The sequence below is a fragment of the Rhinoraja longicauda genome, chromosome 2 (assembly GCF_053455715.1).
Source record: "Rhinoraja longicauda isolate Sanriku21f chromosome 2, sRhiLon1.1, whole genome shotgun sequence".
In the NCBI taxonomy this organism is placed as follows: domain Eukaryota; kingdom Metazoa; phylum Chordata; class Chondrichthyes; order Rajiformes; family Arhynchobatidae; genus Rhinoraja; species Rhinoraja longicauda.
This window is the reverse complement of record NC_135954.1, coordinates 15,973,940-16,037,578: the sequence shown is the minus strand read 5'-3', so window position 1 is coordinate 16,037,578 and position 63,639 is coordinate 15,973,940. Positions and strand designations below refer to the sequence as shown.

The 63,639-nt window shown below is 41.8% G+C and overlaps 1 protein-coding gene across 2 annotated transcripts; it reads left to right on the top strand.

Moving 5' to 3' along the window:
* The first annotated feature begins 2,933 nt into the window (after positions 1 to 2,933).
* On the top strand, positions 2,934 to 59,742 carry ropn1l (rhophilin associated tail protein 1-like). 2 transcript variants are annotated; one of them, XM_078427234.1, is made up of 6 exons: positions 2,934 to 3,153; positions 9,448 to 9,583; positions 11,486 to 11,609; positions 12,089 to 12,250; positions 25,370 to 25,545; positions 57,332 to 59,742. In XM_078427234.1, exons 2-6 carry the CDS (start codon positions 9,453 to 9,455, stop codon positions 57,417 to 57,419), a joined length of 681 nt encoding a protein of 226 aa, XP_078283360.1. In that variant the 5' UTR covers positions 2,934 to 3,153; positions 9,448 to 9,452; the 3' UTR covers positions 57,420 to 59,742. The 2 variants fall into 2 exon arrangements, with proteins under 2 accessions (XP_078283360.1, XP_078283352.1); XM_078427226.1 differs by lacking the exon at positions 2,934 to 3,153 and adding an exon at positions 5,764 to 5,853.
* Positions 59,743 to 63,639: the final 3,897 nt, after the last annotated feature.

Below are 63,639 nucleotides of genomic sequence, written 5' to 3'. Positions count from 1 at the left end.
TTATCAACATGAGGACCAAAGTTGTGCCAATGAAAGTCAAAGAAGCCATTATGAGACTGAAAAACAAGAATAAAACTTAGAGCCATTAGCCAAACCTTCGGCTTACCAAAATCAACTGTTTGGAACATCATTAAGAAGAAAGAGAGCACTGGTGAGCTTACTAATCGCAAAGGGACTGGCAGGCCAAGGAAGACCTCCACAGCTGATGATAGAAGAATTCTCTCTATAATAAAGAAAAATCCCCAAACACCTGTCCGGCAGATCGGAAACATTCTTCAGAAGTCAGGTGTGGATTTGTCAATGACCACTGTCTGCAGAAGACTTCATGAACAGAAATTCAGAGGCTACTCTGCAAGATGCAAACCACTGGTTAGCTGCAAAAAAAGGATGGCCAGGTAACCACAGTTCTGGAAAAAAGTTCTTGTGGACAGATGAGATGAAGATTAACTTATATTAGAGTGATGGCAAGAGCAAAGTATGGAGGAGAGAAGGAACTTCCCAAGATCCAAAGCATAGCACCTCATCTGTGAAACACGGTGGTGGGGATGTTATGGCCTGGGCATGTGTGGCTGCTGAAGGTACTGGCTTACTTATCTTCATTGATGATACAACTGCTGATGGTAGTAGCATCATGAATTCTGAAGTGTATAGACACATCCTATCTGCTCAAGTTGAAACAAATGCCTCAAACTCATTGCCCGGCAATTCATTCTACAGCAAGACAATGATCAGAAACATACTGCTAAAGCAACAAAGGAGTTTTTCAAAACTACAAAATGGTCAATTCTTGAGTGGCCAAGTCAATCACCCAATGTGACCCCAATTGAGCATGCCTTTTATATGCTGAAGAGAAAACTGAAGGGGACTAGCCCCCAAAACAAGCATAAGCTAAATTGGCTGCAATCGAGGCCTGGCAGAGCATCACCAGAGAAGACACCCAGCAACTGGTGATGTCCATGAATTGCAGACTTCAAGCAGACTTTGTACAAAGGATATGCAACAAAATACTAAACATGACTACGTGCATTTACATAACATTGCTGTGTCCCAAACATTATGGTGCCCTGAAATGAGGGGACTATGTATAAACACACCGAAGGTATTTATTCACAAAATGCTGGAGTAACTCAGCAGGTCAGGCATCATCTCGGGAGAGAAGGAATGGGTGACGTTTCGGGTCGAGACCCTTCTTCAGTCTTCTTCGATTTGTACCAGCATCTGCAGTTATTTTCTTATATGTATAAACACACCTGTAATTTCTACATGGTGAAACCAAAATGTATAAAAATGGCCTTTTATTAAAATCTGACAATGCTCTTTAACCACATGTGATTTTTTTTTCTATTACAAATCTCAAATTGTGGAGTACAGAGGCAAATAAATATATGATGGGTATTTGTCCCAAACATTACGGAGGGTACTGTATGGGTAAGAAAGTTTCAGAGGAATATGGGCCAAACTCAGGCAAATGGAATGAGTTTGGATGGGGCATCCTAGTTGCTTTGGATTAGTTGGGCCGTAGGAACTGTTTCGTGTTCGATTTGAAATTAATCATTTTTTAAACACTCAAGTGATGCAGCTGTCGTAAGTTGACGCTGACCGCCTGAATTGTTTTTTACTGAATACTGCACTAAATACTGAATTGCATTATAGATTGTATGTAAAACACCATGTTGAATTGTATTGCTCTGAATACTGCCTGGTGCTCAACGGTTTATTCTGCTGCCATGTGTTCCTGCAATTAATTATTCTGAACACTCTCGGAAGAGCTGGTGTAGATTTACCTTATGCTCTTCTGTCATGAATGTTCTCTGAAGATAGACACAAAATGCTGGAGTAACTCAGCGAGACGGGCAGCAACTCTGGATAATATTTCGGGTCGAGAACCTTCCTCAGACTGAGTGTCGGGAAAGTGTGACTAGAGATATGTGGATGGATGAGGTGTGAAAACGACAGATCAAAACGGCCGCTGATCAAGGAAATGTAGAAATGGTTCATGTAAGAAAATAACTGCAGATGCTGGTACAAATCGAAGGTATTTATTCACAAAATGCTGGAATAACTCAGCAGGTCAGGCAGCATCTCAGGAGAGAAGGAATGGGTGACGTTTCGGGTCGAGACCCTTCTTCAGACTGAAATGGTTCATTGTGAGCTGAGGGGAAGGTGACAACGAAGCATACAATCAGCAAAATTAACCAGCAGGACATTTCCTTGAACAACGTCTACTTTGATCTGTCGTTTTCTGTCACACCACACCCTTCCAGATCTCTAGTTTTACTCGCCTCTAACACGAACTGGACCGGCATCCACTTCTTCTCTCCAGAGATGCTGCCTGTCCCGTTGAGTCAATAGACAATAGGTGCAGGAGGAGACCATTCGGCCCTTCGAGCCAGCACCGCCATTCAATGTGATAATGGCTGATCATTCTCAAACAGTACCCCGTTCCTGCCTTCTCCCCATACCCCCTGACTCCGCTATCCTTAAGAGCTCTATCTAGCTCTCTCTTGAATGCATTCAGAGAATTGGCCTCCACTGCCTTCTGAGGCAGAGAATTCCACAGATTCACAACTCTCTGTCACTCCATCTTTTTGTGTGTACCTTCGGTGTAAACCAGCATCTGCGGTTCCTTCCTACACATTGTGTATTCTCTGATTACAGCGGAAGAAAATGCACTCAATTGTACTGAGTGTGAAGAAGGGTCTCGACCCGACACGTCACCCATTCCTTCCATCCACAGATGATACCTGTCCCGCTGAGTTACCCCAGCATGTCGTGTCTATACTCAATATTGCATGTGGCAATATTGTCATCGCCTGGGAGCAAGAGTCCGGGTCGCTGCAAACCCCCCGCCGCGTGACGCGGGCAGGCAGCCAGCCGCGTGCTTGCCGGCGCCCTGGCAACCGGAGCCGCCGCCGTTGTGACGAGGGTCGCCTAGCAACCGCCGCTCGGTCTGGGCAGAGCGGCCAGGCCTGAGGCCTGAGGCGCAGCGCAGCAGGGACGGGCCCGGCTCAGCTCAGTGAGCGTGGAGAGTTAGCGGCGCCACCACTGGGTAACCCAGCCAGTGCATCAGGATAAAAAAAAACCACAAGAGAGTGTTAGTCCCTGCAATCAGTTCGGATAAAAGGGAATAAGCGACAGCAACATCAGTAGATGGTAAGTGGCTGCAAGAGAGAGGGGTTGCCTCAGCACAATATTAATCTTTTCATTTCAGTTTTCCGTGAAATGGGTGTTGCTGCCGATTTATTGCCCGTACCTTCTTAAGGTCATAAGGGATAGGAGTAGAACTAGGCCATTCGGCCCATCAAGTCTATTTCGCCATCAAATCATGGCTGATCTATCTCTCCCTCCTAACCCCATTCTCCTGCCTTCTCCCCATAACCTCTGACACCTGTACTAAACAAAAATCTATCTTAACTCCGCCTTAAAATATCCACTGTCTTGGCCTCCACAACCTTCTGTGACAAAGAATTCCACAGATTCACCACTAACTCTAACTAACTCTCACCACAGATTCCTCTAACTAAAGGAATTTCCCCTCATCTTCCTAATTCTGAGGTGATGACCTCTAGTCCTAGACTCTCCCACTAGTCAAAACATCCTTTCCACATCCACTCTATCCAAGCCTTTCACTGTTCTGTACGTTTCAATGAGGTGTCCCCCCTCATTCTTCTAAACTTTCAGTGAGTACAGGGCCAGTGTCGACAAACGCTCATCATAGGTTAACTTACTCATTCCTGGGTTCATTCTTGTAAACCTCCTCTGGACCTTCTCCAGAGCCAGCACATCCTCGGATATGGTGCCCAAAATTGCTCACAATATTCCAAATGTGGCCTTACCAGCACCTTTATAGAGCCTCAACATTACTCACATTACATCCCTGTTTTTGTATACAAGCCCTCTTGAAATAAATGCTAGCATTGAGTTTGCTTTCTTTACTACTGATTTGACTTGCAGATTAACTTTTTGGGAATCCTGCACCAGCACTCTCAGGTCCCTTAGCACCACCGATTTATGGATTCTCACCCCATTTAGAAAATAGTCCATGCTTTTAACCTACTAATTTAATTCCCGGAATGGCGGGACTATCATATGTTGAAAGACTGGAGCGACTAGGCTTGTATACACTGGAATTTAGAAGGATGAGAGGAGATCTTATCGAAACATATAAGATTATTAAGGGGTTGGACACGTTAGAGGCTGGAAATATGTTCCCAATGTTGGGGGAGTCCAGAACAAGGGGCCACAGTTTAAGAATAAGGGGTAGGCCATTTAGAACTGAGATGAGGAAAAACTTTTTCAGTCAGAGAGTTGTGAATCTGTGGAATTCTCTGCCTCAGAAGGCAGTGGAGGCCAATTCTCTGAATGCATTCAAGAGAGAGCTGGATAGAGCTCTTAAGGATAGCGGAGTCAGGGGGTATGGGGCGAAGGCAGGAACGGGGTACTGATTGAGAATGATCAGCCATGATCACATTGAATGGCGGTGCTGGCTCGAAGGGCCGAATGGCCTCCTCCTGCACCTATTGTCTATTGTTTATTCCAACGACCAAAATGCATGACTCCACACTTTGTTGCACTATATTCCAACTGCCACTTCCTTGCCCACTGTTCCAACCTTTGATACCGTGGGCTCTCATCTTCCTTTTGAACATTGACTTCTCTAACTTCAGGTACATGTTGTGCCTACCTTCGATTTAAACCAGCATCTGCAGTTCTTTCCTGCACCTCTCATCTTCCCCAGCAGCCTGATGTGTGGCACCGTATCAAAGGCTTTCGGAAAATTAAGTAAACAAAATCTACTGACTCTCCTTTGTCCTGCTAATTACTTCTTCAAAGAATCCCAACAAATTTGTCAAACAAGACCTCCCCTTCACAAAGCCATGCTGACTTCGGCCTATTTTATCGTGAACTAATTACTCCATAACCTCATCCTTTACAATCGACTCAAATCTTACCAATCACCGAAGTCAGACTAACTGGCCTATAGTTCCGACTAGAGGGAGGGGATTGTCTATTACAAACTCACTGACTCCCACAACTATCTCGACTACACTTCTTCCCACCCTGTTTCCTACAAAGACTATTCCCTACTCCCAATTCTTCTGTCTGTGCAGCATCTGCACCCAAGATGAGGTGTTCCATGCCAGGACAAAGATGTCCTCATTCTTTAGGGAACGGGGGATCCCCTCTCTCATTATAGACGAGGCCCTCATTCCTGCCTCCTCAGTACCCTGCAGCTCCGCCCTTGCTCCCCCTCCCCCTCCCCCTAGTCGCAACAGAGACAAGTGTCCCCCAAGTCCTTGCCTTTCACCCCATCAGCTGTCGCATACAACACATAATCCTCCAAATTTTTCACCACCTCCAACGGATCCCAACACCAGTCACACCTTCCCATCTCCACCCCTTTCTGGCTTGCGCAGAGACTGTTCCTGCCGCAATTCCCTGGTTAACTCATCCCAAACCACCCCTTCCCCAGGTACCTTCCCCTGCAACCGCAGAAGATGCATCACCTGTTGCTATTCCTCCTCCCTCGACTCTGTCCAGGGACCCCAACAGTCCTTTCAGGTTAGGCAGAAGTTCATTTGCACCTCCCTCAACTTCATCTACTGTATCCGTTGTTCAACATGTGGACTTTTATACATCGGTGAGACCAAACGTAAACTGGGTGATTGTTTCGCTGAACACCCTCGCTCAATCTGCCTGAACCTACCTGATCTTCCGGTTGCTAAACACTTTAATTCTCCTCCATGTTCCCACACAGATCTTTCTGCCCTATGTCTCCTCCATGGTCAGAAGCTAAATGCAGATTGGAGGAGCAGCATCTTATATTTCGCTTGGGCAGCTTACAGCCCAGTGGTATGAATACTGATTTCTCTAACTTCAAGTAACCCCCGCATTAACTCTCTATCCCTCACCCACCCAAGTCGCACTAGCTTCTCGTTTTCACCCAACAAGCAGCTAACAATGGCCTATTTCCCTTATCATCATTACTTTTTTTGCATATCTTTCATTCATTGTTCTTTATCTCTCTACATCACTGTCTATATCTCTCATTCCCCTCATCCCTAACCAGTCTGAAGAAGGGTCATGACCCGAAACATTACCCATTTCTTCTCTCCAGAGGTGCTGTCTGTCCCGCTGAGTTACTCCAGCTTTTTGTGACAATCTTCAGTGTATACCAGCATCTACAGTTCCTTCCAACACAATTCTTTAAGTCCATTGCTTTATTTCCGAGTTGCCCCTCTCGGTAGCGGTGTGCTACTGTGCATGCGACCGTTTCCGCGAGCCATTCAGCTGTTCTTGTGGATGATCCCATGTGGTCTCCAAGCCAAATAGTAAATTTACACGTGCGCAATAGCACTTCTGTTTCCAACTTATGTAACATCTCACTTACGCAAGGGTCTGTGGGACATAACCCTTAAGTAAGTCTCAGAGCGCCTGTACTCAATCTCTGACTGATGAAGGCCAATGTAGCAAAAGCCTTTTTACCCCACTCTATCTACCTGCAACACCACTCTCAGGAAACTATGTACCTGTTCCATGCCTGGTCATGTGGCTCTCCAGGTGAGCCTCAAATGTTGCTATTGTATCTGCTACTACCGTCTCCTTTGGCAGCATATTCCAGGCACCTACCATTCTGTGTATTTTAAAAAAATGCTTTGCAAATGTCAGTTCAGTTTAGTTTATTGTCATGTGTACAGTGAAAAGTTTTTGTTGTGCGCTAACCAGTCAGCGGAAATACAATACATGATTATAATTGAGCATTCACAGTGCACAGATACATCAAAAGGGAAGAACATTTAGTGCAAGATAAACCCAGTAAAGTCCGATCAAAGATACTCTGAGAGTCACCAATGAAGTAGATAGTAGATTGGGACTGATCTCTAGTTGTGGTAGGATGGTTCAGTTGCCTGATAACAGCTGGGAAGAAACTGTCCCTGAATCTGGAGGTGTGCGTTTTCACACTTCTATACCTTTTGCCCGAGGGTAGATGAGGGATTGGCCAGGGTGTGACTCATCCTTGATTATGCTGCTGACCTTGCCGAGGCAGCGTGAGGTATAGATGGAGTCAATGGAAGGGAGGTTGGTTTGTGTGATGGTCTGGCCTACGTCCACAATTCGCTGCAATTTCTTGCGGTCCTGAATGGTGCTGTTCCCAAACAAGGCTGTGATGCATCCTGATAAATTGCTTTCTACGGTGCATTTGTAGAAGTTGGTGAGAGCTGTTTGGTGATATTTACTCCTAGGAATTTGAAGCTTTCAACCATCTCTGCTTTGGTGCCGTAAACGTAAACTGGGATATATGTACCGCTTCGCTTCCTGAAGTTGAACATTTGTTTTGCTGACACTGAGTTAATGTTTGTTGCCTCGACACCAGGACACGAGGTTCTCTATCTCCTTCCTGTATACCTTCGCATCATTATTTGAAATCCGTCCCACAATGGTGGTGTCGTCTGCAAATTTGTAGAGTGATTTAGATTTGTACATGGATGCATAGCCGTGGGTACAAGGATTAAAGGAGGGAGCTGAGAATATATCCTTGCGCAGCACCAGTGCTGAGGGTTATTGTCGAGGATGATTTGCCCCCGATCCTCACCATTTGAGGTCTTTTGATCAGGAAATCGAGGATCCTGTTGCAAATTTGAGTACTAACTCCATGTCCTGCAAGTGTGGTGATGAGCTTGGATGGTATAAAGGTATTAAAGGCAGAGCTGTAGTCTATGAATAGGAGTCTGATATAGGTGTCTCTCTTATCCAGATGTTCCAGGATAAGTGTAGGGCCAGGGCGATGGCATAGTTCGTGGACGTGTTGTGGCGGTGGGTGAACTGCACTGCTTCAAGGCCGCTTGGTAGACTGGATTTGATGCGTTCCATAATTAGCCTCTCAAAACATTTCACGATTGTGGATGTCAAGGCCACCAGGCGGTTGTCTTTTAGGCATGAAATTTTGCTTTCCTTCAGCACTGGGATGATGGCGGGTTTCTTGAAACAGGTGGGTACCTCAGAACGGAATAGGGAGAGATTAAAGATGTCCATGAATACTCCCGCTAGTTGGCCAGGACTAAGGACATGGCCAGGGACTCTGTCTGGGCAAGTTGCTTTCCGTGGGTTTCTCTCAGGAAGGCCGATCTAACCTCTGCTACAGTCACCCTGGGAAAGAGTCACACATGAGTCTGAAGGGCCAGTTGTCACCACCCTGTTGTTGGCCTTCTGCTCAAAGCAACCTTAGAAAGCATTCAGAAGGTATCACAAAATGCTGGAGTAACTCAGCGGGTCAGGCAGCATTTCAGGAGAGAAGGAATGGGTGACGTTTCTGGTCAAGGCCCTCGATTTGTACCAACATCTGCAGTTATTTTCCTACACTCCTTAGAAAGCATTCAGATCATCAGGTAGGGTCGCACTATCGCCAATGATGTTGTCTGACCTCGCTTTGCAGCAAGTTATCTTATTCAGACCTTGCCACATTCTCCATATGTCCGAATGATTACACTGGGACTCAAATTTGTCCCGGTATTGTTTCTTGGCATCCTTGATGGCTTTGCGGAGATCATAGCGGGCCTTCATGTACCACTCGGGATCGTTTGACTTGTATCCTCCTTAAGTTTAAATCTCCTTTAAACTTAGACCTCTCACTTTACTTCTATCCCTACAAGTACCTGACATTTCCAGCTTGTTGGAAAAGACTGACTACCTACCATATCTATGCCTCTCATTATTTTATATACTTCTATTATGTAACCTCTCAGCCTCCAACGTGCCAGAGAAATTAATTAAAGTTTTTCCAACCTCTCCTGGTGGTAGCAGGTTTATTATTGTCACATGTATCAAGATACAGTGAAAAGCTTTGTTTTGCATGCTATCCAAACAGATCAGATATACCATAGATACAATAGGTTCTAACCAGATAGAGAAAAGAGGAAGATACAGAGTGTAGATTATAGTTCTTAGCATGGTTGTGCATCAGTTCCTTAGACAATGTCCAATGTCCTCAATAGGGTAGAAGTGAATCGAATAGTACTCTACCTTATGAAATCCAGGCAATATGTTGATAAACCTGTTCTTGGTTCTTGGTTCTTGGTCCTCCAAAATATTCCAAATGGAATTTAAACTGGAGGTTACACAGATTTAAAATAAATCTCCCAGATAAACTTAAAGGGAACATAGGAAATGGGACTGGTAAGTTTGCAGAGAGTGCAGAAACTGTTGGGAACTGGAGCCTCAGGTAGTCAAGGGGAGTATAACAAATTTAGTGAGTTAGATACAGTACATTGGAAGTTTTGAATGGTTGAATAAAAGATTTATCAGAGTTCAATTGTATCTGTAGTTAGCTTTCAGATTTAGTATGTCTTTAACTCACTGACACGATCTGTCTGAACTTCATATTCAATTCTGATTTGTGCCTCTTTGAAAAGTTTCTATCTAACTCAACTTTTTATTAATTCTTTTCAGCAATCATGCCTCTCCCTGATGTTATGTTCTGCGCTCAGCAGATTGAAATCCCCCCTGAGTTTCCTGACATTTTAAAACAGTTTACAAAGGCTGCTATTCGTACCCAGCCACCTGATGTTCTTCAATGGTCTGCTGCGTGAGTAAAACATTTACATCATCTAACAGTTTCAAGTTTTTGGAATATTTTTGATAGACAAATTAAGGTGAGGGGCAAATACGAGAGCTTTAGGATTCTACATTTACCCTTATTTCTTGGCAATTTGGCTCTGAGAATCTGAATACATACATTAATAAATGTGCAAGTGGTTGTTGAAATAAATGCAAACTTGTATTATTGCTTTGTTTCATTCTTACCGATATAATCATAGGCAGAACATCTCCAGCAATAGCATCCACTCTGGTTCTTGCACTGTTACACTTGAAGACCTGCCAAAGACTTGGTCTCTTTGGCAGGTGCTAGGTGTTGGCATCCAGAGAGTGGTGAAGGACATTGTGTGCCTAGATCCATTAGTCTCTACCACATCTTGGGATTTCAACAATGACTCAATGTCGACGTATATCTTGTTCAACGCATTTGAGGTGAGTCACACTTTTCTCCATTTCCACTGGGAAGTGTGAAGCCATCGTCTTCAATCCTGTCTAAAACTTCAAATTCTGATGATTTCATAAATTGCAGTAAATCAATAGACCCAGCCACACAATGCTCTTCACTACATTATGAATGCCATCACCGAGGAGCTGTATGTGAAGGGTCAAATCTTTAGTGTTCCCTGAAAGGTAACAGTGCAAGTATTTCACTGTATCAGTATATGTGCCGAAGAAATTCCCATCCATTCTATTGGGATAATTGTGATTTCAACAGCTTACTTTTTTGTGCCCTGGATTGCCCTGCCTACATACTATCTACATTATGAAATCCACGAGCTCTTACCCATGATATTTATTTTGCCATTGCCTCTACTTCTGCCTGAAAAGATTGAGAGCTTCACGTTCCTTGGCGTAAATATTTAAATGATCTGTCGTGGACCAAACACGTTGCAGTAGCTTGAGGCTTAGGATAAAGAGTGGCGAGTAACATTCCTGCCATGTATGCTAATCAATAGCAATTTATGGTGTCGAACCTGCTTCCCCTGGAGTTCCACCATCATCAAATTCCCTATTATCATCATTCTCGTTACCACCTTTCACCAAAAACTTAACTAGATTAGCCACAGGGATGCAGTTTCTGAAAAACACTGGTCAAAGTTAGGTATTCTGTGGCAAATGCCTGAATACCTGACTTCCCAAATGTTTTTCCATCAAATCACAAGACAGGAATGTGATGAAATTTCCAATATGAGATTTCCTAATGAGTGTAGTTCCCAAAACATTAAAGCAAGCTTAAAACATCGAGAGAAAAAAAACAGCCCTCTTGACTGTTATCGTGTTAACCACCTTGTACATCCAGATCATGCACTGACTTTTTCGCAGGTGCCTCCCACTTAAGCCTACATATGGTCACATTGAGAATAATGCCACTTCTGCCCAATTTTTATGAAGGAATGGCAATGGCAACACTGAAGAAAGAATAGTCAAACAGCCATAGAGTAATACGGTGTGGAAACAGGCCCTTCGACCCAACTTGCCCACACCAGTCAACATGTACCAGCTACACTAATCCCACCATCCTGCATTTCGCCTATATCCCTCCAATCCTGTCCTATCCATGTACCTGTTTCTTAAATGTGTCCTTAAATGTGTTTCTGTTCTGGCATCTGATAATAAATAAGGATCATAGAAACTACAGAAACTAAACATCTTAAATAAAACAGAAAATTATATAAATGTCAGCAGGTCAGGCAGGATTTGTGGAAAGAAAAATGTTTGTTCATGTTTCAGTTTGAAAACTCTTTCTCTTTCCGCTGATGATGCTTGATCCACTGACCATTTATATCATTTTCTGTATCTACTTATGGCAAAATGATACTTTGATGAATAGCCTGATAAGTTCTGCACTACCTGGACCTAATACAATTTTGTGATCAATTTTGTTGAGTAGATATTTTGCAGCTTTGTCAAAAGGTGAAACACTTCCAGTGAAGGAACGGTTTGAAATGCCAGTGGCAACACAGAAAAATGACACTGGTCTTACACCAGGACTTCTAAAGATTCTGCACAATCAGGTACAATACTGGAAAGATTCTTAGCAGAGATAGATAAATATTTGATGTTCAAGGGGGTAAAAGATTACCATTGGTAGGCAGGAGTGTGGATCTGAGGCGACTTTTAAATCGCCGGTGATCTTTATTAAATGTCAGAGCAGACTTGAGCTGAGAGACCTATTCTTCCAATTTGTATCTTTGTGTGTAAATTAGATATGGACCTGTACTTAAAGTTTGGATTTATACTTTATGTTGCTTGTATTTTGTCACCTGTGATATGCCAGGAATTAATTACTGCAAGGGCATGATCGATACTTGATTAGCATGGGGTTACAAGCACGGGGGAACGTAGGCAGGAATGTGAAGTTGAGGCTATGATCTTATTAAATGACAGGGAAGGTTAAAGGGGCCAATTGACTTATTCTTGCTAGTTTGATTATCAAAATGTTTAAAGGCGGCTATGCTGAAATTCAGTTTCTAAAAATCTATTTGTGTTTCAGCTATCTCCAAACAATACTGTTCCAGAGGCCGAGTTGGTTGCGAAATGGAAAGATTTGGGTCTGCCAATAGAGCGGCTGAAATACATTCTACGATTGGGCAAATTTGAATTCGAGATTGAATGGCTGAAATTCCTGGCACTTGCTTGCAGTGACTTGGGTGGGGTAGGTATACATTTAAAAACTGTGGAAAAAACTGTGCAGCTGTTTATAACCTGAAATTTACAAAAAAATATTGAAGTTACAAACTAAATGTTTGATGAAATGTTCACTGCATACTAACAGAGCATAGTATTGGGTGTTATTTGCTACAATACTTATTTTCTCCAATACTAAATTTCCCCACCTCCCTCTCCTCCCTTGTGCACCAGCTAGACTCCCACCTATTTCTCCCCTCAACCCCTCCCCTCCTGCTACTTTCCTCCTGCTGCGTTGATCTCTGGCCTTCGTTCCAGCCATCTGTCTATCGGTCCACTCCTTGCCACACTTTGCCCTACCTAGCCCCTCTTCTAGCTTTCTTCTCCTTCAACCACAATGTCTGAGGGTCTCGGGTCTCGACCTAAACCATCACCTATCCTTGTACTGGGTTGAAAGGGTCAGCAGCTTTTAAGTTCCTCGGTGTGCACATCACTGAGGACCTTTCCTGGACAAGACACAATAACAAAGAAAGCCCACCAGTGGCTCTTTTTCCTGAGAAGACTGAGGAAGTTTGGCATGAACGCCAGCATCCTCACAAACTTCTACAGATGCACCATCGAGAGCCTGCTGACGGGCTGCATTACAGTCTGGTACGGGAACTGTTCTGCCCACAGCCACAAATCACTACAGAGAGTGTTGAAGACGGCACAGCACATCACTGGCAACTGTCTCCCGGCCATTCAGGCCACTTTCTACCGGCGGTGCCTGCGGAAGGCACACAGCATCATCAAGGACCACAGCCACCCAGCACACAGGCTGTTCTTGTTACCGTCAGGCAGACGCTACAGGAGTATGGCTGCGCGTACCACCAGACTTAAGAACAGTTTCTAACATCAGGCCATCAGGCTACTGAACTCATAAACACATTTCAAATCATATATGTTGATTATTTTTAATATTGTCTTTTTACCTGTTTTTAATATTGTCTTTTTACCTTACTAATGTCATTTTTAATCTTATTTATCTTTGGAATATTACTGCTGACGTGACCCGTTGTCTTGTCAAATACATTTCATTGTACCGTTGACCCTGTGCCAACCTACATATGACAAATAAAATTTATTATTATTATTATTATACTCCAGAGATACAGAAAACTGATGACAATTTATGTACTTTCTATTTATAATGAATGATCTCTTGCTCTCTTGCTATCCACTTTGCTGCTGTAACACTGTAAATTGCCCCGGTGTGGGACGAATAAAGGAATATATTATTATATTATTATTATATGCTGCCTAACCTGCTGAGTTACACCAACACTTTGTGACCTTTTGTGTTTTTTAAATTCTATTAACATTTAGACAGTTTAAATTTTTAATTGGTAACATGAAGTGATAAATGAGGTGTCTACAAAATACAAGTATTAAATACAGATGGTTTCTTTGAGAGAGGTTACAAAGGTAGTATCTGTTTCCACAAAATTCTAACCCCTAAAATGTTGAGTAGTAATAACATAGTTGAGAAGGCATTTCAGAACAAGTCATAAATTCAAACCCAATGGTCAAGGAAGATTTGCTTTAGTTTGCAACTTTTTGTTTTAATATAGAATGCTTCCATTTACTGCTACCATGCATGTCAATGTTTTGCCAAAACCCTCTGAATGCTGGTGTTAGTGCAGAGCAGATGTTTAATTTGGTATCAGTGCTGACAATGGGGCTGCTTCTTTTGAGAAGATACTACTAAAATGTAAAGGAATGAACACACATGATACTGGAAGAAGGTATAGGCCACATGAGAAGTCATTTCAATTGGGGAAAGTGGATAAGTGATGGAAGGTAGTGGAGATGGACAAAGAAGGGGTTTTTAATTTGGCATACGACAAAAATTGGACCCATTGCGGTCAATAGAAACTATAGTGACGTTCAGGTTAGAGGGCAAGATTTAGGTGGCTGAATTTAAAGCAAAAAAGTGTATGGAGAAGGAAGATGAAAAGACACACAGGACTATGGAGAAATTAAATCTGGAAATAATAGAAGGCAATCCAAGTATTTCAGTGGTGGAAGGTCTGAGATAAGGAAACAATGAATATTGTGAAGCTGAATTTTGAAGCTCATTTCCATTGATAGACACTAAGGTTTTTCTGATCTACCTTGAGAAGGAAATCAGGGAAATGAGCTGCTCTTGGTGACGAGAAACCACCGTACAGGGTTTTTTCTAAATAATGAAAGTTTCCATCTCTGCTGTGTTCAGTTTGGAAAATGTAAACGTGCTCTTAATTTTGCTAGGCAAAAACTTAACAAAGTGTGTAGGAAAGAACTGCAGATGTTGGTTTACACCAAAGATAGACACAAAATGACTTGGACAGGTTGAGTGAGTGGGCAGATGCATGGCAGATGCAGTATAATGTTGATAAATGTGAGGTTTTCTACTTTGGTGGCAAAAGCAAGGAGGCAGATTATTATCTCAATGGTGTCAGATTAGGTAAAGGGGAAGTGCAACGAGACCTGGGTGTCCTTGTACACCAGTCACTGAAAGTAAGAGTGCAGGTACAGCAGGCAGTGGCATTTATAACGAGAGGATTTGAGTAAGAGAAAAGAGATCCTTCTGCAGTTGTATAGGGCCCTGGTGAGACCACATTTGGAGTATTGTGTGCAGTTTTGGTCTCCTAATTTGAGGAAGGACATCCTTGCTATTGAGGCAGTGCAGCATATGTTCACGAGGTTAATCCCTGGGATGGCGGGACTGTCATATGAGGAAAGATTGGAAAGACTAGGCTTGTATTCACTGGGGTTTAGAAGGATGAGAGGGGATCTTATAGAGACGCATAAAATTATAAAAGGACTGGACAAGCTAGATGCAGGAAAAATGTTCCCAATGTTGGGGGAGTCCAGAACCAGGGGGCACAGCCTAAGAATAAAGGGGAGGCCGTTTAAAACTGAGGTGAGAAGAAACTTTTTCACCCAGAGAGTTGTGAATTTGTGGAATTCTCTGCCAAATCACAGGATGGATTTAAGAGAGAGTTAGATAGAGCTCTAGGGGCCAGTAGAATCAAGGGATATGGGGAGAAGGCAGGCACAGGTTACTGATTGTGGATGATCAGCCATGATCACAATGAATGGCGGTGCTGGCTGGAAGGGCCAAATAGCCTCCTCTTGCACCTATTTTCTATGTTTCCAAAATGCTGGAATAACTCAGCTGGAATAACTCTGGAGAAAGGCTTAACACCACAACATTGGTTTTACAGTTAACAGAAGTGGTAGAGAGATAGAACAGGTTATGTTTGTGGATAGACTATGCAAATTATCATCTATTCAGAAGCTCTGACAATCAAGCCAGGCATTCACCCCTTGATCGTGAAAAGTTCTTGAAATGAGGACCGAGTACAGGAGGAAGAATGAGATAGTTAAAAGAAAAACGTCATGTTTCTGTACCTTAATATGCTACAGATCACAATTAATTTATTAGTTTAATTAATGGGTGCTGTTATATTGGTGAATATTGTCATTTATGTTATGCTGTAATTAGAAAATTGAGCTCCATGAAATCTAGACTCGAACACTAGATGGAGCTGTCACACACTTTGTTTTTGTAATCTTAACTTTTATTTTTTCAATGACAAAATGAGAAGTTTATTAGAAAAAAATGTGAATTTTTTTGTTGTTTTAAATACAGTCTCTTCAAACTTTCCATATTGCTGTAGTTTTGTTTTCCCAAAAGATCATGATTGCAGATTGGCTCTGTGTTTTACAACAAAATAACATGAACAGGAGATGGGTGAGGCTGCATTTGAAGTACTGTGATCAGTTTTGGTCATCGTGCCATAAGAAGGATGTCATTAAGCTATAAACAGTGAAGAATAGATGTTGCCAGGACTTGATGGCCTGAGCTATAGGGATTAATTGGGCAGGCTAGGAGGTTTTATTTGGACCGTGGGAGGCTGAGGGGTGATCTTATAGAAGTGTATAAAATCATGAGGGGGAAATAAATGGGGCGAGTACACAGTGTCTTTTACCCAGGATAGAGGAATTAAGAACCACAAGACATAGGTTTAAGATGAGAGGGGCCAGATTCAATAAGAACCTGAGTGGCAACTTTTGGTGGGTGGGTAAATGGAGCAAGCTGCCAAGGAGATCGTTGAGGCAAGTATTATTAAAGCATTTAAAAGGCACTTGCATAGTACATAGATAGGAATGGTTTAAAGGGATTCACTTAGATGGGGCATCTTGGTCGGCTAAGACTAGTTGGGCTGAAGGATCTGTTTCTGTGTTGTATGACATCATGACTTCAATTTTCAGTGAATTTGTTGGTTTTACGGTTCCTTGCAGATGGAAAAAGAAAAGGAAATGATTTGTGTAGCATTTTTCACAGCCTGGAGGCATACCAAAGTATTTTACAGTCAATGAAGTAGCTTAGAAGTGTAGTCACTGGTGTAATGTCGGAAATGTAGGTAGGGAAATTTGAATAAGAAAAATGTAAATATAATTTAAATAATCTGGGAAGTTGAAATTGTGTTAATTGGAAGGAAGGCAGAGGATACAAAACCTTGGTATGAGTTAATAGGTAAACCCGAAAAAATATAAAGCTTTGGATGGATTTCCAGATACGAAACTCTCAAGATTCTGTACAAGAGTTTTCTATTTTTGCTTTGGACTTATCGATTAAATTTTTTTCATCACCTTTTGTGTGCGATTACATCCATTCAAATGTTATTCTTTGTAGATCATTATTTTAAGACAGGCTATCTGCTACTTTTTGAGTGATATGTTTGGCATTTAGAGAAACAGAACAGTGCAGCACAAGTACAGGTCCCGTGGCCCACAATGTCTGTGCCAAACATGCTGCCAAGACCAACTCTTATCTGCTTGCACATGATCCATATCCCTTCATTCCCTGCATATCCATATGCCTATCCAAAAGTTTCTCAGCTGCTACTATTATATCTGCCTCGACCACTACCCACAGCAGCACGGTCCAGGCACTCACCAACGTCTGTGTAAAATAAAAAACTTGCTTCGCAAATCTCCTGGATGATGGGGGTGTTTATTTATACAGCTTTACAGTGAGTGGGGCAAAGTTAAAGGAGATGTTTCTCCATCTCCTTTAAACTTAGTCCCTCTCTACTTAAAGGTATGCCCTCTTGAATTTGAGTTTTCCAACCTGGGAAAAAGATTCTGACTGTATCCTATCTATCCTATCCTATCTATGCCTCTCATAATTGTATATACTTCTATTGCGTCTCCCCATAACCTTTGGCATTCCAGAGAAAGCAGTCTAAGTCTGTCCAACCCTGTAGCTAAAACACTAATGCATGCATCATTGTGGTAAACCTCCTCTGCACCCTTTCCAAAGCCTCCTTCTTGTAATGGAGCGACCAGAACTGCACACAATACCTCAGATGCAGCCTAACCATAGTCCTATAACGCTGCATCAAGACTTCCTGACTCTTATACTGAATGCCCCGACTTATGAAAGGAAGCAGTCTATATGCCTTCTTAATCATTCTATCTACTTGTGTTGCCAGTTTCAGGGAGTTATGGACTTGGATCCCATGGATCATAGAAACATAGAGAAATAAGTGCAGGAGTAGGCCATTCGGCCCTTCGAGCCAGCACCGCCATTCAATATGATCGTGGCTGATTATCTAAAGTCAGTACCCCGGTTCCTGCTTTTTCCCCATATCCCTTGATTCCTTTAGCCCTGAGAGCTAAATCTAACTCTCTTGAAAACATTCAGTGAATTGGCCTCCACTGCCTTCTGTGGCAGAGAGTTCCACAGATTTACAACTCCCTGGGTGAAAAAGCTTTTCCTCATCTCAGTCCTACATGGCCTACCCCTTATTTTTAAATCCTGGTTCTGAATTCCCCCAACATCGGGAACATTTTTCCTGCATCTAGCCTGTCCAAACTTTAAATAATTTTACATGTTTCTATAAGATCCCCTCTCATCCTACTAAATTCCAGTGAATACAAGCCCAGTCGACCCATTCTTTCATCATATGTCGGTCCCGCCATCCTGGGAATTAACCTGGTGAACCGACGCTGCACTCCCTCAATAGCTATAATGTCCTTCCTCAAATTAGGAGACCAAAATTGCAGACAATACTCCAGGTGCAGTTTAACCAGGGCCTTGTTCAACTGCAGGAGGATCATGCCAATAATTGAATATTTTCCCCTTACAATTGACCTCCCAGAGTGCAATACCTCGCACTTAGAGTCATAGAGTTATACATCATGGGAACAGGCCCTTCAGCCCAACTTGCCCACCACAGATGTTCGGCTCATTGGTCTATAGTTCCCAAGCTTTTACTTGCAGCCCTTCTTAAAATGATTGCTCAGATTAAACTCCATCTGCCATTTTTCCATCCGTTTCTAGAACTAATCAGTATCAAGTGTATCTGTGTCTACGTGGACAACCTTCTTCACAGTCCACAACACCACTGATCTTGGTATCAACTGCAAACTTAGTAACCAACCTGTCTGCATTTACATCCAAGTCAATGATATGATCGTGGCTCAGGATCAAGTCAATGATATGATCAAACAGCAGAGGTCCCAGCACAGCACCAAATGGGAGTATCCTTTCCCAAACATTAAATTAAATACGTAATTCCTTTTTTGCATTGCATGTAATTTTTCTGCTTTCCAAAATACATTATTCAATGTTATGATTTATCATGTGGGAATATCAATACATTTTATAAACAGAAAGTTGGGTCCAATAATTTAGCCCTGATGGAATTACAAGTCACAGCTGCTGAACATCACTAACAATATGATCTTCACTTGTCTGTTTGCCCAGTTAATAATCCAATTTAGAGTTTCTTGGAGCTGCAATTATAAATAGGTACAAGTGAGAACTGGGGGCAGTAGGGAGAATCTGTTGATGCAAGGACTTTAATTGGAACATCTTGTGTCATATTTCCATATGTAGCAGATTCTCTTCTCAGCACACTATCTGTTAGAAATATGCGTTGCTCATTATTGTAGTTTTTTCATTACAATTGCCATCACTTGTACTGCAGTACTAATCATGGGCGTGTAATCAACATAGAAAGGGCAAAAGTCTCTAATCAATAATAATAAACACAGAAGTCAAATTAGATATTTGATTCTATCATATGATGCACTGTATTTTCTGGATCGTATCTCCGGTTGCTCTGCGGTCTAACATCGTGGAGCTGGAGGCCTTGCTCAGGACTGACTTTGAATCTCACCGCGGGACGTGGACTTACCATCAGAGCATACGATCCCTTGTCGCCCTGAAGAGGAAGGCCCGCCGCCGGCTACGGGAGTAAGATCATCCCGTCAACTGCTGGAGGCCCCCGACTGCTGGAGGACAAAGAAGGGAGAGATTTAACTTTTTTACGCCTTTCATCACAGTGCGGAATGCGGAGGAGCCACTGTGGTGGATGTTCATGTTAAAATGTATTTTATGTGTTCTGTTGCTTTTTATTGGTATGACTATGGCAAATGAAATTCCTCGTATGTTGCAAAACATATTTGGCTAATAAAGTATGATTATGATTATTTTGATTTCCGGCAAAGTTGAGTCTACAGGTTTTTGTAAGCAGATGTACTCTTTAAAATGTAATTTAAAAGTGGTTTTATATAACCCACCCCTAATTATGTAACTACTAAACCAAGTGGACCCGTTGGGCCCAAGCCTCTCCTGCATTGGTGTAGCACCCTCTCCTCCCCCACTTCCGCCTCCCCTCTCCTCCCCCTCCCCTCTCCCCCCTCCCCTCCTCTCCCCCTCCCCTCCCCCTCCCCCCTCCCTCCACCCCTCCGTCCACCCCCTCCCCTCCTCCCTTCCCTCCCCCAACCCCTCCCTTCCCCTCCCCCCACTCAACCCCCCTTATCCCCCCTCCTGCCTACTCCCCTCCTCTCCTCTCCTCTTCTCTCCTCCCCTCCTCCCTCCTCCCCCCTCCTGCCTACCCCCCTCCTACCTCCTCCTCCCCTTCCTCCTCCCCCCTCCCCCCCTGAAGAATAATTTTCTTCAGACTAAATCATTCTCCAGACGAGTCCCGACCCGAAATATCGTTTGTCCATTCCCTACACAGATGTTGCCTACCTGCGCAGTTCCTCCAGTACTTTGGGTCTTGATCAAGATTCCAGCATCGCTAGTTTCCTGTGTCACCCTCTTGATATGAATTGCATGGGAGATTAATCCACTTTGAGAATGAACACCCTTGGTCCATAACCGATCTTTTCAATTTAAATATAATCCTCCCAAACGAAAAGAGGGACTCCATGAGAAAGGGGCACAATCAGTGTTTAGTTCAGTTTAGTTTAGTTTAGTTTAGAGATACAGCGCAGAAACAGGCCCTTCGGCGCACCGAGTCCGTGCCGACCAGTGATCCTCACACATTAGTGGTAGTTTGACCTGTGAGGAAGATGCTATGAGGTTGCAAGGTGACTTGGACAGGTTGTGTGAGTGGGCGGATGCATGGCAGATGCAGTTTAATGTGGATAAGTGTGAGGTTATCCACTTTGGTGGTAAGAATACGGAGGCAGAGTATTATCTGAATGATGTTAAGTTAGGAACAGGGGACGTACAACGAGATCTGGGTGTCCTAGTGCATCAGTCACTGAAAGGAAGCATGCAGGTACAGCAGGCAGTGAAGAAAGCCAATGGAATGTTGGTCTTCATAACAAGAGGAGTTGAGTATAGGAGCAAAGAGGTCCTTCTGCAGGTGTACAGGGCCCTAGTGAGACCGCACCTGGAGTACTGTGTGCAGTTTTGGTCTCCAAATTTGAGGAAGGATATTCTTGCTATTGAGGGCGTGCAGCGTAGGTTTATTAGGTTGATTCCCGGAATGGTGGGCCTATCATATGTTGAAAGACTGGAGCGACTAGGCTTGTATACACTGGAATTTAGAAGGATGAGAGGAGATCTTATTGAAACGTATAAGATTATTAAGGGGTTGGACACGTTGGAGGCAGGAAACATGTTTCCAATGTTGGTGGAGTCCAGAACAAGGGGCCACAGTTCAGGAATAAGGGGTAGGCCATTTAGAACTGAGATGAGGAAAAACGTTTTCAGTCAGAGAGTTGTGAATCTGTGGAATTCTCTGCCTCAGAAGGCAGTGGAGGCCAATTCTCTGAATGCATTCAAGAGAGAGCTAGATAGAGCTCTTAAGGATAGCGCAGGGGGTACGGGGAGAAGGCAGGAACGGGGTACTGATTGAGAATGATCAGCTATGATCACATTGAATGGCGGTGCTGGCTCAAAGGGCCGAATGGCCTCCTCCTGCACCTGTTGTCTATTAACATTATCCTATACACTAGGGACAATTTTACAATTATACCAAGCCAATTAACCTACAAACCTGTGCGTCTTTGGATGTGGGAGGAAACTGGAGATCCCGGAGAAAACCCATGCAGGTCACGGGGATAAGGTACAACCTCTGTACAGACAAGCACCCGTAATCAGGATTGAATCCGGGTGTCTGGCGTTATGAGGCAGCAAGTCCACCACTGCGCACCTGCTGCCAGTGGTTAACAAAAGAGGTGAAGGATAATGTACAATTGAAGAGTTGGGAATACAAGTGGTTAGGGCTGGCGGTAGACCAGAGAACTGGAAAGTTCTAGCAGAAGAAGACTAAAAGTGCTCATAGGAACTGAAAAAAATCAATTTTGAGAGGAAACCTGTACGTTGTGTAAGAGCAAACAGTAAAAGCTTTTGTGTACATCTAAATAGGAAGATGGTGACTAAGGAAAATGTGGGGCTTCCAAAAAAAAGACGCAGGAGAACTAATAACAGCAAACAATGAAGTGGCAGAGAATGTTGAATAAGTACTTTTTGCATCATTCTTCATTGTGTAAGACATAACTAAAATCCCTATGAATTAGATGGACTAATATCAAATAACATGGTAGAACTTACAAAAAACCCAATTACAAGCAGTAAAATATTGGAGAAACTCGGTCAAGAGTTGGGGAGGGAGGCACTAAGGGTGGGCAGATTGCCAGAACCTGTTAGAGTACACTCAATGTTTGTTTTTTAAAGTGGCTGCAGAAGTAGTGGACCCATTGATTACAATTTTTCATTGTTTGCTAAACTCTGAGATGGTACCAGTAGATTGGAAAACAGCCAATGTGAGTCACTTCTTCAAAAAAGAAGGAAGGCAGAAGGCAGGCAGAGCTAGTTTAACTGCTGCTATTGGCAAGATGTTGGAGTCAATAATCAAAGAGAAAATAGTAAATAATCTAGGAAAGCAGAATAAAATTAAAATGAATTAAAATGAATTAAAATAAAATTAAAGTGAATCAACATGGTAAATCGTATTTGACAAATTGTAGTTGAATTCCCTGTGCCAGTGGGTGGTGGATGCAAGACCATTAAAGGTATTTAACGTGTTTAAATATTTGATAGGTCATATAATACAGGGGATTGGAGAAATGGCACAGCAGAGGGAGTTGAGGCCAGCTCCTGGTGAGCTTACTAATCGGAAAGGGACTGGCAGGCTAAGGAAGACCTCCACAGTTGATGACAGAAATATTCTCTCTATAATAAAGAAAAATCCCTAAATACCTGTCTGACGGATCAGAAACATTTTTCAGGAGTCAGGTGTGGATTTGTCAATGACCACTGTCCGCAAAAGACTTCATGAACAGAAATACCGAGGCTACACTGCAAGATGCAAACCAATGATTCGCCGCAAAAATAGGATGGCCGGGTTACAGTTTGCGAAGAAGTACTTAAAAGAGCAACCACAGTTCTGGAAAAAGGTCTTGTGGACAGATGAAGATTAACTTATATCAGAGTGATGGCAAGAGCAAAGTATGGAGTAGAGTAGGAACTGCCCAAGATCCAAAGCAGACTACCTCAACTGTGAAACACGGTGGTGGGGGTGTTATGGCCTGGGCATGTATAGTTACTGAAGGTACTGGCTCACTTATCTTCATTGATGATACAACTGCTGATGGAAGTCACATAATGAATTCTGAAGTGTATAAACACATCTTACCTGCTCAAGTTCAAACAAATGCCTCAAAACTCATTAGTCGGCGGTTCATTCTACAGCAAGACAATGATTCCAAACATACTGCTAAAGCAACAAAGTAGTTTTTCAAAGCTAAAAAATGGTCAAGTCTTGAGTGGCCAAGTCAATCACCCGACCTGAACCCAATTGAACATGCATTTTATATGCTGAAGAGAAAACTGTAGGGGACTAGCCCCCAAAACAAGCATAAGCTAAAGATGGCTGCAATACAGGCCTGGCAGAACATCACCAGAGAAGACACCCAGCAACTGGTGATGTCCATGAATCGCAGACTTCAAGCAGTCATTGCATGCAAAGGATATGCAACAAAATACTAAACGTGACTACTTTCGTTTACATGATATTGCTGTGCCCCAAACATTATGGTGTTTCAGGGCCCCCTGAAATGGGGAGACTATGTATGAACACTGCTGTAATTTCTACATGGTGAAACTGAAATGTATAAAAATGACCTTTATTAAAATCTGACAATGTGCACTTTAACCACATGTAATTTTTTTCTATTACAAATCTCAAATTGTGGAGTTCAGAGGAAAATAAATAAATGATTGGTCTTTGTTCCAAATATTAAGGAGGGCACTGTAGGGTAGGCTTGAAGAGCCTAATGTTGTACACCTATTTTCTTGTGAATATGTCCATCACATAAGAATTTTTCACAATGATTCCCAAGTGACTGACCATCCCGAAACATCATCTATCCATGTTCTACGGAGATGCTGCCTGATCCACTGAGCTTTTCTAGCACGTTGTGCCTTTTTCTGATTACCCACTCAGTCTATAAAAAGATCAAAATCTGTTTATATTGGTTGTACTTATTGGAGGAGAGAGGTGGATGTGCATCATGATCAAGGGCAACAGTCGCAGCTGCGCCTTTATTGACGTTAGCTACTTTATGTGGGGATTATGTGTCATTATCTTAGCTGTTCTTCATCGTTAAAATATCTACATCAAAAGGACACTTTTTCCAAAACATAGTGTCTTTCCAATGAACACAGCAAGGTTGGTCAGTCACACTGTTTGCAAAGCGAATTCTTTCCGTTTTAAACAAACGATGTAAACCATGGTAGCTAATTCTTGCTATGGAGGGCGTGCAGCGTAGGTTCACTAGGTTAATTCCCGGAATGGTGGGACTGTTGTATGTTGAAAGGCTGGAGCGATTGGGCTTGTATACACTGGAATTTAGAAGGATGAGGGGGGATTTTATTGAAACATATAAGATAATTAGGGGATTGGACACATTAGAGGCAGGAAACATGTTCCCAATGTTGGGGGAGTCCAGAACAAGGGGCCACAGTTTAAGAATAAGGGGTAGGCCATTTAGAACGGAGATGAGCAAGAACTTTTTCAGTCAGAGAGTGGTGAAGGTGTGGAATTCTCTGCCTCAGAAGGCAGTGGAGGCCAGTTCGTTGGATGCTTTCAAGAGAGAGCTGGATAGAGCTCTTAAAGATAGTGGAGTGAGGGGGTATGGGGAGAAGGCAGGAACGGGGTACTGATTGAGAGTGATCAGCCATGATCGCATTGAATGGCGGTGCTGGCTCGAAGGGCTGAATGGCCTACTCCTGCACCTATTGTCTATTGTCTATTGTCTATTGTCTAATGGAATTTGAATCAAGAAGTAGAAACAAATAACTGCAGATACACAAAAGGCCACAAAGCACTGGAGTAACTCAGGGGGTCTTTGGCAGTATCCCTGGAGAACATGGATAGACAATGTATTGAGACACTTTTTCAGATTGAATTAATGTTGCTCAGATTCCATGTTAAAAGCACAGTTCCTTCATTGATGTAACAAAATAACTGCAGATGCTGGTACAAATGGAAGGTATTTATTTCACAAAATGTTGGAGTAACTCAGCAGGTCAGGCAGCATCTCGGGAGAGAAGGAATGGGTGACGTTTCGGGTCGAGACCAGTCTGAAGAAGGGTCTCGACCCGAAACGTCACCCATTCCTTCTCTCCTGAGATGCTGCCTGACCTGCTGAGTTACTCCAGCATTTTATGAACTAAGTTCCATTGATGGTTACGGCAGTTTTTAGCTGCTGATGAAATTTTCTGAATACAAGCATATTGTAAAACAATATCATGCACCTTTTTTTAATTTCAAGCAGCAAATTATTGACAATTTTTTTCTTTTTAAAGTCGCTCTTCACTGCCTTGAAATACGCCTGTGAAATTCTAACGACTGACCCACCGGGTGGTGCTTCTCACATTAAAATCGAAACCTTCACTTACCTTTTCACCTATCTGGCAAAGATGGATGCGGACTTTACAGAAGAAAAAATTGAAGAGATGCTTATGACCTTCGAGGACGATGTGTGAGTAAATCATGGAATCCAGCCGTACAAACTCAGTGATTATGGGGGCTTTTAACTTTGTGTTCATAAGTGATAGAAATTGTAGAACACATTCTTATATTGAATAGTTTTCTGAAAAGATGCCTATAGAATTGAAAGTATTTCATTAGTTATATTGGGAGACACTAATTATATGAATGCATTCACTTACTACCTTCCTCCTGTCACATTTTAGTTTCCTTAATTAATTTCAGTAAATGATAGTAAAGCAAAACCTGTAAATTTGTGTATTAAAAATACGGGCAAGTGCATTACCCAAAGGCTCTTCTGCTGGATAAAGTGAACAACCAAGTCATAAAAGCCAGCATGTCTACAGGCCCCAGACTGGTGGCAACAGGGATGCACAGCATTCCCGGGGTATGAATTGGAAAATTGTCTATGGTGCCTGAACCAGCTATCCTTTTGAGAAGCTGTAATCTAGTTGGACAGTAATCCAACCCCAGATATCCAACCAATGGTTGAATGCATGCTGATATCCACCAGCAATGTTCACATGCCATTGTGGTAAACACAAGTATATGTACAGAAGGACGGGGGGGATAAAAATAGCAAAACAAAAATAGTTGCAGTATAGAGCTTTTTAAAAACAAAATAAGGTAACATTTTACAAAAGTACATTTTGCAGAAGTTTATGTTTTTGAGAGCCTTAAAGCTTTGAGGGTAATGTTACCATTAGATCATATTAGGAATAGGAATAGCAATACGTTATTGTCACATGTGACTAGGCACAGTGAGATTCTTTGCTTGCATACACAATGTATACAAATAGCAGCCACCTTTGGCGCTGATAGAGAATGGTATATGCATTTGTATCTATGAGTATACATGGTTTTAAATATACAGTAATCACTATTCATGGCATTTTTTCACCCTGCAAATATCGTTGCAGAACACCTAACTGGTTGTTTAATATGATTTACGATTAATGTAAGCTGGGAGACTAGGAGAGTGGACTGTGCCATTTGAATTTTAAATATTCTGTCCAGTAGTTTATTCTATTTATTAATTATTCTTTATTTGAGGTAGAGTTTCCTGACATCAATTAAATAGTTTTGACCATTTCTCCAAAGCTTTATTCTCACAAAGACTCGCCACTGTTCTCTGCAATGCTCTAGCATTCAAAAATCTGTTTATTCTTGACCAGAAATGTAAATAATATTCCAGCTGTAGCTTGAGCAGCACATATTTCAGTTAGACCAATTCCACCGCTGACTTGTGTCCCATTGCTTTGCCTGTGTGGTGAAAAGGTTTATTTGCTTTATTGATTGGGTGTACATATTTAACATTGATTCGGGTAAGACTTAAAGGCTTCAAAATTCAATATCATTGCACAGGTTTTTTTCCAGGACGACAGATTGATTTGCATTGTAAAATTGATCAGTAAACCTGATCTAACATATGATGAGCGTTTGACGGCACTGGGCCTGTACTCGCGAGAGTTTACAAGAATGAGGGGGACCTCATTGAAATGTACCGAATAGTGAAGGGTTTAGGTAGAATGGATGTGGAGAGGATGTTTCCCCTAGTGGGAGAGTCTAGGACTAGAGGCGATAGCCTCAGAATTAAAAGACGTTCCTTTCGGAAGGAGATGAGGAGGAATTTCTTTAGTCAGAGGGTGGTGAATCTGTGGAATTCTTTGCCGCAGAAGGCTTTGGAGGCCGTCAATGGATATTTATATGGCAGAGATAGATAGATTCTTGATTAGTAGAGGTGTCAGGAGTTATGGGGAGAAGGCAGGATAATGGGGTTAGGAGGGAGGGATAGATCAGCCATGATTGAATGGGGGAGTAGACCTGATGGGCCGAACGACCTAATTCTGCTCCTATCACTTATGACCTTATCTTTGTCATATTATATGCTCAGCGAATATTGAAACTTTTGATCCCATGTCTGCTCAAAGTACATTTAACATTCATGAAACATCATACCATCATATCGATAAGCATACGAGTAACAAAAAGATGGAGCCAAGCATGGGAAAGCAGATTCCCTGCACCTACAGTACTTAAATGATGGAATACTTCTAAAACCATACTTATTTAAAATAGTGAGAAAATAATAAATTGGCAGGTAATGGTAAAATATATTACTTGTGCATGATTCACAGAAAATACAGATACTGCAAGTTTTCAGAGTGGCATATGTTATTGCAAAAAGGATATGATATAAAAATAAGTAAAACTTTTGCTGCAATTGACAAGGGATTTGTTTAGACAACACCTGGTCTTACCTAACAATTGATTTACTAGCTGTGGAACAATTGCATTGAATGGTCATTGGAGAGTACAGGTGATGGGTCTATATTTTCTGAACCTTCAGTCACCTCTTTGAGATATTTAAAATTCTTAGAGAACTTGTCAAAATGGATAACTTTCCCTGACTAGAAGATACAATTGCAGGACAAAGTATTAGCCATTTTGTACCAAGATTATTATTTTTTTAGGATTATCACCCACTAAGTTCTCAGGAGAAGAAAACAAGATGGGGAACTAGAATTGATCTAGAAAATAAGTCATTAATGTCTTGAATAGATAATGTAACTGTCTCCTCTTCTGTTCTTAAAACATATTTTTATAACTTGTTAGATGTGGTCTGATTAGATTGATCTATGTCATCTAAATTATTTTTAATTCATGATGGCGTCAATACATTGAAAGCAGCTAATAACCCATAGTGTGACAGCTGCTGATTTCTTACTTTGTATTTTATCCTTGTCATAGCATGGGATATGCTAATTGGATATCAATGACCCAAAACAAACAATTTTAATAGTCTAGTTGAATTTAAAAGCACCTACAACATGGCTGTATCACGGATGCTCAGGAAGTCAAAGAAAGGTGTTAATCAGAAGACATATATCATGTTTCATAGTGGTACCAAAATGTAATTATATTCATATGCTCTCCTGCACACACAGAGACAAGCCCATAGTTAAAATGATTAATTCTGATTACTTCAACCCACACTATGCAGCAGCTATCACATCCTGTTCAAATGTTTATTAAGATATATTACTAGTTATATATTTCCATTAAATATATTTCCATTCCATCAAACTTCTTCGTAATTTGGTCATCTTCACTAAGTCATCTCTTTTCTACAAGTAAGGACTCCAGCCTGTTTATTCTTCCTTAATATTTGCATCTTCGCATTTCTCACAACATCTTTGCAAATCTTTCCTGCATTTTCTCAAATACCAAAATAATTTTGGATATTCTTCAGTATTCCTCTGGATTAAGGATGACTTGCTTCCACTCCATCTCTGAGGTGATTGAAGAATTCTATCCCATGGATTAGGTTTATTATTGACACGTGTATAGTGAAAAGCTTTGTTTTGCTTGCTGTCCAAACAGATCAAATATACCATACGTAAATACAATCATATCAAACTCAAAAACAATAGACATGCCAAATTTCCTCAGTCTTCAGAAAGTAGAAGCATTGGTGTGCCTTCCTGGTTGTTGTATCAATTTGGTTGGTTCACGACAGACCACCAAGGAACTTGTAGCTCTTGACCATTTTCATTGATGCTGTTAGGGGTATTTACCTCACCATGCTTTCCGGAGCTCGGTTGACTTGCTGACATTGAGGGAGAGGTTATTGTCCTGACACCTTGTCATTAGATTCTTTATCTCCTCCTCTACTCTGTCTCGTCATTGATCATGATTCGGCCCACCACAGTGGTGTTGTCTCCAAACACGTAGATGGAACAAGAGCTGAATTTGGCTGTACAGCTGTGAGGGAGTACAGTAGGGGACTGAGAACGCATTCTTGTGGGACACCAGTATTGAGAATGTTTGTGGAGGAGGTGTTGTCACAGATTGAGGTCTGTGGGTCAGAAAGTTGATCCGGTGGCGGGGGGAGCTGACTCATCAGTCCAGGTGTTTGGAGATGAGTTTGGATGCAATTATGGTGTTGAGGACAGAGCTATAGACGATAAATAGGAGCCTAACGTAGGAGTCCCTGTTATAGGTGTTGTAGTTGTTGTAATTAATTTATTAGCCAAGTATGTAAAAACATACAAGGAATTTGATTTGCCATACAGTCATACCAAAAAAAAACAAGACACACATCTACATAAAAATGAACATTAACATCCATCACAGCGCACTGTGATGGAAGGCAATAACGTAATATTTTCTTCCCTCCTTTTCTCCGTGGTCCGGGCAGTCGAACCATCCACAGTCACCCGCAGCCAGCGATCGAAGCTCCCGCGTCGGGGCAATCGAGGCTCCTGCGATCGGGGCGGTCAAATCTCCTGCGGTTGGAGCTCCCAAAGTTGATCCCTGACAAAGGGATTGCAAGCTCCACGATGTTAAGTCCGCACGCTCCCACAGTTGGAGCTCCCGAAGTCGATCCTCAGCAAAGGCACTGCCAGCTCCATGATGTTAGACCGCAGTGCGGACAGAGATACGATACGGAAAAAGTGGTATCTCCGTCAAGGAAAGAGATAAACAATCCCCAATCCCCCACATAATACAAAACTAAAGATACACTAAAATATACATTTAAAAGTAGAATAAAAACAACAAAAGAAGAAAAGACAGACTGTTGACGAGGCTGCCATTGTACGGCGCCACCCAGAAAATCCAGAGATGCGTGTTCCAGAGGTGAGTGTAAGGCCATAGGGATCGTGTCTGTGTGGACCTGTTGCGACGGTCAGCGGACTGAAGTGGATCAAGACTGGCGAGGAGGCTGGAGTTAAGTTTGTCATCACAAGTCTCTCGAAGCACTTCATGATGGTGGTTGTCAGCGTCACTGGATGGTAGTCAATGAGGCATGTTACTTTACTTTTCCTTGATAGTGGTCTTTTTGAAGCAGGCGGGGAACTCAGAATGGAGTAGTGAGAGGTTAAAGATGTCTTTGAAGACCTCTGCCAGCTGATCCACACAGGTCCTGAGGACGTGGCCAGGGACACCATCTGGGCCAGTTGCTTTCTGCATATTCGCTCTCAAGAAGGCATACTACGTCTGCCATGGTAATCGTTGGTACAAGCGCTCCTGACACTGGTGGGGCAGATGGCATTCCACCACTGACATTCTGTTCAAAGGAGACGTAGTATGCATTGAGTTCATCTGGGAGGGGCATTGTTAGGTGAGGCCGATGCTGATTACATGGCTTCCATATGTTTCTATTGTAGAGATTTGACATGTTCAGTGCTTTCCCAGATACTACAACTCTATTTTGTCCAGTCAGGTCAGACATACCCATGACCTGGTGAGAATGTCTCCTCTAGCTGCTAGCACATTGTTGGACATCTCACTGCTGAGAAGTGTCTCCTCAAATATAGAAAGTTACATTGAATCTAAGCACCCCTCGGGGCAGCACAGTGGCAGAGCTGCTGCCTTAAGGGCCTGTCCCACTTAGGTGATCTTTTTGGCGACTGCCGGCGACTGTCAAAGTCGTAGCAGATCGCCAAACTTTTCTTTTACCCGACGACAATGACCACGACAATGCCGAGTCGGGTCGAGATTACAGAGTCTTCTGAAACATCGCAAAAATTCCCACGCTGTCAATGCTTCTCCGGCGTCCTGGTTTTCGCTGAAATCACTGACAAGTCGGTAAGTACTTGAGAGTTTTGAACTATAACACCTTGTATAGGTTACTTAAAAACCAAGCTTCACTGTAACAAGGAATAAACTGGATTTACTTCCAGTTTACTAATAGCTGTATTTAAAAAAATAATTTAAAAAGTGGTTCCGTGGATTTTTGTGAAAAGTGTGTGGGCATTCTTTGAAAATGTAAGGGAGATGCATATCTGGTTTCTGGGTTGAATATCTGGATTTGGAGCCCACTTTAAATGTAATGGCTGAGGCCAAAAACATTGCGAAAATTCCCACGCTTACCTGACCGTCAAACTGTCGCCTCCAATCTACCTGTCAAATGTCCTGACAGTAAATAAATTGGTTAAAAACAAGCATTTTATGGTATTTTGAAATGACTTTACTTATTTTAATATTATGTGCTTCTAAATGTATCTTAAGAGAACCTATCAAACCTGGGGACAGCATGCGACAGCGACCGCAATAAGCTACGATGCTTGGCGACAAGCCAGCTGTCGCCGAGAGATTTCAAACCGTTTGATTTCTCGGCGACGCGACGAGATCCACTACGATCCACTATGATCTTTGGAAGACTCCTCACGATCATGCCCGCGACACCCCGGGGAACTGTCGGTGACAGCCTAGTCGCCGGCAGTCGCCTTAAAATCACCTAAGTGGGACAGACCCTTTACAGTGCCAAGAACCCGGGTTCAATCCTGACTACGGGTGCTATCTGTATGGAGTTTGTACATTCTCATTATGATCACGTGGGCTTTCTCTGGGTGCTCTAGTTTCCGCCCACACTTCAAAGATGTACAGGTTTGTAGGTTAATTGGCTTCGGTAAAATTGTAAATTGTTCCTAGTGTGTAGGATAGCGTTTGTGCACGGGGTGATCACTGTTCGGCGCGGACTTGGTGGGCCGAAGGGTCTGTTTATGTGCTGCATCTCTAAAGTCTAAAGTAACGTCTAAAGTCAAATCTCAATCATCTGATATCTCAGAAAAGGGTCACGTCACGGTTCCTGATCATAGAATGAGTCTGAAGCACATCGAAAAGATACTTATCTGGGACATAGTTTGGATATAGTTTCATTGTTCATTTGCAAATCTCTCATCAATGTGTCCAAGTAGTAAATAAATAATTATTTTAGATGAATGTGCAATTTTACTGTATTGTATGACTGAGCCCCTGTTCGTAGTAGGGGGAGAGAGAGAATGTGTTTTATTCTCATATGACCCAGATAGAACAATGAAATTCTTACTTGTAGCAGCACAACAGAACATATGAACATAGTACACTGTAAACAATATAATAAATGAGATGAAAAGTTCAGTGTGTGTGTATATATGCACCCACACACATGCATTCGTACACACAACAAACAAACAAACAACAATAGTGCAATAATAGCCTATGTAGTTCAGAGCTTATTTGAGTTTGTAGTGTTTAATAGCCTAATGGCTGCAGGGAAGAAGCTGTTACTGCTGGACGTTATAGTTTTCAGGCTCCTGTACCTTCTTCCCTATGGCAGGGGTGAAATGAGTTTGTGGCCAGGATGGTGTAGGTCTCTGGTGATGCTGGCCTCCTTTTTGAGGCACTGAGTGGGCAGCATTATGTAATTAAGTTTGCAGGCAAAGTCTCCAAAGGGAGGAAGCATTGAGATTGTTTCTATTTTACTATGAGATGGAGAACCAATCTTCCATTGGAATAAACAAAGGCTTCAATTTGCTAGTGACCAGAATAGTGCTTGTACTGGGTGAGCACTGATTTACATCTGATCAGCTTAGCTTAATTTGGACTGAGCTGAATGTGGCCATTGCTCTTACGCTATTTGCTAATCCTTGCTGCTTACCTAAATGCAAAAATAGCATTGCGCAAATCAAAATGAGATTGAAGCAAGATTTTGCAAAGAACCACCTTTATTTAAAATTATTTAATTTCTTTGTTTTTGATGATGCACACAAATCATTGTTATTGGTTCCAGCATCGTATTAATGGTTATGATAATGGACTTAGCTCTTTTTATTGCTATTCATGCCCTCTTGGCCAAAGCAGGTAATTACTCCATTACAAAGCTAAAAAGGGAGATGCTAAGTGGAGCTGACAGCATTTCCCAATTCTCTTCATTCACTTCATCTTTGAATTGAAATTTCTATGGAAGATCACAGGTTACTTATACACCAAAAATTATGTTTAAAAGCATGCAGCAAAGAAGATATGTTTAACTAAAGTTTCCCAAATTATAAAGGATTTTGATGAAATATAGAGGAAAAGACACTCTCATTTGGGTAGTTTTGTATGTTTCAACAAAATAACCTCTCTTTCTTGTAAATGACATGAGTACAGACTAATTTTGCAGGAAGGAACTGCCAATGCTGGTTTATACCAAAGATAGACATTAAGGACAGTCTGAAGAAGGGTTGCGACGCGAAACGTCACCTACTCCTTTCCTCCAGAGAGCATTTGACCCACTGAGTTTCTCCAGCATTTATCTATCTTGCCTATAGACTAAGCTTACAGTGCCCTCCATATGCAACAAAATACTAAATTATGCCCTCCATAATGTTTGGGATAAAGATTAAACATTTATTTATTTGCCTCTGTACTCCACAATTTGAGATTTATATTAGAAAAAAATCACATGTGGTTAATTTTAGTGCACATTGTCAGATTTTAATAAAGGCCATTTTTGTACATTTTGGTTTCACCATGTAGAAATTACAGCAGTGTTTATACATAGTTCCCCCATTTCAGGGCACCATAATGCTTGGAGCACAGCAATGTCATGGAAATGAAAGTAGTCATGTTTAGTATTTTGTTGCATATCCTTTGCATGCAATGACTGCTTGAAGTCTGCGATTCATGAACATCACCAGTGCTGGGTGACTTCTCTGTTGATGCTCTGCCAGGCCTGTATTGCAGCCATCTTTAGCTTTTGCTTGCTTTGGGGGTTAGTCCCCATCAGTTTTCTCTTCAGCATATAAAAGGCATGCTCAATTGGGTTCAGATCGGGTGATTGACTTGGCAACTCAAGAATTGACCATTTTTTAGCTTTGAAAAACTCATTTGTTGCTTTAGCAGTATGTTTCGGATCATTGTCTTGCTGTAGAATGAACCGCCGGCCAATGAGTTTTGAGGCATTTGTTTGAACTTGAGCAGATAGGATGGGTCTATACATTTCAGAATTCATTATGCTACCACCATCAGCAGTTGTATCATCAATGAAGATAAGTGAGCCAGTACCTTCAGCAGTCATACATGCCCAGGCCATAGCACCCCCACCACTGTGTTTCACAGATGAGGTGGTATGCTTTGGATCTTGGGCCGTTCCTTCTCTCCTCCATACTTTGCTCATGCCATCACTCTGATATAAGTTAATCTTCGTTTCATCTGTCCACAAGACCTTTTTCCAGAACTGTGGTTGCTCTTTTAAGTACTTCTTGGCAAACTGTAACCTGGCCATCCTATTTGTTATTGGTTCTTGGCCATCCTAACCAGTTGTTTGCATCTTGCAGTGTAGCCTCTGTATTTCTGTTCATGAAGTCCTCTGTGGACAGTGGTCATTGACAAATCCACACCTGACTCCTGAAGAGTGTTTCTGATCCGTCAGACAGGTGTTTGGGGGTTTTTCTTTATTATAGAGAGAATTCTTCTGTCATCAACTGTGGAGGTCTTCCTTGGCCTGCCAGTCCCTTTGCGATTAGTAAGCTCACCAGTGCTCTCTTTCTTCTTAATGATGTTCTAAACAGTTGATTTTGGTAAGCTGATTTTGGTTGATGTCTCTAACAGTTTTATTCGTGTTTCTCAGTCTCATAATGGCTTCTTTGACTTTCATTGGCACAACTTTGGTCCTCATGTTGATAAACAGCAATAAAAGTTTCCAAAGGTGGTGGAAAGACTGGAGGAAAGACTGGGTGCCGAGAGCTCTCTTGTATCTGCATTAAGGAGGCAATTAAACACATCTGAGCAATTACAAATGCCTGTGAAGCCATGTGTCCCAAACATTATGGTTCCCTGAAATGGGGGGGGGGACTATGTATAAACACAGGTGTAATTTCTACATGGTGAAACCAAAATGTATAAAAATATCCTTTAATAAAATCTGACAATGTGCACTTTAACCACATGTGATTTTTTCTATTATAAATCTCAAATTGTGGAGTACAGAGGCTAATAAATAAATGATGGGTCTTTGTCCCAAACATTATGGAGGGCACTGTATCTTGGGAATCCTCAAAACCTGCACTATTGCTGAGATAAGTAAAACGCTTCCTTAGGTGAGTAGCCCCAAATTGTGTACAAATCTCTGAATGTGGTCTCAATTGATTTCTGCATTAGTGCAGCAAAACATCTTAGCCAAGAACCCCCCCCCCCCCCAACAAGGAATCCTCCGCTTAAACTTCACCCCAACCAAAGGAGCTGTCAGTCACTCTTCCACTCCGCTCCATGATGATATTACCAAAACATCCAGATTCCCAACATCTGATGCTTCATCTCTATGATGCATCCACAAACCTCCCAAATTACAGTGCTTACAAAGGGAAGACCTTTGATGTTGTAACGGTTATCCTCTTGTTCATAATGCCTTGTATTTCATCTGTTATTGAGTTTTGCGGTGGAAAAGCACTCGAGCAAAATAAATCGTGGCCCGTTACATCACCAAATTAACAGGCTTTTATTGATGAATACAAGCAAGCTTTTTTTTGACAGGCAGATTGTTGGATAGAGGCCAGGGATAAAAAGACAGGTGTAAGCCCAAAAAAGTTTTTTTTTTTAAACCCTTGCCTGTGTTCACATAGTACTGGCCATGCTCTCCCCTGCCCCTCCTCTTTTCCAGCATTATTTCATGCCCCCCCTCCAATCAGTCAGAAGAAGGGTCACGACCCAAAACGTCACCTATCCATGTTCTCCAGAGATGCTGTCTGATACACTGAGTCCAGCATTTTGTGTCTTTTGGAAAAATAAAATACTAGAGGGCATAGCTTTAAGATGAGACGGACAAAGGTTAAAGGAGATGTATGGGGCATTTTTTTTGCACACAGAGGGTGGTGAGTGCCTGGACCGCACCACTGGTGGTGGTGGTTGAGGCAGATACAAAAGTGGCATTTTAGAGACTTTCAGATAGGCACATGGATATCATATCATATCATCATATATATACAGCCGGAAACAGGCCTTTTCGGCCCACCAAGTCCGCGCCGCCCAGCGATCCCCGCACACCAACACTATCCTACACCCACTAGGGACAATTTTTACATTTACCCAGCCAATTAACCTACATACCTGTACGTCTTTGGAGTGTGGGAGGAAACCGAAGATCTCGGAGAAAACCCACGCAGGTCACGGGGAGAACGTACAAACTCCTTACAGTGCAGCACCCGTAGTCAGGATCGAACCTGAGTCTCCGGCGCTGCATTCGCTGTAAAGCAGCAACTCTACCGCTGCGCTACCGTGCCGCCCAGGAAATGTGCAGGAAATGGAGGGATATAAATTAGGTGCAGCCAGATAGAGTTGGTGTTGGCATCATTTTATGTTCTATAAAATGTTCTCTGTTCTATCTCTATAGTCATCCCTTTTAGAATTGTTCAATGTATGTCATCAGCTGCAGAGGATTTATTGGCTTTTAATCCCCTTAATTTAGTTTTGTTTTAGTTTAGTTTAGAGATACAGTCCACCGAGTCCACACCGACCAGTGATCCCCGCACACTAACACTATCCTACACATATTAGGGACAATTTACACTTGTACCAAAGCCAATTTACCTACATAGCTCCTAAGGATAGCAGAGTCAGGGGGTATGGGGAGAAGGCAGGAACGGGGTACTGATTGAGAATGATCAGCCATGATCACATTGAATGGCGGTGCTGGCTCGGAGGGCCGAATGGCCTCCTCCTGCACCTATTGTCTATTGTCTATACCTGTAAGTTTTTGGAATGTGGGAGGAAACCGGAGCACCCGGAGAAAACCCCCGCAAGTCACGGAGAGAACGTACAGACAGCACCCGTAGTCGGGATTGAGCCCGGGTCGCTGGCGCTGTAAGGCAGCAGCTCTACTGCTGGCCCCCTGTGGGCCCCAATTACTGGAGCATTTTCTCTGTCAATATCGATTGTAATACATTCCTTTTTCTCATCACATTTCACCTATTTATTTATTGCCTGTAAATGTTGAGACATTTAGTTTAATGACCTATTCAACTTTATGGTGGAGAGGGAAACCTATAAGCACTGAATGATTCATTATTCTGCATAAGTATTGGTAAACAAGCAGTTCTACACCATGAGTTTAATAATACTGTCAGAGCAGTGTCCTTTTAACTCTAGCTCTAGATCAATAGCAGGAGGCTGAAGGTCTGCAATTTGATCCTCTTAAAATGTCAGTTTACAAATCTGTAATCATTAATGATTATTTCCTCATGCAGCTTTGTTGAAACAACCCTCTATTTGAAAGCTTAATATTAGTAGCATTGAGTTTTGCATCTTGAGAGACCAGACCATTAATTTGCACTCATATTTACTTGTATTTGCTCAGAAGTATCAGTCAAAAATCATTTGACCGGAAACTAGAATATTTTTCTCAGGCAATGTAATGTATGTCACTCTCTTTTTTAAAGAAATATTGATCTATGTTGTATGTTCTGGATTCGAGTGGCATCTGACCAACTTGTTGATTCAAAATACTTGATCTTATGAATGGGGTTAGAGGGAAAGATAGATCAGCCATGACTGAATGGCGGAGTAATTTGATGGGCCGAATGGCCGAATTCTGCTCCTATCACTTATGTACTTCTGAAAATGCTATTCATTCCTCTGTCCCACAACTTGGCCTATATCGAAGTCTCTACACGATAACTCAGGATGATTTTGTGTAAATGTCCTTTAATGTTGTGATGCAGATGAATACTACACTGTTAGAACACATTTTAAACTTGGATTCAGGTTTGTTTGCAAGGTACAGAGCGACAAAGGTTTTAACAAGGCTGTATCACTTATAACAGTAGTATGATAAACATTTTCCCACAGTTCACTTGAGGTAAAATTGAGAAAAAAATACCCAGTTAAGCTAACAGTCATGTTGTGACCTTGCTCTGACAGACGTAAAGGATGTCGGGGGTTATGGGGAGAACCCAGGAGAATAGGGGTTGAGAGACAAAGATAGATTAGCCATGATTGAATGGCAGAGTGGACTTTTAGATTAGTTTAGTTTAGAGATACAGGGTGGAAACAGGCCCTTTGGCCTACCGAGTCCATGCCGACCAGTGATCCCCGCACACTAACACTATCCTACACACACTAGGGACAATTTTACCAAAGCCAATTAACCTACAACCTGTATGTCTTTGAAGTGTGGGAGGAAACCGGAGAAGCCGGAGAAAACCACCCGATCACGAGGAGAACATACAAACTCTGTGCAGACAGTACCACCGATGGTCAGGATCGAACCTGGGTCTCTGACACTGCAAGGCAGAAACTCTACCGCTGCCCCTAACGTGGTGGGGCAAATGGCTTAATTGTTCTCCTAGAACTTATGAAATTACGAATTGTGAATCTATTGCATACTAAGTTAGAGTGATACAGTGTGGAAATAGGCCCTTCGGCCCAACTTGCCCACACTGGCCAACATATCCCAGCTACACTAGTCCCACCTGCTCGCATATGGTCCATATCCCTCCAAACCTGCCCTATCCATATACCTGTCTTAACTGTTTCTTAAATGTTAGATAGTCCCTGCCTCAACTACCTCCCCTGGCAGCTTGTTCCATACATCCATCAGTTGTTACTGAAGATCGTGAGAAGGCTGTGCCCGTGATAACCACATGTAATTCTTGATTGAATTTGCTTTTTCTCAGCAAACATCTCCACAGTTAACCAGCTGAAATCGTATCTAAAGTTTGGTTCTTAACTCTAAGATTAGAGATGTAGAATTAGCTTCACTGAAGCTCTTTACCTTCCTGCTTCCATATATAGTGTTGCTATTTCAGACCTGTTTGACACTCTTATTGTAAAAGGTGACAAACATTATACATTGAGGATAGACACAAAATGCTGGAGTGACTCAGCAGGACAGGCAGCATCTCTGAAGAGAAGGAAATTGTGACATTTTGGTTCAAGACCCCTGTTCAGACTGAAGAAGGGTCTTGACCCGAAACATCACCATTTCCTTCTCTCCAGAGATGCTGCCTATCCTGCTGAGTCACTCCAGCATTTTGTGTTTATCGTCAGTGTAAACCAGCATTTGCAGTTCCTTCCAAAAATTGGCCGTTGTTAGGCTTATTGGATTTTTACAATAATTATTCTAGAAAGTCATGCAATGGTTTTCAGTCCAATTTGACAATGCCAACCATGATGCCTATAGACAAGGTATTTTTTAAACCCTGTAAATATACCCATCTCTGCCACCTCCCCTGGCAGCTTATGGCATATACCCATCGCCCTCTTTGTGAAAAATTGCCTTTCAAATCTCCTTTTCATACTTCGGTGAGTAAATGTCAGCCTATCCCAGGGCTGCATGGTGGTGCAGCAGTAAAGTTGATGCCTTCCACCGCCAGAGACCCAAGTTTGATTCTGACTACAGGTGCTGCTATACATTCTCCCTGTGACCGCGTGGGTTTTCTCTGGGTGCTCTGGTTTCCTCCCCCACTCCAAAGACATGTAAGTTTGTAGGTTAATCGGTTTCTGTAAATTTTCCCGAATGTGTAGGATAGTGATCAGTGGTTGGCATGGACTCGGTGGGCCGAAGAGCCTATTTCCACGCTCTATCTCTAAAGTAATGTCTAAAGTACAATCTTGTAACAATTCCCTCATTCCAAGCAACTTTCTGGTGAAATTTTTCTGATGAAAAGGAGTAGGCCATTTAGGACAGATGAGGAGAAACGCTTTCACCCAGTGAATCTGCAGAATTATCTGCCACAGAAGGCAGTGGAGGCCAATTCACTGGATGTTTCCAAGAGAGAATTAGATATAGATCTTTGGGCTAACGGAATCAAGGGATATGGGGGAAAAAGCAGGAATGACGTATTGATTTTGGATGATCAGCCATGATCATATTGAATGGTGGTGCTGGCTCAAGGGGCCCAATGGCCTACACCTGCACCTATTTTCTATGTTTCTGTAATCTTTCTAGCCCTACCACATCCTTTCTATAGGGTGGTGACCAGAACTGCACTCTTACAAGTGTGGCCTTTGTCTCGTCCAGCTGCAGCATGATGTCCCAACTCTTATACTCAATACCCATGCCTATGAAGGCAAGCAAGGTGGCATTAGCCACCTTCAATATCCTGTCCACCTTCAATATCCTGTCCACCTGTGTTGCCATTTTCAAGGAGCTATGAACTTGTACTCCAAGGTTTCTCTTTACATCAATGCTTGTAAGGTTCATGTGGATGGTACAAAAGAAAATCATTTTTGCAGCATCCTGAAACATCAGCAAACCGTAGAGAATACAGTATGCTTGACCCTCGATCCATGTTCCTGTTTTGCCTGCAATTATTTGCAGCAAAAGCACCTGCCGCTGCTGCTGCCGCTGGCCTTCATTTCAGTTTAGTTTATTGTCATGTGTACCAAGGCACAGTGAAAAGCTTTTGTTGCGTGCTATCCAGTCTGAAGAAGGACAATACATGATTACAATTGGGCCAATTATAGTGTATGTTTATACATGATAAGAGAATAACGTTTAGTGCAAGGTAAACCCAGCAAATCTGATCAAGGATAGTCCGAGGGTCACCGATGAGGTAGATAGTAGTTCAGCACTGTTCTCTGGTTGTGGAGGGATGATTCAGTTGCCTGATAACAGCTGGGAAGAAACTGTCTCTGAATCTGGAGATGTGTGTTGTCACTCTTTAGATCTCTGGAACACCACTGAGCATCCTGGTCCCAAGATATGGACTCCCTGTAATAACAATATATATTTTTTGTGATTGTTTGACAGAAATAAATAGGCCTGAGTCCAGAAAACATGATGGAGTCAAATGCCCATTGCTTTCATGGGCATAGCCTCTCTTTTGAACATAGCTGAGAATTCACACATTTCCAATATTGCCCTGCATATTGGACCCAAAATGATCATTTCTCTGATCAGTCAAGCCTAATCTACAATTAAGTTTAACAATCATTACACAATTAAATCATGGGTGTGTGTTTCTAATATAGAGCAATAGCAAGAGAGTACTGTGGGAGGGATTGTTTTTAATTACTTTAACATTTCAACTGCTGAATAAGCTCATTAAAGACATAGATTTTTCTTTCCGCTGGAGATCACCGAACGACAGGGAGTCTGCACACTAAATCTTAATCCACTCAATAGAAAAATAATTACTTCCCTCGTTATCTTGTATAAGGCAGGAGAACTTCACATTTAGCATATGTGTGAAGCATATTTTGTTTCTACATATTGCAAATGAAGTGGTATAATTGCAGTCAGGGTTGATGTGAGTTGACTTCATGTGGGAGTTACGTTTGTTTGGCCACGCAGAACAACACTTTTAAATGTATGAAGTTTATGTTTATGAAGATTATGAAGTTGTTTTAAATTTCATTAAGGGTCCAAAAACTATGTGAGATAAGCAATTATTAACAATCATTCTTAAGATTTTACCAGAAATTAGATAAGATATGTTTAGTTTTTTAGTTTAGAGATATAGTTCATGTAATGACGAAAAATCTAGCATTTGTACTTCTCGGGTTTTTTAGTAGTATACTAGACCAAGTGCACCCGTTGGGCCCAAACCACTCCTGCATTGGTGCAGCACCCTCCCCTCCACCCTCCCACCCATTCCCTTGCGCCCCCATTCCCTCACGCCTCTTTTGATGATTCATAAATTGCATATGATCTCATGCCTTATGGAAATGCATACATAAACCACACCATTAATAACCCTTTTCTATGGAATTTTGGTTCTTGGTTCTTGTTCATCAGCTCCTCAGCCTGTTCTGCAGAGATGTTCATGTGCTCTGATTATGGTTTCCAAACTTGTTGAAAATTATGCTGTTTAACTACACATCAAAATAAAATAAATTTGGTGCATGACTTAACATAAAACCTTAAAAAAATGATGATGGAAGTACAACTTTTGCCATTATTCTCTGCCAGAAGATTGTTTGGTTTTAGGTCTTTGTGTATGTTGCCATAAGTTGTGAACAGATGTGGAAATCTAAATAGGCAAATAAACAGTTTAACATTGGCAATCACGGCTATGACAAACTAAAGCAAAAATACCGTGATAACTATTACTTTATATGAAAATGGATGGTGTAAATCTAATTTAAATCATAGTGATTCACGTGAATGAGGACTACTTAAAAATCACAGCTTTTTGTGTTTCACTTCCTGTGAAAAGATATGTAAAAATAAATCTTATTAAGTTCAAAATAACACTCACTTGAGACATACCATTTTGAATAGGCAAGATTATACATGTTGGCAGGCCAGTGTGATAATTAGATTAGTTGGTTATTTGTGAATTTAATCCTCTGGGTTTTCATCTTCCTTTTCAGTTTGTTGCACATCAGTATGCTTTTACTTTGAATTAAAATATCCACATGCAGAGACTCTTCATTTTGTCTATCCCACCTATCTAATATTACTGATCCATGTCTTTGGGCTTTGGAGTATTGGGAAGCTGATTTTCAGGCAGGTTTAAGCTACACGGCTAGAAAAGGACGTAAATATAGAGACAGTGACCTTTTCAATATGTCATCACATAGTTTGAAAGGATGATCTACACTTGGCCTCCTTATAAGATTACTCCTATCATAGACGCATTCTTCAATCGATCTGATCATCAATATCGTAGAAACAGAGAAAATAGACGCAGAAGGAGGCCATTCGGCCCTTCGAACCTGCACCGCCTTTCATTGTGATCATGGCTGATCGTCCCCAATCAATAACCCGTGCCTGCCTTCTCCCCATATCCCTTGATTCCGCTAGACCCTAGAGCTCTATCTAACTCTCCCTTAAATCCATCCAGTGATTTGGCTTCCACTGCCCTCTGTGGCAGAGAATTCCACAAATTCACAACTCTCTGGGTGAAAAAGTTTCTTCTCACCTCAGTTTTAAATGGCCTCCCCTTTATTCTAAGACTGTGGCCCCTGTTCTGGACTCGCCCAACATTGGGAACATATTTCCTGCATCTAGCTTGTCCAGTCCTTTTATAATTTTATATGTTTCTATAAGATCCCCTCTTATCCTTCTAAACTCCAGTGAATACAAGCCTAGTCTTTTCAATCTTTCCTCATATGTCAGTCCCGCCATCCCAGGGATTAATCTCGTGAACCTACGCTGCACTGCCTCAATTACAAGGATGTCCTTCCTCAAATTAGGAGACCAAAACTGTACACAATACTCCAGATGTGGTCTTACCAGGGCCCTATACAACCGCAGAAGAACCTCTTTACTCCTATACTGAAATCCTCTTGTTATGAAGGCCAAGATTCCATTAGCTTTCTTCACTGCCTGTTGTACCTGCACGCCACCTTTCAGTGACTGGTGTACAAGGACACCCAGGTCTCGCTGCACCTCCTCCTTACCTAACCTAACTCCATTGAGATAATAATCTGCCTCCTTGTTTCTGCCGCCAAAGTGGATAACCTCACATTTATCTATATTATACTGCATCTGCCACACATCTGCCACGCATCTGCCCACTCACTCAACCTGTCCAGGTCATCCTGCAACCTCCTAACATCCTCTTCACAGTTTACACTGCCGCCCAGCTTTGTGTCATCTGCAAACTTGCTAGTGTTACTTCTAATTCCCTCTTCCAAATCATTAATATATATAGTAAACAGTTGCGGCCCCAACACCGAGCCTTGCGGCACTCCACTCGCCACTGCCTGCCATTCTGAAAAGGACTGAGAAGTAGGACGTCGAAGGTGGTTGTCTCTGGACTGCTACCTGTACCTCGTGCTGGTGAGGGCAGGAACAGAGAGATCGGGGATATGAATGTATGGTTGAGGGGCTGGTGCAGGGAGCAGGGATTTAAATTTCTAGACCTCTGGGATCTCTTCTGGGGTAGGGGTGACCTGTACAAAAGGGACGAGTTACACCTTAACAACAGGGGGACCAACATTCTGGCAGGCAGGTTTGCTAGTGCTACAAGTGTGGCTTTAAACTAAGTAGTGGGGGGGAAGGGTTGACAAATTGGGAATATGAAGATGGAGTTAAAGGGGAAGTGAATACAGGAGAAATTGCAAAGGACTCTCGAATAAATGGGAAGGGAAGTTCTAGAAGGGATTAGAGAGTAAGGTCAGGGCCAATTGTGACTGGTGTGAGAGGGGAGGTGAATACCGAAGTTAAAGTGTTGTACTCAACACATGCTTGAATCTGATGCTTCCACACCCATCAGGAAGCCAGTATTTGGTCAAATCCTGTAACTGCACTGCTCATCATCATTATCTTACATTTCATTAGAGAATCCCACTAGGTCTCAAATTTTGTATACCACAATTGCGTGAAATCCTCAAGAGGCTAAGTGCTGAATCATTGCACCCTTTGTCACTGCAGTGATTGGAGATCAGCCCACAATAGCCAGAGGATCTTAGTAATGAATTATTTTGAGAATATTAGCCTTCAGAAACCCTTATATATGGCCATGTGGTAATAGGGGCATTGTTTCTTGAAGACTGTTGGGCGATACTCTCCTGGCATCTGTCCTCCCCGTGTCTTAACTTTGTGCCCTCTTCTCCTGCTCATAGTTGTGCTGCAGGCCACGACTATAACATCCACATTTTGCATGAAAGAACCTTCATCTTTTCAGGACAGTTTGGCAGAATGTGTGTCAAATCGATGTTCCATGATGGTTGTAGCCATTTCTGCTCTTTCTTTTTGATGATGATACAAAAGTGGGTGGTATTGCAGATAGTGAAGATGGTTGTGAAATCTTGATCGATTGGCCAGGTGGGCTGAGGAATGGTTGATGGAATTTAATACAGAGAAATGTAAGGTGTTGCATTTTGCGAAGTCTAACATTGATGTTGGTGAGACCGTATTTAGAGTATTGTGTTCAGTTCTGGGCACCATATTATAGGAAAGATGTTGTCAAGCTGGAAAGGGTACAGAGAAGATTTAGGAAAATGTTACCAGGACTATAGGGTCTGAGCCGTAGGCAGAGGTGTTGAGTAGGCTAGGACTCTATTCCCTGGAACGCAGGAGAATGAGAGGTGATCTTATAGAGGTCTATAAAATCTTGAGAGGAATAGATCGGGTAGATGCACAGAGTCTCTTGCCCAGAGTAGGTGAATCAAGGACCAGAGGACATAGGTTTAAGGTGAAGGGGGAAAGATTTAATAGGAATCTGAGGTGTAACTATTTCACACAAAGGGTGCTGGGTGTATGGAACAAGTTGCCAGAGGAGGTAGTTGAGGCTCGGACTATCCCAATGTTTAAGAAACAGTTAGGCAGGTACATGGATAGGACAGGTTTGGCGGGATATGGACCAAACGCAGGCAGGTGGGACGAGCGTAGCTGGGACATGTTGGCCAGTGTGGGCAAGTTGGGCCGGAAGGGCTTGTTTCCACACTGTATCACTCTATGATCGTGTGGCAGACACTGGCAAGTGAACAATGTGATTCCATGTGGCAAGCAGTGTAAGGCCACCATAATATCGCGATCATAGTACAAAATTACAATTGGCCACACAGTGCCAGAATGATTGGTGAGATTGAATCGCATTTCCAGGCTTCTGATTTTTAATCCACCCAGTAAATGAATTAGATCGGTGAGTTCCTTCTGAACCTTCCATGCCCAAAGTGGTTGATATTTAAACATTTAGCTCAGTCATTAAAAATTTGACAGCTCTGTGTAAACTGCTGCTGTTCTAAAATTCTTCCTACATAAACGAGAACACTTCTTTATATAGTATATGCATTTCTCAACTGTTAATTGCATTTCTGAATATGTTAAAATTAATTAAAGGACTGATTCAGAATCAGACAATTACATTTAAGCCAACAGCTGCTATTCATAGTTCTTCATTAATCCAACCACATTTTTATGTGACTGTGCTACATAGTGGAATACAGTACCTGCTCACACCCATCCCACAAAATGCATAATTGCTGTTTCAGATTTACTACAGAAGTAAGTTCAATCAGCAGAGAGATTGTCAAAAGGATTGATAATGAGAGTTGGCTTTCATCTACTATTGATTATTTTAAGTAATTTTAATCAATAAATCTATATCTACAGAGATCACAAGGAGGTCGCTTTTGTTTTGTACTTTTTCCTCCAAAATGCGTACAGTACTAATTCAACATCCGGTCCTTGTATCCTAGCATATCAGGCAGCAGCTTTAGAGAAGCATAGTTAATGTTTCAAGTTGATAACTTTTCACCTGAAACTTATATAATTGAATCATTAAAGCAGTATGTCACTGTATAGTTACTTCCTGACCTGCCAGGTTTATTTTGTACAGCATTTTCTGGTTTTTTAAAAAGTTAATACATTAACTGTTCTCCATATGCAGCTGATCTTTAGCTTGCATTGAAGCTTTGGAAACTGGAGAACAATGTTTATTATTTCAGGAGGAACTCGAAGGTTTCTGCAGCATCTGTCATTGACTTTTTTTTTTTTTTAATTTTAAAATAAATTTTTTTTTTTTTGATTTTCCACTTCCATACATTCCGCAATGATACACATTCTCATTCACCTTAAACCCTCCGTAGTTAACAAATACTGCATATCCCAAACTGAATCATACCACAGGTATTGGAAGCACTACAAGGATGGGTAATGACTTACTGGACATTTGATCATATCCAAAACTCAACTACACACAAAAACAAAAACAAAAACAACTAAAACCAACATTTGGGGTATACCTCTATAATATTTCATCACTACTTCTGGAGTGGTATGAAATCAAGGAAAATGAGATAGGACACGGAAGTAGGATACAAAGATCCGCTTTAAACAAATGATGGCCGTATGGGCATGATGTACAACATCCATTTTTCCCACCTTTTCAAAAATATTCCCTGTTGCAATCTTAAAGCAAAAGTTATCCTTTCCATTATAAAAATATCATATACAATGTTAATCCAGTCATCCACATTAGGTTTTCCAGGTTTCAACCACTTCCTAGTAATAGCTTTCCTGCTGGCAGCACTTAAGATCTGGAAAAGATACTTATCTTTAATAGAAGCATTTTGTACTGGTAAAGCACCAAAATATAAAAACTCAAATTTAAATGGAATATCCATATAAAAAACTTTTTGTAAAACTTTATGAATCTCCTGCCAAAATGGGATCACTGATACACAAGACCAAAATATGTGAAAATGGTTTGCCTCATGGCACCCACATTGTCGCCAGCATGAAGAAGAATTTGTGTAATGCCTTTTTTGAACTGGTGTAATAAAAAACCTAATAAGGGTTTTCCAGCAAAACACCCGCCAAACATTTGAACTTGAAGTTTTCCATTGTATCTCACATAAGCTCTCCCAGGTTTTTTCCTTTAGAACCAGATTACCCATTTCTGTTTTACATACAGTGAGTTGCCTTTTCTCTGCCGTAAACCCTTGTATAATTTTGAGATGGTTTTCTGTTTTGAGCCTCCATGGTAAGCATCAATAAATACATTTAACAAAATATTATCCCATTTTACTTCTGCACATTCCTTTTGTATTTGATCTATATAATGGCGAATTTGAAGGTATCTATAGAAATCATCATTATTCAAACCAAATTGCCTCTTCAGATTCTCAAAGCTGTTCATAGACCCCTTATGTAAAAATGTGCAATATGATGTCAAACCTTGAGAACTCCATCTTTTAAAATTAGTGTCCTGTCTTTTTGGTACAAAATCTGGATCAAACGTGCACCATCTCAAAACCTTCACAGCATCCCTCAGATGATTTTGGGTAACGACCTTATTCCATACCTTAAGTGATAATCGAATCCATGAGTTTCCCAAATTAATTAACTTATTTGTTAACTCCTTATCTCCGATTGCAGCCTGAATCGGAAATTCCTCTGTTATAGCAATCTCAATCTCCTTCCATCTAGCACAATAGTCGGGGTTGCACCAATAAATTAATGTTCTCAGCTGAGCAGCTGCATAATAGTCTTTCAAGCACGGGAGTGCAACCCCACCTTTATTTTTGGTCAGTTGTAACCCCTGGTATCTGATTCTTGGTCTTTGTCCCTGCCAAATATACCTCGAGATTTGTTTATCCCATTCTTGAAATTGTTGGTCTGATATATCTAGTGGAAGTGATTGAAAGAGATACAACAGCCTCGGTAACATAACCATTTTGACCAATTCAATACGAGATCCAAAATTAAGATAAGGTATTAGGTCCCACCTCCTAATGTCTTCCCTGATCTTATTGTTCAATGGGAGGTAGTTAAGCAAGTGCAGTTTAGTCAGATCTATTGGAATGTTTATTCCCAGATATCTCATGGATTCAGCATCCCACCTCAAATTAAACTTTTCCCTTACTTTTACTGAGGGGTTATATTTGAAACTAAGAATTTGTGTTTTTATAACATTTAACTTATAGCCAGAGAAGGATCCATATCGTTCCAAAACATAAAATAACTGTAACAAAGACTGTTCAGGGTCTGACAAATACACCAATACGTCATCGGCAAATAAAGAAATCTTTTGTTCCCCTCCTTTCATTACTATTCCTTTGATATTATTATTCTGGATAATCCACTGACTCAAAGGTTCGATAAAAACCGCAAATAAAAGGGGGCTGATTGGACATCCCTGTCTTGTTCCTCTTTCTAGCAAAAATGGTTTTGAAACTACTCCGTTAATTTTAATTCTTGCACTTGGGCTATCATAAAGAGCCTGTATTGTTTTAATAAAAGTATTGTGAAATCCAAATCTATCTAAAGCTCTAAGCAAAAAAGACCAATTTACACAATCAAAAACTTTTTCAGCATCTAACCCAACTAGGATTGCTTCTAAGTTAAAAAAATTTATGTGGTCAATTATGTGCAATGTCCTTCTAATGTTGTCTTAGGTTTGTCTCCCTCGAACAAACCCTGTCTGATCCAGGCTAATAATTTGTGGTAGCAAACACTCTAATCGTTTGGCTAGTATGTGAGTAAAAATTTTGTAATCCTGGTTGAGTACACTCACTGGCCTAAAATTACTGCATACAGATTTATCTTTTCCCTCTTTCGGAATCAATGAGATTACTGCCTCCTTCCAGGAGGGGGGTATTACGTTCTCTTTGAGAACCCAATTGAAAGTGCGTTGTAACGTAGGGACCAATGAATCCACCATTACCCGGTACCATTCTGAAGGGAACCCGTCTGGGCCCGGGGCCTTATTTGGTTTAAGATGTACTATAGCAGACCTAACTTCTTTCTCTGTTATTTCAGCTACAAGGGACTTACTCTGTTCACTGGTCAATTTTGGCAAATGAATCTCATTAAATAAATCCTCCATTTTCTCCCCACTGATTTGAGGTTGTAAATATAATCTTTTGAAATATATATCAAAACAATTTTGTATTTCCTTCAATTTATAGTGTGTAAAATTGGTTACAGGGTGTTTTATTTTATGAATTGTATTCTCTGCCTGTTGTTTTTTTAGTTTATAGGCTAATAATTTACTGGCTTTTCCTCCCCCATCATAATATTTCTGTTGTTTTCTATATCTTTTGTATAAATATCATTTATTTCATTCTTCTTCTTCACAAGTAGTTCTCGGATTTTTTTATCATTTGTATCCTTATGGTTTTGTTCTAGTTGTTTCAGTTCCACTTGCAGCCGATCTAACTTTTCATGTCTAGCTTTCTTTATGCGAGCACTGTATCCTATTATCTTGCTCCGAAGCACCGCTTTACATGCATCCCACAGTATCAGAGGTGAAACTTCGTCATTGTCATTTAGTTCCAGATACTCTGTAATATCGTTCTTAATCTGTTCTTTCATATGAGTCAGTACATATGTATTTAATCTCCATAAAGTGTCTCTTTGATACCGATCAAGAAGTAGTTTTAAATACACAGGACTATGATCTGAAAGGTCCATGCTCCCCACCTCGCAGCTTACAACCCTATGAAGGTCTTTTCCAAAGGTAAGAAAATAATCAATCCGAGAATATGCCAAATGTGGATTAGAAAAATATGTGTAGTCTCGTTTTGACAAATTTAGTTCTCTCCATACATCAATTAATCCAATATCCTTCATTGCCAAATTAATTTATTTATTTATCAATTTCGGCTGAGCTATATGAACATTTGAAGAGTCCAGTTTAGGATTTAATCTAACATTAAGATCCCCCCCACAGATTAATACTCCCTGGGTTTCAGATATTATCAAATCAAACACTTGTTTAAAAAATTTCCAATCCGAGTTGGGAGGAGCGTAAATATTTAACAGAGTAACCAATGAGCCGCCTAAATTACCTCTCATGAAAATATATCTCCCCTCTGGATCTCTCTTTTCAAAGGTAGGATCAAAACTTATATTGCTAGAGATTAATATTGCCACCCCCCTCCTATGACCAGCACTATATGATGAGGAGTACTGATGTTTAAAGCCCAGTCGTTTTAGTTTAGCATGCTCTGTTTCAGACAGGTGTGTTTCTTGTAGAAAGGCCACCTCGACTCTATCTCTCTTTATTTTGGTTAATATCTTGCTTCTCTTAATAGGATTGATAAGGCCATTCACATTATAAGTTACTATTTTAACTGCTTGCATTTAGTGTCCAATAAGTAGAAGAAATAAAAGTATATAAACCATACCAGCTCCAGTATCCATGCACAAAACAGCCCCCAAAAAACAACTACAAAACAAAAACACAATAATAACACTAAAGTAAATAAATGGACTTCCAACTGTGGGGTCCTGATTTTGACCCTATTAAAGCCCTGATGGTGAGAGGGCTTTGAGGTGTTGCCTCTCCCCCTGACAGGTGGGAGAGGGCCGTCTTCTAACGGTGGCTCTTCCGTTCCAAAGCTGTCCATCTATCCGGCTACCCGGTTAGAAGAGTCCACCCGACATATACGTAATATCCGTGTTCATAGCCTATACCATGCTCGTTTAATGTAACGAGTAAAAACAAGGCCTTAAAGTCTGTCCTCCGATGGGAGACGGGTCCTGAAACTCCCCAACATCAAAACTCGACTCACCCGCTTCCTTTGGTCATCTCTGCCGTTCGAACCTTTCGGTTCAGTCATTATCCCGAGTCCTGGCGTCTAAAAGCCTGTAACTTTTCCTTGAAATCCACTTTCCTGACCGTTCTCTCCCGGTTCCCCGGTCTCCCGGCACTACGCCACGTGAGATGCTGGATCCGCTCCAAAAGGGACTCCGGGTGTTTGATGACCGACACCGGGAGTCCCCTCTTCGCCATATCCTCTGTCGTCTCCTCCGCCGATCCATATACCACTGTTCCCTCCTGGTAGAAAACTCTTAACTTGGCCGGAAATGGAGTTTGAAATCTGATTTTCTTCTCCTTCAGGATTCTTTTCGCTTCAGTGTATTCCCTCCGTTTTTTTAATACATCTGGCGCATAATCGTGATCCAGGTTAACTCTCTTCTCGAGGTATTGAAATCCTCTATTCTGCCAGGCCAGTCTAAGCAGCTCCTCTTTCATCCTGTAACTTGACAACTTGGCCACCATGGACCTCGGTCGGGCATCCCCGGGCGGCTTCGACATCAGAGCTCGGTGCGCTCTCTCTACCCATAGTTTAAAGGTGGCCGGGAGCCCCAGTCCTTCCCGCAACAAACTTTCCACAAAATCCACCATTGATGGGGAGTTCTCCTCTGCTCCCTCTTTAACTCCGTGAATTTGGATATTTTCACGTCTGGAGCGGCTCTCTATATCCGTCAATTTGGCATCTAGGTATATTTGGAGTTGCAGCAGCTCCGTCACCACGTCCTCTGCCACCTGTAGCCTGTTTTCAGCCGCGTCAATCCTCTCTTCCGCCTCCCCGATTCTGGTGTTCATCTTAGTAATTTCTTCCCGAATTCCGTTCAACTGCTCACTATTGTCCTTTCTAAACTCTCTCAACTCTTTCAATATGAGGCTGAGGTCCGCGCTCTCTCGTTCCTTATCTGGGTGCATTTGCTTATCATCGTCCTCCCTTGCACTGCTAGCTGAGGAGGCTCGGCTAGCCCCTTCCCCCTCACCATCGAAAAACTCCATCTGCGTCGAGTTTTTACTCTTTCCTCTAGGCATAATCCTGACCCACAATATTTACGAAACTGCAACAAAAGTTTTGAAAATATTCGAGTTGTAGTGGGTAAATATTAACTCAAAATGTCGGGAGCTCTTACCCTAATCTGCCATCTCGTGGCTCGTTCAACCGGAAGTCCGTCATTGACTTTTTAAAGTTAATCACTGCGTTAACATGCCGTGTTAGGGATAGAGTGTAAAAGTTGGAGTGTCATCTTGCAACTTTATGAAACGCTGTTAGACATTCAGGTATTGTATGCAGGTGTGGTCACGATAGTCCAGGTTGCACTGGAGTAAGTGCAGAGGAGATTAACCAGGATGTTGCCAGGATTGGAAGTCTTTAGTTATGGGGAGAGATTGAATAGGCTTGCTTGTCTTGTTTTCCCTAGAGCAAAGAAAACTGGGGTGACATCATTGACTGTAATAAACTAATAAGAGGAATGGGTAGAATAGATGGTCATAATCTTTTTACCATGTTAGTGGTAACAAAAACAAGATGGCACGTGGTGAGAGGAGGGGCTTTTAAAGGGATTTAAGGGGAAAGTACTTTGCAGAGAGTGGTTGATATATGGAATTTGCTGCCAGAGGAGGTGTTGGAATCTGATACAATCATAATGTTGAAAAGACATTATTAGATATACACCTGAATCGGCAGATTACCAAACGATTTGCGGACTTAATGCGGGCAAATGGCATAAGAGTAGATGGGTAGAAAGTCAGCATGAACGTTGAGCCGAAGGGTCCAATTTTATGCTGCATAATACTATGATTTATGATTATTATTGGGTATGATGAGTTAATTTCATCTCCACAATTTAAAGATACTTGGCTGCCATCACATTGGATTGGCGACACACTTGAAAAGATGAGGTCTAGATCAAAACTCTTTCAATAATTATACCTCGCTTGAGGGCTGCTAGAGTTTGTGCAGTTCATGGGAATGTGTTTTTACATGATGGCGGGAGGGCAAGCCATGAATTGAAGTTGCTGTTGAAATCTGCTGCAGAAAAATAGTCTCTTGGAAGATTTCAGGCAATAGTGGTGTACAACATTTGAGACCTAACTGGATGTCTAGTGAAATATAGGAGAATTCATCTTTCTTTTAATTGGAGAGAAACAAGCAGGGCAGTTACAGGATTTGGAGTAACTCAGCGGGTCTAGAGGCTAAGTTCCAAATCATTGCGCCCTTTGTCACTGCATTGATTAGAGGTCTGCCCACAGTAGCTAGCAGATCTTAGTAATAAATTATTTTGAGATTGTTGGTTCAATGACCTATAAAGACCAGGAAAAGAAATGTTTGTGTATTTGCAGCTTGGCTGGTCTTGGCTGCTGAATTTCAGTTTGTCTGGAAGGCCCAGCTCTACAATGAGCTTTCCGAGCATGAGCAACAGCCTCGCTGGCTACTCTGCAATATTAAAATAACTCAACAGCAACTCAGCTAGTGGCGCTGCAGCCCCACAGCTCCAGTCAGAGAGTTGTGAATCTGTGGAATTCTCTTCCTCCGAAGGCAGTGGAGGCCAATTCTCTGAATGCATTCAAGAGATAGCGGAGTCAGGGGGTATGGGGAGAAGGCAGGAACGGGGTACTGATTGAGAATGATCAGCCATGATCACATTGAATGGCGGTGCTGGCTTGAAGGGCCGAATGGCCTCCTACTGCACCTATTGTCTATTGTCTAAATCCAGGTTCGATCCTGACCTCGGGTGCAATCTGTGTGAAGTTTTCAAGTTCTTCTGTGACTACATAAGTTTCCTCCAGGTGCTCCATTTTCCTCCCACATCCCAAAGTGTGAGTTTGTAGGTTAATTGACCTCTGTAAAATTGCCCCTCGTGTGCAGGGAATGGAAGTGAGAGTGGTTTAACATAAAAGTAATGTGAACATGTGATCGATGGTCGGCGTGGACTCATGGGGCTGAAGGGCCTGTTTCCATGCTGTATCTTTCAATCATCAATCCTAGTAATTTGCAGGTTAATGCACCAGTGTATTATCCCAAATCCTCTTATGAAGAATGATGTCCATTGCCATGAGGCAACAGTTTGTGTCTTCATGTCAGCAAACCGAGGGTGCATGATCCAGCTTCCATCCAGACATTGGGCAACTTCTGTTTCTGTGCAGTGAAAGCAAATATATCAGCTATCAAGCATTGTGGAACAAATAAGTAACACAAACATTTAGTTCCACAGACAAAATATGTGGTATTGAGATAATTTTACGATGTTGGGGATAACACCACCTTGACACCTGTCAATTATCCAGAGGCATTATATTGGCCACAGTGACATGTTAAGTTCTCCCCGGGTGAAGGCATTGACATGATGGACAAAATGTAGGCCTTTGCTTTTGTATCACTGGGATCCAGTAGCATCAAGAATTGGCTCTTCTTTTCTAGCATGTCAACCAGCACAGTTCTGAATGTATTCTTCGAAGTCCATGCTACATCCATCAAAGGTATCACAAAATGCTTGAGTAACTCAGCAGGTCAGGCAGCATCTAAGAGACAGGGAATGGGTGATGTTTCGGGTCGAGACCCTTCTTCAGACTGAAGAAGGGTCTCGACCCGAAACGTCACCCATTCCCTCTCTCCTAGACGCTGCCTGACCTGCTGAGTTACTCAAGCATTTTGTGATACCTTGGATTTGTACCAGCATCTGCAGTTATTTTCCTATCCTATATCCATGGCCTTGTCCAAAGTTGCCAACATTATGCTTTAAAGCACCCAGTACAATCAGTACAAATTAAAAAGGCTGCTTACATACATCAACATCTCCATAAGCCGCTCATTGTGATTCCTCTCAATTACATTATAGCAAAAAGTTTAATATTGCATCTGTTCAATAACACAACACCCTAAATTGAGGAATGATCCTTGTATCTCTCTTTTGAAACTTTCCTAACATGTTGATTTTTTTCTCCTAAGCCAGGTGTGCAAATCAGCAGTTTTTTACAGTATTATGAGTGATTGCTACCAAAATTTAACCCTCAACTAGAGATTTTTTAATCTGTTATGGAGACAATTGAGAAAATATCCTGTTTACCCTTCCATATCTCTGTGTCTCCCTCTTTCCTGACTCTCAGTCTGAAGGAGGGTCTCGACCCAAAATATCATCCATTCCTCATTTCTAGAGATGCTGCCTGTCCCGCTGTGTTACTCCAGCATTTTGTGTCTGTCTTCGGTGTAAACCGGCATCTGCAGTTCCTTTCCACACATGTCTACCCTGTTTAAAGTCTGGATTGATTTTTATTGTTTGCTTGTAAACTTTATCATAGTCGTTCTCTGAGCACTACATGTTCATAAACACTTAAGACACCAATAAATAAATAAGCTTTGATATTATTGCTCCCATTATAAACCATAAGTAACTTTATATACCTGTAAGAAAATTTATCCTTGGACCGTGGTGACATGGATGGCTACTAATGGTGCATAATTCTTTAATGGAAAAAAGAACAGCATGTATTCTGATACAAGGAACTGCAGATGTTAGTTTACAAAGAAAGATACAAAGTGATATAGTAACTCAGAGGATCAGGCAGCATCATCTATATGCAATTATCATTTTGTTTACATTCTCTTTCCAAATTTGACTTGTATTTAAAATACAATACAATAAATACAATACAAAGACTTAGAAATTGCCTCACTGGCATAGACCTGTCCTTGGAACTCCACAGAGAGGCTTCAGGGCTGAGGCTCACCTATTATTATTGGAGAATGTGGAGTGCCACTAGCTTCCTGTGAACACACTCAAAGTACATTTCTTGGATAGATCCAAGAGAAGGGGAGGATGAGTTCAGTGGGATCTCAATAATGTTCTTGGTCATTGGGAGCAAGCCACTTGGAGGAGGAGCACACTTGCAATGAGAAAACAAGCAAGGACATGTATTTGGATGATGTTTCGGGTCGGAACCCTTCATACTGTCTGAAGAAGGGCTTCAACCTGAAATATCATCTATTCCTTTTCTCTGAAGATGCTGCCTGACCCGCTGAGTTGCTCCAGCATTTTGTGTCTATCTTTATATCTTTGGTATAAACCAGCATCTGCAGTTCTTTCCTACACGTTTTTTGTTCCGTTCAGAGAAACTAGTGTGGAAACAAGACCTTTGGCCCTCCTAGTCTATGACAACCATCGATCACCCGTACAATAATTATATATCCTACACACTAGGGATAATGTAAAGAAGCCAATTAACTTACAAACCTGCAGGTGTTTGGAATGTGGGAGGAAACTGGAGCATCTGGAGAAAACCCACGAAGACATAGGGAGAAAGTAAAAAATCTGCATAGACAACACCGTAGCCAGGATCGAACCTGGGTCCCTGGCGCTGTGAGGCAGCAGCTCTACCTCTGCGCCACTGTGCCACCCTTTATATAGCATCTTTCAGGATGTCTCAATTTGTTGCCCATGTAACTATCGCACAATAGATTGCAGTGAACAGTACTTTTATATCACATTCCCTTTTAACCCTTGAGTCTGCTGTGATAGTCCGGTTGCCAGTCAGGCACTGTTCTGATTTTTTAATTCTGATTTGTGTTTTAAAATATTTCACCATTCTTATTGTCTTTAAACCTATTCCATCCTGGTAGTTCAACAAAATCTGTATGCCTCTGTGAGCCCATTCCCACTTTTATCAATCTAACATTGTCAATTGTGCCATCTGCAACCTAGGTCATCAGCTCTGGTATCCCCTTCTCAACTCTTTCCTCTTTGGACCACTCTTTTGTCATCTTTGTTTGCTACTATTTCATCCTGTGCTGTTAGAAAGAATGGAACATATCTGAGAAAACATGTTAGTTTTAACAAATTAAAGAAAATTATCATTTGCTTATTTATTATAAAAGGCTTAATTAGAATATCTTTAATCTGGTATTTTAGGTTTTGGTTTATTTATTATTGTTGCATGTACTGAGGTACAATGGAAAGTTTTGTATCCAAACAGAATAATATAGTATATGCAGGAAATCTGGAGAATAAAAATGTAGATTGAACATTTGAAGATGGGGTTTTAAATTACCTGGGTGAGCTCAGAGTATTTTTTATTAACAACAAACTTTTTGTAACTTTTTTCCAGAGAAAAACAAGGTGGATTGATACAACCCAGAAATTTCAAACATTTGCAGAAAACTAAAGAACCAAAGAAAGATGAAACACCTCCTTAATTAAACACCCGAACTGTTTGTTTCTTCAAGGTCATATTTAAAACTACTTAACAAAAAGCATAAAGTATCACAGATAACAAGCAACATCTTTCTTACAGTCTTTTATGATTATTTGATAATGCTTAATAAAATACATGTTTTCCAAAGGTGTTTGTTTTTGTACTACTCGCTTGATACTATGTTTTAAAAGTAATGCATTTGTTGGAAAGTATTTCAGGACATTCTGAGGATCCTTTAAAGAAGATACAATGCATATATTTGATATTGCCTCCATTTCAGGGATTCCAAAACTAATGATCATAATTGTAAGATAGCCATGGGTAAATGCAGAGAATAAAATTTGAAAGAGACTTCTTTATCCGGATAATTGTATGAAATATGCTAGCAGAATGAAATAGTTGGTGAGAGGAGATGATGCATTTAAAACAGAACTAACTATATGTACAAACAAGAGAAGTGGAAGGGAAATTGTCTTATGCACAGTCCAATTAAGATGAATGACTTATATTTCCATCGTAAATTCTATTCTTCGACCATATGATTGCTGGTTTGTGTTAAAATCTGAAACTTTGTAAATTGATTTTAAGATGTAATAAAATTAAGTGTACTAATTAAAACATTTACTCCAGTTTCCTTAGGTCATATAACACTTATGCAATGACTCGTGGGGTGCCGCAAGGCTCAGTGCTGGGACCCCAGCTATTTACAATATATATTAACGATTTAGACGAGGGAATTAAATGTAACATCTCCAAGTTTGCAGATGACACAAAGCTGGGTGGCAGTGTGAGCTGCGAGGAGGATGCTATGAGGCTGCAGGGTGACTTAGATAGATTGGGTGAGTGGGCAGATGCATAGCACATGCAGTATAATGTGGATAAATGTGAGGTTATCCACTTTAGTGGCAAGAACAGGAAGGCAGATTATTATCTGAATGGTAGACACAAAATGCTGGAGTAGCTCAGCGGGACAGGCAGCATCTCTGGAGAGAAGGAATGGGTGACGCTTCGGGTCGAGACTTTTCTTCAGATCTGAATGGTGTCAAATTAGGAAAGGGGAGGTGCAACGAGACCTGGGTGTCCTTGTACTGAAAGTCACTGAAAGTAAGCATGCAGGTACAGCAGGCAGTGAAGAAAGCTAACGGCATGTTGGCCTTCATCGTGAGAGGTTTTGAGTTTAGGAGCAAGAGGTCCTGCAATTGTACAGGGCCCTGGTGAGACCGCACATGGAGTATTGTGTGCAGTTTTGGTCTCCTAATTTGAGGAAGGACATTATTGCTATTGAGGGAGTGCAGCATATGTTCACCAGGTTAATTCCCAGGATGGCGGGATTGACATATGATGAAAGAGTGGGTCGACTGGGCTTATATTCACTGGAATTTAGAAGAATGAGAGGGGATCTTATAGAAACATATAAAATTCTTAAAAGATGCAGGAAAAATATTCCCGATGTTGGGGGAGTCCAGAACCAGGGGCCATAGTTTAAGAATAAGGGGTAGGCCATGTAGGACTGAGATGAGGAAAACCTTTTTTACCCCGAGAGTTGTTTTCAAGAGAGTTAGATTTAGCTCTGAGAGCTAAAAGAATCAAGGGATATGGGGAAAAAGCAGGAACAGGGTACTGATTTTGGATGATCAGCCACGATCATATTGAATGGCAGTGCTCGAAGAGCCGAATGGCCTACTCCTGCACCCATTTTCTATGAGAACAACTGCCTGAACACTGCTTTTGGGCACATATACATTGTACTTTTTATAGAGTTTGATTAGAAGTTTAAAAAAAATCTTTCTTCAGCTCACATAGATGAAAACATTTGCATTTTTATTGGTTAGGTTACATATTGTTTTACCTACATCCTCATTCATTCCTTGTAAAATACTGAGGTAATTTAATCTGAAAAAATATTCTGTGCATTTCTTTGACCAGTAAATGAAGAAAAAGAATTGCTATGATCATTTATACGCCTGTATGTCCTACAACATGACAATCATTTTGCACCTTCCAACTTGAAAGTTTCCTTCCACAGTTCTTCTCACTGATGGGAACCAGAATTTTCACCACTACCAGCAGATGTTTGGTATTTTTTCTCAAGCACCAGGGACCACACAACCATCCATGCCTAATGACTTACAAATAACTTCTATGGACATGACAATCCAGCAAGTGTGTAGAAATTCAGGAATGTCTTAGATTTGTTTTCAATCAATGGGGCAGAGTAATTGTATCCTGGAATTGTGCTGCCTTGATGATGTAATGGTATGTTAATACTTCCTCTGGCTTTGCAATAATTGTTTCCTAATCTCAACTAAATGCATTCTACTATTAAGCAGTTAATAAAATACAATTTAGCAAATTGCTATTGGTCGATTCACTTTACAAAAAAAAAAAATCAAGTTTTCAAATAGTGAGTGCAATGCATACTAAATATGCATGCTATGTCACTGTCTAACAAGATTTTAAAAATATTTCTGGTTATGATGAGTAAAACCGAATCAAAAGCTGCCAGGAAGTTTAGTCCCAATTTGGTTCATCCGCTTTGACGTACAATAAAATTTGTCACACTATAACAATGTAATCTTAACATTGGTTTTACATTGTGCATTGACACGAGTAAAGATACATCTGTCAGGGACCTCTGACTAAAGAAATTCCTCCTCATCTCCTTCCTAAAGGAATGTCCTTTAATTCTGAGGCTATGACCTCTGGTCCTAGAATCTCCCACTAGTGGAAACATCCTCTCTACATCCACTCTATCCAGGCCTTTCACCATTCGGTAGGTTTCAATGAGGTCCCCCCCCCCCCCACCACCCATTCTTAACTCCAGCGACTAGAGGCCCAGTGCTGTCAAATGCTCATCTTCTGAGTAAAGATTTCCATACCTCAGTCCAAATGCCATACCCTTTATTCTGAGACTCTGATTCATGGTTTAAGACACCTCAGCTTGAAGCACATCTGCGCCCTCCTTCCTCGCAACATGGACCCACTACAGTTCGCATACCGTCCGAACAGGTCCACGGATGATGCGGTCTCCCAGCTTCTACACACCGCTCTCTCTCATCTGGACAACCAGGGGGGCTATGTGAGGATGCTGTTCATTGACTTTAGTTCAGCATTCAACACAATAGTCCCCAGCAGACTGGTTGAGAAGCTGCTGGAACTGGGGCTTAGCACCCCTCTGTGTGCCTGGGTCCTGGACTTTCTCACCGCCAGGCCCCAAGTGGTCAGGTACGTCCTTAGCCCCCTACTGTACTCTCTGTACACACATGACTATGGGGCCAGGTTCAGCTCAAACTCCATCATCAAGTTTGCTGATGACACTGTGGTGGTGGGCCGGATCTCCAACAACGATGAGAAGGCCTACCGGGAGGAGGTGGCTGATCTGGCACTCTGGTGTCAGGACAATAGCCTCCTCTTGAATGTCACTAAAACGAAGGAGCTGATTGTGGACTTCAGAAGGGCTAAACATCCAAGGACGTACACGCCACTGGAGATAAATGGGTCTACTGTGGATAGGGTGAGCAGTTTTAAATACTTTGGAGTCCGCATCACAGAGGATCTGACGTGGGCAACGCACATTGCCGCACTGGTGGGTAAGGCAAAGCAGCGCCTTTACCACCTTAGACAACTGAGGAAATTCAGAGTGTCTCTGAGGATCCTTCATTGCTTCTACTCTGGGGCTGCAGAGAGCATCCTGTCCGGCAACATTACAGTCTGGTTTGGGAACAGCTCTGCCCAGGACAGAATGGCCCTGCAAAGAGTACTGCGTTCGGCAGAACGCACCATGGGAACTACACTCGCCCCCCTGCAGGATCTATACATCAGGAGGTGTAGATCCAGAGCAAGCAAGATCATGAGGGACCCCTGCCACCCCAGTAACGGACTGTTCCAGATGCTACGATCAGGCAAACGCCTCCGCTGTCACGCTGTGAAAACAGAGAGGATGAGACAGAGTTTCTTCCCACAGGCCATCAGGACTGTCAACTTTTATAACCCCAGAGACTAAATTTTTGCATACACTATAGTAACTTATTAACTTATTATATGCTGTAACTGTAATTCTTTTTTGTGCACAATCCGCAGGCATTGCCACTTTCATTTCACTGCACATCGTGTATGTGTATGTGACAAATAAATTTGACTTGACTTGACTTTCCCTGCATCCAACCTATTGAGTCCTGTAAGTATTTTGTAAGTTTTGGTGAGATTACCTCTTTCTTCCAAATGTTAATTTGGAAGAAAGAGGTAATCTCACCAAAACTTACAAAATACTTACAGGACTCAATAGGTTGGATGCAGGGAAAGTCAAGTCAAGTCAAATTTATTTGTCACATACACATACACGATGTGCAGTGAAATGAAAGTGGCAATGCCTGCGGATTGTGCACAAAAAAGAATTACAGTTACAGCATACACAGAGCTAGCATCTTCCACCTTTCCTCATTTGGCAAACCCATCATCCTCGGGGTCAAAATGGTGAATCTGATTTTTCTCCTCTGTGATCTGATCTACCAGGAGACTGGAGCGCTGAGAATCTTTCTGCAAAATGTGTTGATCGATACAGTCACTTGGTCTGAGCCAGGTAAGCACAAGACGATCACTGTGGTACACTCTGAAAGCATATACATTCAAGTGTAAGAAAATAACTGCAGATGCTGGTACAAATCGCCTCCTCCAGTGCCATAGTGAGTCCCACCGGAAATTGGAGGAACAGCACCTCATATCTCGCCTGGGCAGCTTGCAGCCCAGTGGTATGAACATTGACTTCTCCAACTTTAGATAGTTCCTCTGTCCCTCTCTTCCCCTCCCCCTTCCCAGATCTCCTACTGTCTTCCTGTCTCCACCTATATCCTTCCTTTGTCCCGCCCCCTGATATCAGTCTGAAGAAGGGTCTCGACCCGAAACGTCACCCATTCCTTCCCTCCTGAGATACTGCCTGACCTGCTGAGATACTCCAGCATTTTGTGAATAAATATCTTTGGCATATACATTCAAGATATATATGCTTTCATATGCTTTCAAATGCTAGCTGTTGGATTGGTGGAGTCAGTCTATTTCAGTGTCGGAGCAGCAGATATCAAAAGTTAGCTCTTGGATTGATTGAGTGCTCAAAATTGGCTAATTGAGCAGCCAATGAAAGAAGGCAATTTGTACAGGAGCGGCCTAAGGGAAGTGGCTGTGTTGAGGTGAAGTGCAGTGTGGAGGTTAAGTTAGTGACTTTGGCTCAAGGGACAGTGTGGAGGGAAAGTGTGAGGTTTTGGCTCAAGAGGTTCGACAAGGAGGCTGAGCAGTGGAGGTAAAGGCACAATCTGCTCTTTGTGATTGTGTTTTTTCCCTCTTGGTTTTAGTGCAGTAGAGATGGCAGGTAGAATGATGCAACGTTCTTCCTGCAGGATGTGGGAAGTCTGGGAAACTGCTGGTTGGCTACACCAATGGGAATTGTGTCCAAGTGCGGCCCCTTACGGACCAAGTTAGGAAACTGGAGCTGCAGCTGGCCGACCTCGGGATTATCCGGGAGAATAAGAGCTTCATTGATTGGAATTCTAGCGAGGTGGTCATGCCTAAGTTACAGGAAGAGAGTAGATGGGTGACCACAAGGAAAGAGAGTAAGCAGAGGGTGCCGGTGACACCCTTTTGGATACTATTAACTGGGATGAACAGGTGTAGCAGTCAGGCCTATGGCACCAAGCCTGATTAATACACAGTGGGAAAGGATAACTTCAGACATAGCCATTGTGGTAGGAGTCTCATTAGTTAGGGGGGGCAGACAGGGAATTCTGTGGCAGCAATCAAGACCTCAAGAATGGTGTGCAGGATGGTGTGTTGCCTCCCCGGTGTGTTGCCAGGGCCCATATATCTTGGACAGCATAGAAACAGGCCCTTCGGCCAACCAAGTCCACACTGACCATCGTTACCCATTCACACTAGTTCTATGTTATTTCCCACTTTCACATCTACTCCCTAAACAGAGACATTTTTTTTTTTACAGAGGCCAACTAACCTACAAACCCGCATGTCTTTGGGCTGTGGGAGGAAACCGGAACACCCGGAGGAAACCCATATGGTCAGAGGAGGAACGTGCAAACTCTGTAGAGAAAGCACCTGAGGTCAGGATCAAACCCAGGTCTCTGGTGCTGTGAAGCAGCAGCTCTACAATCTACACCACTGTGCTGCCCATATATAATTATAAGAAGATTGTTATCAAACTGCAAAAACTGTACCTG

Excerpts from the sequence above, each read along its gene's own strand:
- ropn1l (XM_078427226.1), top strand. The coding sequence starts at position 5,772 with ATGTCTCCTCCATGGTCAGAAGCTAAATGCAGATTGGAGGAGCAGCAT. Across the intron at positions 11,610-12,088 it reads TAAAGATTCTGCACAATCAG|CTATCTCCAAACAATACTGT; the intron begins GTACAATACTGG and ends TTTGTGTTTCAG. Across the intron at positions 12,251-25,369 it reads CTTGCAGTGACTTGGGTGGG|TCGCTCTTCACTGCCTTGAA; the intron begins GTAGGTATACAT and ends TTCTTTTTAAAG.